We start from the raw sequence: 72,089 nt of genomic DNA on the forward strand, positions 1-72,089 counted from the left end.
AAGACTCTTGAGAGTCCCTTGGACTGCAAGGAGATCCAATCAGTCCATCCTAAAGGAGGTCAGTCCTGTGTGTTCATTGGAAGGACTGATGCTGAAGCTGAAATTCCAATACTTTGGGCACCTGATGCGAAGAGCTGACTCATTAGAAAAGACCCTGATGCTGAGAAAGATTGAGGGCAGGAAGAGAAGGGGATGACAGAGGATGAGATAGTTGGATGGCATCACTGACTCAATGGACATGGGTTTGGGTAGACTCCGGGAGTTGGTGATCAACAGGAAGGCCTGGTGTGCTGTGGTTCATGGGGTCGCAAAGAGTCAGACATGACTGAGCAACTGAACTGAACTGAATGAAAAATTCTCTGAAGGTGTTAGGGAAAGCACACTGATTGAAACTGTCCACCCTGGCCCGACACCATAGTAACCATTTACATGAGCTGTTTTATGACAGGAGGTACTGCTAAAGAACACGGAACTAATGAGCCTCCACCAGCTGAAAGAGTTCGGGAAAGGTCAAAATGAGACATCACATGTCCGACCACTTCCCACTCTGTCATTCATCTTGGCTGAACAAGGCGTGCACCACCAGGAAGGACTCTTGAGTCAGAATGATTGGCTTAAGACAACCCAGAAACTAATCCCATCACCATAAAACCGGACTGCAAGCCATGTGACAGAGCTGTTCTCCTGGGTTCCCTTACCCTGTTGCTCTACGCCCAGGTGTCCTTTCCCAATAAAATCTCTTGCTTTGTCAGCACATGTGTCTCCTCGGACAATTCATTTCCGAGTGTTAGACAAGAGCCCAGTTTCGGGCCCTGGAGGGGTCCTCCTTCCTGCAACAAAAGGGTGTTCAAATTTTAGCCTGTAGCTGAGTCCTGCGGTCATGTAGCTCATATAGCCAGAGGTCTGGAATCTGGTGGTCTTGTAGCCTTGAGAAGGTAGGCGCCAGTAAGAAAAGAGAATGTTATTTGGGCAATTTGGTCAGTCTCAAGGGTACTTGATTTTAATGTTTGTTTGCAAGGTCAACATAATGAGCCATTTTAACAATGAGCCCCCTTGTAGGCTCTAACAGAAGGGACTTTATTTGGGAGCCTGCTGCCCAAGAAGACGGCAGGCTAGGACCTCAAAACAACTATCTTGTCAGGGTCTGGTTGCCAGGTTCTTTTATGCATTAGAGATGGGGTGGGGGGAGGCAAGGAAACAAAGTAAAAACACTATTCAATCCTTGCAAATGTCCCCTAGAATGGGAATCCTCAGGCAGGGGGATGTGTTAGTCTCAGTTCCTTACAGTCCTTCACGGGTGGGCAGCTCAGATTATCTCCCTGAGACAGGCCGTTATGTATGTTAGAACAAAAAACGGTTAACACAGGCAGTCAGGTCATCCCCTAGGACAACTCAGGGAACAGTCACTGGAGAAACTCGAGACTTGAGACTCCCAGAAGGCTGCTCACGGAACATCCTTCCACTCATTATCCACTGAGTCTGATGTGAATTTCCACACCCATCCTGGTGTGGACATTCATCCCCATTGGCACTCCAGGACAGGCTTAGATTCCCAGACTCTCAAAGATGAGTCTCCTTCACTGCACGACCCAGGGTAAGGCCAGCTATTACACATACTTCTGACCTGTGGGCAGTGTGTCTACCTCTGTTCACAGGTGGAACATCCTCTCTGGGTTCCTGGTTCTCCGCCGGAAGCTCACATACAGACTCCAGCTGGGCTGGGGCCCTCAACAGAGACCATGCCCTTGAGGGTACCGGTATATTGTAAGGCTGGGTCCTGGGATGTTTTTCTGTAAGGGGTTAAATGATAAACATTTTAGGCTTTTTGGACCAGGAAACAAAATTAAGGATAGCCTGCTGCTGCTGCTGCTAAGTCACTTCAGTCGTGTTCAACTCTGTGTGACCCCATAGATGGCAGCCCACCAGGCTCCTCTGTCCCTGGGATTCTCCAGACAAGAACACTGAAGTGGGTTGCCATTTCCTTCTCCAATGCATGAAAGTGAAAAGTGAAAGTGAAGTCAGTCTGTCATGTCCAACTCTTCGAGACCTCAAGGACTGCAGCCTACCAGGCTCCTCCGTCCATGGGATTTTCCAGGCAAGAACATTGGAGTGGGGTGTCATCGCCTTCTCCAAAGGATAGCCTGGAGGTACTTATATAGCCATTTAAGTTGTATATTGCTCATTATTAGAGAAATGCAAACTAAACCTACAATGAGATACCTCACACTGGTCAGAATGGCCATTATCAACAAATCTACAAACACTAAGTGCTGAAGAAGGTGTGAGGAATGGAAACCCTCTTGCACAGTTGGTGGGAATGTAAATGGATACAACCACCATGGAGAACAGTACGGAGATTCCTTAAAGAGCTAGGAGTAAAACTACATCACCCAGCAATCCCACTGCTGAGCATATACTCTGAGAAAATCTTAATTGAAAAAGACATATGCACCTCAATGTTCACTGCAGAACTATTTACAATAGGTAGGACATGGAAGCAGCCTAAATGTACATCCACAGATGAATGGATAAAGAAGTTGTTGTTCAAAAAAAAAAATAAATAAAAAATAAAAAATAAAATAAAAAATAAAATAAAAAAAAAAGAAGTTGTTGTTCATATACACAATGGAATATTTGTTGCTGTTGTTCAGTCACTCAGTCATGTCTGACTCTGCAAGCCCATGGACTGCAGCATGCCAGCCTTCCCTGTCCTTCACAATCTCCTGGAGTTTGCTCCAACTCAGGTCCCATTGAGTCTGTGATGCCATGCAAATATCTCATCCTCTGCTGTCCCCTTCTTCTCCTGCCCTCAATCTTTCCCAACATCAGGGCCTCTTCCAATGAGTCATCATAAAAAGAAATGCATTTGACACTGTTCTAATGAGGTGGATGAACCTGGAGTCTGTTATACAGAATGAAGTAAATCAGAAAGAGAAAGACAAGTATCATCTATTAATGCACACATATGGAATCTAGAATGATGGTACTGATGAACCTATTTGCAGGGCAGCAATGGAAATGCAGACATGTGGAGAAAAGAATTGTGCACACAGTGGGGGAAGGAGAGGGTGGGACAAATTGAGAGAGTAGCATGGAAATATATACATTACCATATGTAAAATAGATAGCAAATGGGCACTTCCTGTATGACACAGGGAGCGCAAACCTGTGCTCTGTGACAACCTAGAGGGGTGGGATGGGGTGGAAGATAGGAGGGAGATTCAAGAGGGAGGGGACATATGTATACTTATGGCTGACTTATGTTGATATATTGCAGAATCCAGCACAGTATTGTAAAACAATTATCCTCCAATTAAAAATAAATAAATTTTTAAAATGTAAAATTTCTTACCTCCCAAACTGTACAGGAGCAAGTAGTGGGTTGAATTTGCCCCCCACCCCGGACCATGATTTGCCATCCTATGCTCTAAGGCATATATATTTAACCCAGACTCCTTGGCAGACAATTTGCCTTACTCCAGCACATCATTTCAACTCCCAGGTTCTTTTTCATTTCCGGTTGCTGGTGTTGCTTTTCCTTTTTGATCTTGAACTTGGCTTTATATTTCAAGAAAATTTTATTGTTATATTTTATGCAATATTTGTATGTCTTTGGAGCAAGAGGTGGGTCTTTCCACGTAAGCTTATTTTGCCATTCAGGCAGAAGTCCAGGAACCGTTTCCATAAGGATAGCAAGGTGATGAAAGTTTTTAAAGAATGTGTTTGAACACGTAAGCATGAAATGGAACTAAACAATGTTCGAGCTGCTCTCCCATGGACTAGATACTCCCTTACCCCACTCATCTATCCTGTGGGTAAGTCATTGCTTCTTAGCATCCAGAGTAACTGAACAAAGAGAGAAGAGGTGAAGTTCAGGTCAAACTGGTCTCCAAACAACCTGGCTTACTCTGTGGATTTGCTATGTAGATCAAAGCAGAGAGTAGACAGAAAAGCGCTTTCAAAACAGAAAGTCCTTGATGCAGGGAGGTCATTTCACTATCAAAGGTCAGTTCTGATACTTGAAAGGAGTTTTGGTAAAAATACTCAGTTGAATTTTTTTGCTCTACAAGTTTAAGTAAAGAAAGAATCTGTATCCCAACTAAAATGTGTTTTATTAATTTTCCATGACAGATATTGTCAAATCTGGTTGTATTAGCAGGAAAACTCTGCATTTGTCAAAACTCATAACTTGGGGCTTGCCTGGTGGTTCAGTGGTTAGGAGTCTGCCTTCCAGTGTAGGGGATGTGGGTTAGATTACTGGTTTGGAACTAGATCCCACAGAACAACTAGAGAAGTCTGTGCAGAGCAACAAGAGAAAGCCCACATGCCTCAGAAGACCCACCATGGCCAAGATAAGCAAACAACAAAACTCAAAACTTTACATCACAGAGAGTGAACCTCAATGTATTAAAATCTAGAAAATCATTTTGCACTTTGGGGAATGCTAGGATGGAATGCTGAATGGGACCAAAGAATCTAACTTGGTAACAAATGCATAAAATAATCTCATTGAAAGGAGGTAGGAGAAAAAAGCATTAACCTAAATAACTTTGGAAATGAGTGAGAAGGTAAGACTGAGGGCCCAGGGAAATGAATATAAACACTGTTCTCTACTTGATGAGGTGTTTCCTAGGGGTATGGATTAACGGTTCTGAAACCGCTGCATAGACATGCTGGAATAGAACAACTAAGGCCATGGATGGTGGGTAGTGGGGTACTCAGTTCTCAATGTTGAAATGAGGAGGGTACAGGCAAACAAAGGGAATGCTGGAATGATCTATGGCTAATGGATGAGAGTTGGAAGTACCAGTATGAACTTATGTTTATCTTACTATAGATACAAATGCTTATATAGAGAAATATTTATAGATACATGCATCTATACTCATTAGTATGCATGGAATATTTCTTTGCTCTGTTATCTTCCCCTACCAATATTCTGTGTGTTTGGCTCTTCAGAGCTGAGGACAATTGTGTGAGCAGCCTGCAACTAACCTTCTGCGGGTCAATTGCCTTACAGGGTCAGGGATGAACAGCCTTAGAAAAGGGAACTTGTGGGGACTTCCCTGGTGGTCCAGTGGTTAGAACTCTGCCTTTCAATATGGGGGATGCAGGATCAATCCCTGATCTTGGAACTAAGATCCCGTATGCTGGCAGGGGAGGGGGGTGCCACCAATTTTTTTTTTTTAAAGGAATTTGCTTTTGAGGTTTGGGAATCCCATCACTGAATTGGCAGTCACTGAAGCTCCTCGATTCACTAGGCACTTCTGACATTAAATAATAGATTCATGAGCCCAACAAAATAGTGAAGACAATAATATTAAAACAACACCCTACCTTGTATTGTGTTTTATGGTTTCAATGATATAATTTTCACATTTGACCTTCCTAATCACCCTCTGATGCAGGATGGGTTAGAAGTCACTTTGTTTTAGTAGTTTTCAGGTGTCTTCTGGGAGAGTCGATGGTCGAATTTGGCATGGTACTTGTGTGCGTGCTAAGTCACTCTAGTTGTGTCTAACTCTGTGTGACCCCATGGACCATAGCCCACCAGGCTCCTCCGTCCATGGGATTCTCCAGGCAAGAATACTGGAGTGGGTTGCCATGCCCTCCTCCAGGGGATCTTCCTGATCGAGATAACCCAACCTTTAATAAGTGAGTTTAAGATACTCACAAAGATGAAGATGACATACGTTTTAGTTTTGATTTAGTTGTCATATTTTATGTCATGCTTCCTGTTATTAGAGTTTCTTTCACTGTATGACGTATTTTCTTCTTTGGGGAGAAGCGACACTTGAAAACTCCTAAAACAAGGTGACTCCAAAAGTTGAAAATTAAAGGCTGCACAAACACATGCTGAGAAAATAGACACAAACCAACAAAAAGAGCAAAGGTTGCCATCTTAATTTCGAACAAGGTGGAATATCTCCACACCAAATAACGTGGAAGAGACGCTTATAGAGCAAAAACTATGGAAACTGAACAGGAAAATAGACAAAAACATATTATTACTAAAAAAGCCTTCTTCAGTCAACAACAGAGCAAGGGAGCAAAAAATGAACAATTACAGAAAATCTCAATACACTTCTGAAGGTATAAATCAATATAGGTTGAAGTCTATGTTCAACAAACAGAAAGTCAGAAAATTTGACCATTAATCTGGCCATGAAGAAAATGTCAAATTGCCCCCCAAATTGAAATCATGCAGATAAGTTTTTCTATTCTGTTGGGAGTGTGTATTGCTATAACCTCAATGGAGGGTAAATTTTTAATATCATAAGTTAAATTACATCTACGCTTTGACTTACCAGTTCTACTTTTAAGGATTTATGCCCCAGATGTTTACTCTTAAAGGTGTGAAACGATATGACCGAGCATATTAATTGCATCAATCTTTTAATAATAGAAATATGGAAATTACCTACCTATTCATTCATAGAGGTTCATTAAATAAGTTATGGTGATCTGTGACTGTGTGGATCACAATAAACTGTGGAAAATTCTGAAAGAGATGGGAATACCAGACCACTTGACCTGCCTCTTGAGAAACCTGTACACAGGTCAGGAAGTAACAGAATTGGACATGGAACAACAGACTGGTTCCAAATAGGAAAAGGAGTGTGTCAAGGCTGTATATTGTCACCCTGCTTATTTAACTTATATGCAGAGTACATCAGGAGAAATGCTGGGCTGGATGAAGCACAAGCTGGAATCAAGATTGTCAGGAGAAATATCAATAACCTCAGATATGTAGATGACACCACCCTTATAGCAGAAAATGAAGAACTTAAGAGCCTCTTGGTGAAAGTGAAAGAGGAGAGTGAAAAAGTTGGCTTAAAATTCAACGTTCAGAAAACTAAGATCATGGCATCCAGTCCCATCACTTCGTGGCAAATAGATGCAGAAACAATGGAAACAGTGAGAGACTTTACTTTTTGGAGGGCTCCAAAATCACTGCAGATGGTGATTGCAGCCATGAAATTAAAAGATGCTTACTCCTTGTAAGGAAAGTTATGACCAACCTAGATAGCATATTGAAAAGCAGAGACATTACTTTGCCAACAAACGTCTGTCTAGTCAAGGCTATGGTTTTTCCAATAGCCATGTATGAATGTGAGAACAGGACTATAAAGAAAGCTGAGCACTGAAGAATTGATGCTTTTGAACTGTGATGTTGGAGAAGACTCTTGAGAGTCCCTTGGACTGCACGGAGATCCAACCAGTCCATCCTAAAGGAGATCAGACCTGAGTGTTCTTTGGAAGGATTGATGTTGAAGCTGAAACTCCAATATTTTGGCCACCTGATGCAAAGAGCTGACTCATTTGAAAAGACCTTGATGCTTGGAACGATTGAGAGCAGGAGGAGAAGGGGACAACAGAGGATGAGATGGTTGGATGGCATCACCGACTCAATGGACATGAGTTTGAGCAAGCTCCGGGAGTTGGTAATGGACAGGGAGGCCTGGCATGCTGCAGTTCATGGGATCGCAAAGAGTCAGACATGACTGAGCAACTAAACTGAACTGTACTGAAATCTGCACAATGGAATATTATGCAACCATAAAATAGAATAAGATGACTATATGCAAATCAACATGTATCTCAAAATAAAAAGTTTGCTTTTAAGAAAGAAGGCAGGTTTATAGATGGTGATATAGACTGATCCCCCAAATATCTTTTTGATGATGAAAAAAATTAATGTATAAAGTAACTTGTATAGAATATTCAGTTCAGTTCATTTCAGTTACTTGGTCATGTCCGACTCTTTGCAACCCCACGGGCTGCAGCATGCCAGACTTCCCTGTCCATCACCAACTCCCAGAGCTTGCTCAAATTCATGTCCATCGAGTTGGTGATGCCATCTATGCCTTCATTCTTTCCCAGCATCAGGGTCTTTTCCAATGAGTCAGTTCTTCATATCAGGTGGCCAAAGTATTGGAGTTTCAGCTTCAGCATCAGTCTTTCCAATGAATATTCAGGACTGATTTCCTTTAGGATTGGCTGGTTTGATCTCCTTGCAGTCCAAGTGACTCTCAAGAGTGTTCTCAAACACCACAGTTCAAAAGCATCAATTCTTCGGTGCTCAGCTTTCTTTATAGTCCAACTCTCACATCCATACATGACTACTGGAAAAACCATAGCTTTGATTAGACAGATCTTTGTTGGCAAAGTAATGTCTCTACTTTTTAATATGTTGTCTAGGTTGGTCATAGTTTTTCTTCCAAGGAGCAAGCATCTTTTAATTTCATGGCCTCAGTCACCATCTGTAGTGATTTTGGAGCCCAAGAAAATAGTCTGTCACTGTTTCCATTGTTTCCCATCTATTTGCCATGAAGTCATGGGACTGGTTGCCATGATTTTCGTTTTTTGAATGTTGAGCTTTGAGCCAGCATTTTCCCTCTCCTCTTTCCCTTTCATCAAGAGACTCTTCAGTTCTTCTTCACTTTCTGCTATAAGAGTGGTGCCATCTGCATATCTAAGGTTATTGATATTCCTCCTGACAATCTTGATTCCAGCTTGTGCTTCATCCAGCCTGGCATTTCACGTGATGTCCTCTGCATATAAGTTAAATAAGCAAGGTGACAATATACAGCCTTGACGAACCCTTTTCCTGATTTGGAACCAGTCTGTTGTTCCATGTCTAGTTCTAACTGTTGCTTCTTGACCTGCATACAGATTTCTCTGGAGGTAGGTCAGGTGGTCTGGTATTCCCATCTATTGAAGAATTTTCCAGTTTGTTGTGATCTATACAGTCAAAGGCTTTGGCATAGTCAATAAAGCAGAAGTAGATGTTTTTCTGGAATTCTCTTGCTTTTTTTATGATTCAATGGATGTTGGCAATTTGATTTCTGGTTCCTCTGGCTTTTCTAAAACCAGCTTGAACATCTGGAAGTTCACGGTTCACGTACTATTGAAGCCTGGCTTGGAGAATTCTGAGTATTACTTTGCTAGCATGTGAGATGAGTGCAATTGTGTGGTAGTTTGAACAGTCTTTGGCATTGCCCTTCTTTGGGATTGAAATGAAAACTGACCTTTTCCAGTCCTGTGGCCACTGCTGAGCTTTCCAAATTTGCTGGCATATTGAGTGCAGCACTTTAACAGCGCCATCTTTTAGGATTTGAAATAGCTCAACTGGAATTCCATCACCATAGATACTGATATAGACTGATCCCCCAAATACCTTGTTGATGATGAAAAGAATTAACATATAAACTAACGTGTATAGAATGTTACTATTGTGTAAAAAACAAAAGAGGGCACTACTTTTATTTTTATAGTCTATCTTTGAAGGGACAAGTAAGAAACTAGTGAGACAGCTATCTCCGGACAGGGTAACCAGTTGGTATACTGTATATTTTGAATACTGCATATTTTCCCCCTGTGGTGTGTATTACTTATTTATAACAATAATTAAGCAACTTAGTTACCAATAAACAAAGTACCACACCCATGGCTGCTTGATGGCCTTGCCACCTTGGTGTTCCCATGCCATTCTGCACTCACTGATCACTCTGAGCTATAAGGACTTCTTGGCATCTGCCTCTCCCAGTGGGCAGTGAGACTTCTGAGGGCCAGTGTCACTCGTGTGTGCTTAGTCACTCAGTAGTGTCTGACTCTTTGTGACCGCATGGACTGTAGCCCTCCATATTCCTCTGTCCATGGGATTCTCCAGGCAAGAATACTGGAGTGGGTGGCCGTTTCCTCCTCCAGGAGGTCTTCCTGGCCCAGGGATTGAACCTCATCTCCTTCATCTCTTGCATTGGCAGGCAGATTCTTTACCCGCTGAACCATTAGGGAAGCCCATATACTACTCATCTCAGTATAAATAATCAAAACATAGATTCTAGAGTCAGACTGCCTGGGCTCACATTCCTGGTCCAACTCTGTGACCTTAGGGAAGGAACTGAATCTCAATTTTCCATCTTTAAAATGCAAATAATAGTATTAGCCATCTTATAGGATTCTGGTAAGGATTATGTAAGGTAAGTCTCAGAACTGATCCTTGACATGTAACAAGTTCCAACTGACTGACATGTCTTGGTGACATTTCTGCATTCAGGTGCCACTAACAGAGGGCCTGCACATTGTAGCACTCAGCATTTTCAAGTAATAAATAGATGCATACCCACTCGCCACCCTACCATGACCCAGTGCTAACAAAGCTGTCTTTCTTTTCGCTTAGCTGGTAGATAATTCTGGATGAGTCAAGTCGTCCACCAATCTGACATCCCTGACATGATAAAGGAGATGGTTATTTCAGTAGAACTTGGATGCATGCCCATTTGTGCCAACCCTAAAAATATTTTTGTTTATCTCAGGGATCCAGATAACTCCAGGAAAATAATAGAATCTCAGAATGAGGCTTAGTTACCAGACTTTCAGTTAGAGAGGCCAGGCTTTATCTACTCACAAAATAGCATCTGAAACGCCAGCAACCCAAGTCTAGCATAAATGGATTTTTCTTAAGTACTCTTCTCCATCAAGTTTCCCTTCATTGAACTCCTCTTTGTCAGGAAATATTATTTGGGTTCGCTGAATTGAAATCCAATTTCTTTTTGAAGTTCAGTCTAGTGGAGAAAATGTTAGGTCAGCATTAGAGAATTCCTCCTCTCCAGATGACCTTGGTGAAGTCATTTCATTCATTCATAGTTCTGTGGCTTTGTTCTCCTGTCTGTTAAGTCATGATAAGACGATAAACATATAAATCAAACCCATGTTCCCTGATATCATGAGAATATTGGGAAGTTAACATCAAGCTCGAGCTGGGAGCTGCCTGGATAAAACATGGTGGAAATACAGAGCTGATTCTACAAACAGGCTGAGCACCTACTGTGTGCCTGTCCTTGGGCTTGGATCTGGGGGTTTAAAAATGAAGGAAATTCATGTTAAATAAGTTTTTCAAGAATACCTAAATCATTTGACAAATATTTACTGAGCCCCAAACTATGTTTCAGACTTCTCAAGGGGCTCAGTGGTAAAGAACCCACCTGGCAATGCAGGAGACTCAGGAGACATGGATTTGATCCCTGGTTCAGGAAGATCCCCTGGAAAAGGAAATGGCAACCCATACCAGTATTCTTGTCTTGAGAATCCCAAGGACAGAGGAGCCTGGCAGGCTACAGTCCATGGGGTCCCAAAGAGTCGGATTCAACTGAGTAACTAAGCAACAACAACAACAAAACTATATTTCAGGCACTGTTTTAGTGCCTGGGATACAACCGTGATCAGAATCCACAAAAATGGAAATTAGTCAGTGTTCTCTAGAGAAATAGACCAATAGGATGTGTACAGTATTGGTTGTGGTGTGTGCTCAGTTGTGCCTGACTCTTTGTGACCCCATGGACTGTCACCCACCAGGCTTGGGTGCTGTTGAAATAGAAAAAAGGCCTAGTTCTTTCTCTCTGGGAGGATTCGTGTTTCAATTCTCATCTTCTAACTTAAGCAATAACATCTATGGATTGTCTGAACTTTATTGTGTAACTGCAATCTCAGAAAGGAGTCATGCTTTTCCTGTAACAATGCATGTGGCTATTATGTATCTTGTTCCTGCAAATCAATAGGCAATTAGGAGGCTCTGTGTCCTCTAGACCGCCATGCCCAAAAGTTATTGATTTTCCCACTCACCTTTGTACCAGGGTACCTTGTCTCTCCCCTCTCCCATACCACACATGAACTGGAAAAAAAAAAAAAAAGGGATAAAGCTCGTTTTCCCTTCCCACCACCTTCCTTCCTTGGTCCTGGAAGCCTCACTCATCAGGAGGTTTACGCTACCAGCTAGGATGGGGCTCAGGGACTCCCCTCAGTGCACCCCAGCATCTTTGCAAGCGAATCATGGACCAGCTGAGGAAACCAAGGCCCAGAGACTGCAGGTGCCTTTGTGTTAGAACTATATCATTGGCTCTTTTGTGTATCCAGCTTCATGACTCATCTCATCCGTCTTGGGGCTTGCACATCTATAATCACATGAATCAATTCCTTACAATAAATCTCATTATGGTTCAGTGGTAAATAATCCACCTGCCAATGCAGGAGACTCAGGAGATGCAGGTTCGATCCCTGGGTCAGGAAGATCCCCTGGAGAAGGAAATGGTAACCCACACCAGTATTCTTGCCTGGGAAATTCCATGGATAGAGAAGCCTGGTGGGTGACAGTCCATGGGGTCACAGAGTCAGGCACAACTGAGCGCATACCACAACGAATACTGTATACATTCTATTGGTCTGTTTCTCTAGAGAACACTGACTAATTTCCAACCACGCTTGGAAAATTCCCTGAGGAAATCAGGGGTGGGGTGAAACTGGAGTCAGTCAGGGGCTCTGCTATTCCCAGTACTGGACTCAGGCCATTGCACCCTAGATGTCACAACCACAAGGGGTGGCACAATTTAAAGACTGTCACCAGCTTCTTTTCACCATTGCTGGCTTCAGTTTCACAGCTTCGGGCAAGAGCGTTGGGCAAGAGCGCGTCGGGCTGGCCAAGCTTTGGCCCTATCTGCAGGGGGTCCGTGAGGAGAGAGGGTACTGAAGTTTCACAAAGTACCAATTTCCTCCAAGATAGGAAGAGAATTCAGGATCTGAGCAGACAAGAAAATCAACAAATGTCCTTTGTGCCTGGTGGGCTTCCCTGGTGGCTCAGACAGTGGGTAAGAGCCCCTGGAGGAAGAAATGGTAACCCACTCTAGTATTCTTGCCTGGAGATTCCCATGGACAGAGGAGCGTGGCAGGCTACAGCCCATGGGGTTGCAAAGAATGAGGAATGACTGAAGGAATAATACCCACACTTTGTGCCTGGCAAACATCCCACCGCAACAGCTTCTGCTTGAAAAGGCCAAGTGCAAAGCTGAAGAGTGGAACCCGAGGGTTCATGTCTGATTGGAGTGTGTCCAGCCAAGGGCCCAGCCTTCAGAAGATGACCTTGGTGCTGATAGACTCACCTTGGTCTAAACAGGCCCCTGGTCTGCAGGATATTTGAGTAGCAACCCACTGTGAGGATCCGGGGAGAATTCATAAGACCTCAGCCCCTGTTTCAGATGTGTTTCTTATTCACATCTCCTTCCAGGCCTCATTTCATGACTGCCAAGCTGCTGACCCCAGTCTCTACCCATGTAACTCACAGGAAAGGAATTGGGGTTGGGAGTTGCTCTGTACCCCACTCCCACCTCCAATTTGTGTTATAAACCTATGACTGTACCTGAAACCCCTGCCACTGCTGGAAGTCCCCTGGGAACAGATATTGTCAGAAAGAGAAAAACAAATGTCATATATTAACGTATATATGTGGAATCTAGACAAATGGTACAAATGGACCTGTTTTCAGGGCAGAAATTGAGACACAGTCTATGACCATACCTGAACACTCTCGATCTCATCTGATCTCAAATGTTAAGCAGGGTCGGGCCTAGTTAATACTTGGATGAGAGAAAGAGAGACACAGATGCAGAGAACAAATTTATGGATACTAAGGTGAGGAAGAAGGGAAGTGGGATGTATTACTAGATTGGGATTGACATATATATGCTATTGATTCTGTGTATAATAATGAGAACCTACTATACAGCACAGGGAACTCTACTCAATGCTCTGTGGTGACCTGAATGGGAAGAAAGTCCAGAAAAGAGTGGATATATGTATATATATCGCTGATTCACTTTATTGTACAGCAGAAACTAACACAACATTGTAAAGCAACTATGCAAGTGAAAGTGTTAGGTGCTTAGTCATGTCTGACTCTTTGTGATCCCATGGACTGTAGCCCTCCAGGCTCTTCTGTCCAAGGGATTCTCCAGGTAAGAATACTGGACTGGGTTGCCATTTCCTCCTCCAGGGGATCTTGCCCACCCAGGAACTGAACCTGTGTCTCCTGCATTGGCAGGCTGATTCTAAAGAATTCTAATTCTAAAGACACAGAAGCCCACTCCAGTATTTTTGCCTGGGAAATCCCATGGACAGAGGAGCCTGGCAGGCTGCAGCCCATGGGGTGACAGTAGTCGGATACAACTTAGCAACTAAATCATATATATATACAACAATGTTGTGTTAGTTTCTGCTGTACAACAAGGTGAATCAGCCATATGTATACATTTATCCCCTCTTTTTTGGACTTTCTTCCCATTCAGGTCACCACAGAGAGTTCCCTGCGCTATACAGTAGGTTCTCATTAGTTATTTATGTATATGTATATATTTTTGCTTAAGTCTCAAATAATTATCCTTTGAACTCTAGGGTCACTGAAGATTCTGGGAGGCTCAGGGTCACTTAAGCTATCACTGAACTTCTTAGTCGACACCCTTTACACTAAGGAACAAGTGGAGCTCTGAGAACACCAAGCTGTCAACAGTTACCACCCCGATCAGGCATTAAAGTATCCGTTTATTAGCAGGTTCACTTTTAGAGCGCTGTCACCAATTGCATCCAGGCAGCGCGTGAAGGAAGGCTAAGTCGGCTCCTCGTTGCCCCCGGGGCCGGCGCTCAGACCACAGGTAGCTGACGCCGGTGGTGGTACCCTGGCTGCACTCCGGGAAAAGCCGCCCGCCGACTGCAGCCCTAGGAGGGGGCTGTGTCCCTCCCTACCGAGGCGCGCTCCGCAGCAGTTCTGTTCCGAGACTCGGTAGGGGGCTTGGCTTTCCTTCTACAATGGGATCTGTTGATTCTGAAACTACACTCTCTCTGCGCTTTTCTGGCCGAGCGGACCGAAAGTGTGTTCGTGGGCGCTTCCCCACCGCAGGGCCAGGGTCTGTAGAGATGGTGGCGCCAGAGCCAGCTGCAGCGCTTCAGCCCCACCGCAGCGCGCGGGGAGAACTCGCGACAGGCCTCCAGTTCTGAAGGCTGTATCCAATTTGACTTTTGGAAACCCACCCTGGCTAGTTTCACTGGGCTTGGGTGTGTGTGTGTGTGTGTGTGTGTGTGTGTGTGTGTGTGTGTGTGTGTGTTGGTGTGTGTGTTGGTATGTTGGTGTGTGTGTGTGTGTTTGGGGAAGGGGTGGTCACGTGATCGCCAGTCGCTCCAATCTGGGTACCAATTAAGCCCAGACCAGCCAAGAGGGAAAATCAATGAGCGAAGTGACCACTCTGCCCTGGTCTTGCAAAGGACTGCGGAACCGGAGGCCGGGGAAGGGGGAGCCGAGTGCACCCGGGGAAGAGGCGAGGCGAGGACGCCGTTCGCTGCCCCGGCTCGGCCGCTGGGGGCCGCAGTCACCTTCAGCATATGGGAGCGGGGAGACGCGAATCCCGGCTGTGGCTCTGACCGCCGGGCTCCCTCCAGCGCGCAGCCTCCGCTCGCTCTTCCCCAGCGCCGCAGCCGCGACCCGGGACCGAGCGGACGTCGCCTTCTCCGAGCTCTGCCGGGGCCCCCATCCTGCCCTCCCCGGTCGCAGCTTCCAGCCAGGCAGCCCCTCTGCGCGTCCGCCGCGCCCCTCCCGGACCCGCCCCCTCCGTCCCCCGGGTGCGCGCAGTCGCCGCCAGTGCGCCCTGCCTGCCAGCGCGCCCGGGGCGGGCGACGATGGGGAAGCCGAGCCCAGCTCTTTGCCGCCTAGGGCTTCACGGCCCGCGCAGCTCACCGCCCGCCAGCCCGTGACGCGGCGCCGCCGGCCGAGACACAAAGACCGCGGCTGGGGCCGCCCGGGGGGCGAGGCCGCGTCCCGGAGCCGCAGCCAGCCCGAGCGCCATGAGAGCCGGTGCCGGCCGCTGGCTGCCCGGGAGAAGCCCGAGCGGCCGCCTCCCCCGCGGTGCGCCGGCCCGGGCTGCAGCCCTGTGGGCGCAGCGCAGGTGAGGGCAGAGCCCGACCCGGGGCGCCGAGGCCACGGCCGCCCCAGACCCCGGGGTGCCGCCGCGAGTGCGGACCCCGGGGTGCCCGAGAGGAGGCGGGGACTGGCGGGTTCCGGAGCCTTCCCCAGGCGCAGCGATTGAGATCGGGCGGACCACGGCGGGAAAGAAGTGGGAGCCTGTAGGGCCGCGTGGGCCCGGCGCCGGGGGAGCCTCGGAGGTAACTTCGGAGAGCCGGCGACGGGCGGGGGGCGGGAGCGCACGCGTGCTCGTGTGTGCCGGTGCGAGGTGTGTGCGCCGTGTGCTCGCGGCTCGCCGCACACGCGCGCGGGATGTAAAGTCCCGAGCCGCCGGCTCCCCTCCGCGCCTCCGCTCGGCTGCCTGCGGGGTGCCGCGCTGGGGGCTGTGATGGGAAAGGTGCGTGTGTGTGGTGCTGGGTTTGACCACACCTGGTGGAGAGATCAGGGATTCAGGAAGAGAGTCGACGCGAGAGGACCATGCGGTTTGGGGCAAGTTTTCATGGCTGAAAATTCCCTTGTAGAATCTGGTATCTTGAGGGTTAAATAGGCCAGCACTAATGTACAAAAAGCCCGACACATCAGAGGCGCCAGGTACCCACCCGAGCCGGACCGACCAGTACATTCAATTCTTAAATTGAGATTTCCGGTCACGTTGACGTGGGATGGGATCGTTGGTTTTCCCGAGGAGAGAAGATTGTTCAACTTCACCGGCCAGACGACACAGAAGCCGGGCCTGGCTGGCGGGGAGCGCGCGCTCACACGCGGCCGCCGCCGCCGTCTAACTCGTACGCCTGCAGCATTCCTTGACTGTTGGTCCTCTGAATGCGAGCGTTCCTCCGGGCTGACACATCCAGCCAGAGTGATCGTTAGTCCACTCTCCCGAGGGTGTCGGGAGCTCCCTGTGTTTGAGCAGCTTCACTGTAGCAGTGACCACTCCACCACCGCTGTGCTGGAAGACTGTGGCAATGTTCGACTGTTGTGTGCACGCTAGGGAAGATGGTTGGTTCAGGAGCGCTTTTCAGGGGAAATCAAGGATCCTGTGAGGAAGACCTGAGCTGGGGGATAGAGAGTCTCTGCGATAAACAATAATGATTTATCTCAGAGGCTTCCAACCCATTTCTCTTGAGGAAGGGGTGGTTTCCAGAGAGAGAGCAGAGTCCATGCTTCTGCCCTCATGGCTGTGATGGGGGAGCTTTGCTGCCCGGCTGGCTGAGGTCTTATGCATGGCATCAAGAGTTGCCAGTTGTTTGAGAGCAGCTTATGGAGACAGGTTATGCACTCCTTTCTCCACCAAACAAGCTGTCACTACCACCTCGCCCAGATGGAGATGTTTGGTTAATGACCCTTCTTTCCCAGTCCTGTGACCACCAGCATCCCTGGTCCGGATGCTCTGCAGGTAGAAACTGGCAGGCTGCTGTGACCACAGTATATCTGTAGGAATGCCACCCTCACAGCAGTATTTTGAGGACAGTTGAGATAAGAGAAGGACGTTAAAGAGAGTGGGGTGCCTGATGCTCTGATGCTGTAGGGAGAGTTGGACACCCTCCTTTTAGGGGCGACAGAGGAAGGAGGTGCAGGAGAGAGAAGGAGGGACCTTGGAGAACAAACAAATTGAGAGATTTTCTTACCTGGAAGGAAAACCTTGACTGTCTGGTAAAAAGAGTCTGATTTTTACTGTACTTGTCTGAGAGGCTTGTATAAATCTGAGACTATGTGCAAATAAATTGCCAGGCAAATAATAGCTCAAACAGTGTATTTGCATTTCTGATGAGCTTGGTGAGGAAGTGTTGTATAGCACTTAATACTTGGAAGACAGACAGAGGTTTCTTTGTCAGTGATGTGTTCTTTTTGAATTTTACAAATATAATATTCTACACCACCACCCCCCACCCGCCACTCCAGCCAATGCTAGAGGCGAAATTGATGTGGTTTTCCAGCTTCCAAAAGCCTTTGCAGCTTATTAACTCTCTAATACTCTCTCTGGAACATTCAGTCGCTCCTGTGAGGTTAAGATGTCTGTCCTGTCTCTGTCCACTGCACACAGAACTGGTCTCAGGCCGGCGGTTCTCATTCAGGAGCCCCCAGATAAGTCCTTTCTTGGATCCTGAAAAATGTGAAGCAGAAAGCAGTGTTGCAGCTATGGCTTGGCGCCTGCTGAGCTGGGACTTGATGACCAGGAGAAGAAAGGGGAAGGCCCTGCTGTCTGCTTCTGCCAAGTGGTGATGTGTGTTCTCAAAGTAGCCGGGAAAGATTCCAGGTTCCCCTGTGGCTGTGCCGCTAAAGCCCACTGATTAGCTTTCCCCATTGACATCAGGAACTTAGCTGCAGACTTGGTATAAATTGAAAAATAAGGGGATGGGGGGTGGGTATGGAGTTTAGAGACAGGCAAAGGCAGTTGGCAGGCAGCCTCTGGCATGCATCTAACTCATGATATGACCTCAGTAAGTTACTTAAGTTTTCTGCGTGTTTCTATAAAATGAGAGAGCATCAGACTGGACCATCAGTTTTTCTTCTGGACTGTGCTGGGTCTTCACTGCTGCGCGGGCTTTCTTTAGTTGTGGTGAGCAACGGCTGCTCTTCGGTGCAGTACACAGGCTTCTCATTGCAGTGGCTTCTCTTATTGTGGAGCAAGGGCTCTAGGGCGAGTGGGCTTCAATATTTGCTGCACATGATCTCAGTAGTTGCGGCTCCTGTGCACTAGAGCACAGGCTCAGTAGTTGTGACGCATGGCCTTAGTTGCTCTGCAGCATATGGGATCTTCCCAGACCAGGGATCAAACTCGCTTCTCCTGCATTGGCAGGTGGATTCTTTACCACTGAGCCACCAGGGAAGCCCCAGAATGCAGGTTCTTAACCACTGGACCACCAGTGGTTAATGGTCCCATAGATCATTAGTTTTTTTTCCCCTCTTCTCTCTAAGAATAGAACTCTTTAACTTGAATCTTATATGAAAGTTAAGTACATGAAACAGATTAGAGATGAGGGAGGGACATGGCAGCCTGTTCACTTCCCAGGGTAATTTCCAAAGCACTCTCTTGGAACCAGTTTGAGAACCCCTAGAAGGCTTCTTTCTAGAATGTGCATATCCCCCCTCTGAGTGTCGGAAATGAAATATTGTGGTTCCTTGTTGTTGTTGTTCAGTTGCTCAGTCATGTCCAACTCTTTGTGACCCTATGAACTGCAGCATGCCAGGTTTCCTTGTCCTTCACCATCGGAGTTTGCTCAAGTTCATGTCCACTGAGTCAGTGATGCTATCTAACCATCTCATCCTCTGTTGCCCCCTTCTCCTTTTGACTTCAATCTTTCCCAGCATCAGGGTCTTTTCCAGTGAGTTGGCTCTTCTCATCAGGTGACCAAATATTGGAGCTTCAGCTTTACCATCAGTCCTTTCAATGAATATTCAAGGTTGATTTCCTTTAAGATTGACTGGTTTGATTTCCTTGCTGTCCAAGGGACCCTAAAGAGTCTTCTACAGTGCCCCAGTTTGAAAGCATCAATTCTTTGGTGCTCAGCCTTCTTTATAGTCCAACTCTCACATCTGTACCTGACTACTAGAAAACCATACCTTTGACTGTACAGACCTTTGTCAGTAAGGTGATGTCTTTGCTTTTTAATATGCTGTCTAGGTTTGTCATAGTTTTCCTTTCAAGGAGCAAGCATCTTTTAATTTCACAGCTGCAGTCACTGTCCACAGTGATTTTGAAGACCAAGAAAATAAAATCTGTCACTGTTTCCACTTTTTCCCCATCTATTTGCCATGTAGTGATGGGACTGGATGCCATTTTAGTTTTTTCAATGTTGAATTTTAAGCTAGATTTTTCACTTTTCTCTTTTACCCTCATCTAGGAGAAGGAAATGGCAACCCACTCCAGTGTTCTTGCCTGGAGAATCCCAGGGATGGTGGAGCTTGGTGGGCTGCCATCTATGGGGTCGCATAGAGTCAGACACAACTGAAGCAACTTAGCAGCAGCAGCAGCAGCAGCAGCAGCAGCAGCAGCAGCAGAGGCTCTTGAGTTGCTCTTTGTTTTTTGCCATAAGAGTGGTATCATCTCCATATCTGAGGTTCATATTTCTCCCATCAGTCTTGATTCCAGCTTGTGACTCATCCAGCCTAGTATTTTATATGAGGTAGTTGCATAGAAGTTAAGTAAACAGGGAGACAATATACATCCTTGACATACTCCTTTCCCAATTTGGAGCCAGTCTGTTGTTCCATGACCGGTTCTACCTGTTGCTTCTTGACCTGCATACAGATTTCTCAGAAAACAAGTAAGCTGGTGTGGTATTCCCATCTTTTTGAGAATTTTCCACAGTTTGTTGTGATCCACACAGTCAAAGGCTTTCTTGTTGTCAATGAAACAGAAGTAGATGTTTGTCTGGAATTCCTTTGCTTTCTCCATGATCCAGTGAATATTGGCAATTTGATCTCTGGTTCCTCTGCCTTTTCTAAGCCCAGCTTGTAGCCTTCTAATTCTGTGTCATTGACATGTCACCCACCTTTCCTGATCCTAGTAGCTGATCCTCCTTGATGTCTAGTTAACCCCCTACAACGTGGACTCCTGAAAGACGGTGTCCTCTTCAGCCTGAAAGCTCCTGAAATCTAGTACTGTACCCGGCAGGGAATTAGGTACTCAGTAAATGCTTACTGAATGGATGAGACAACAAAGGAGTAAAGTTATTTTGACTCAGTAGGAACTAATGGATGGAACCACTACAGTATAAGTTGTAGGAGGACAGGGACTTTGGAATATTTGTTGTTGTTGTTTAATCACTAAATCCTTTTCCAACTCTTTTGTGACTCCATGGTTTGTAGCCCACCAGGCTCCTCTGTCCATGGGATTTTCCAGGCAAGAGCACTAGAGTGGGTTGCCAGTTCCTTCTCCAGGGAAATGTTGTTGTATATCAGTGCCTAGAACATGGCCTGGCACAGGCAGATTTTGGCTCATTGCAAGAAAAACCTTTAAATTAGTTAAAGTTGGGAACTGATTGCTCCAAGAGGTCATCAGCACCATGTGTGTGATGGTTATTCTTCTGCTAATAAAGATTCTCACTCTCTGTCCTTCTGGGAACGTGGTGGATTGCAGCTCCCTGAAATTATTATTTTATTTTTTTAATTAATTTTTTATTGGGGTGTAGTTGCTTTACAATGTCATGTTAGTTTCTGCTGTACAGCAAAATGAATCAGCTATACCCACACATATATATAAGGAAGTCCCTTTTGGACTTTTTCCCATTCATGTTCCTTCTATTTGTGTGTGCTCAGTTGTGTCTGACTCTTTGCGACCCCATGGACTGTAGCCTGCCAGGCTCCTCTGTCCATGGAATTCTCCAGGCGAGAATATTGGAGTGGGTTACCATTTCCTCCTCCCCTGTCCCCTGAAATTAGATGTGGTCTTGTGCCTTGTTTGGCTGGGAGCTTTCAGAGTTTTGGCAGGTGCCTCACTTGTTGTTCTTCCTTTTCTTCTGCTCCAGGGACAAAGCTCCATGGGAGTTCCCTGGAAGTCCAGTGGTTAGGACTTGGAGTTCTCACTGCTGTGGCCCTGGATTCTACCCCGGCCAGGAACTAGGATCCTGCAAACGTTGCGGGGCCTGCCTCTCGGCCTGGATTCTAGGCTGAAGGTGGAGAGGAGCAGAACCCCTGGCTGACTCATGCAGGTCACATCCATGGATAAGAGATAAACCACTGGGGTTTCAAGCTCTTGGAATCCAGGGACAGTCTTGCTACAGTATAACCTAGTCTGTTCTGATGGATGCAGCACGTAAAAGAGCTTAAGACAACACTGGTGTGTGATCAGAGCACATTGGGATCGAGTGTTATCCTCAAAGGCCAGAGGTTGCTGAGACAGAGTTTCATGAAGATTTGAACCTTGGTGTGGTTCCTACATTGAGGTGTGTAGCTGTCATTTTTGCTAAAGTGTTCCTTTGCTGATATACCCAGGCCAGTCTTTTACAGAAGGACCCATGGTTAACCAAGGCTTCCCAGGTGGCTCAGTGGTAAAGAACCCACCTGCCAATGCAGGAGACCTGAGTTTGATCCCTGGGTCAGGAAGATCCCCTGCAGGAGGCAATGGAAACCCACTTCAGTATTCTGGCATGCTCAGTCCCTGGGGTCCCAAAGAGCTGGACGCAACTGAGCACACATGCAAAAGCATGATAGCCGGAGGCCTAATGCATAAGACACAAACTGCTGGCTTAATAGATGCGTGCGAATAAAGTGAATCTGATAAATGTGCTCACTGATCAGGGAGAAATGCCCATTAGAAGCCAGATAATAAGCTCTTTTGTGAGCTTGGAGTGAAATGTAGGGGAGTCAGTGGAATGGCTGGTGTCCTATGGCTGGGACAGGCAGGGGTCCTCCCAGATGAGGGATTGAAACCGTGTCTCCTGCATTGGCAGGTGGATTCCTCACCACTGAGCCACCAGGGAAGCCCTGATGTTTCCTTCTTTATCCAAGTTCGAAAACCACTTGCTGAATGCACTCCATACGCAAAGACGCACAGACACCCCCACCCCCCTGCCATTTAGTACCATCCTTAGCACGTGACTTGTCCAGCACGAATACCGTGTGACTTTTCTGGGGCTCTGTTGCCCGTGTTCTCAGCAGTGGGAACTTTCCTGGCAGCCTCTTTGACTGGCTTGGCCTGTGAGAACAGAGCACTACGGAAGCTCCCAGCCTGCAGCCCTCCACCTCCCCTCTGCCATGCGTGTCTTCCTTGGGGTTCCTCTGTCTGCTGTGATCTTTCTTCCTGCCTCTCCCCTCGGGTCCTGGAGGGCACTTCTGACTCCCAGAGGCTGATGTGCTGTGATGACCGCGCTGGGGCCTCTGCAGTATCACTGGGATTTTGAGAAAGAAAAATTTTAAGCAGGATGCTAAGCATGCCTGTTTTATGGTTACTTAAGGAGACTTCAAGCAAACAGCTGAGAAAACAAACCAAAAGTCAGTAGGGATTCATGGGAATGTGAAGGGCTTTGGACCCTCCTGGAAGCCTGGAGGGTTGACAGCAGCCGTGAGAGGCCAGCTGAGACTCAGCAATGCGGCCTGTTTCTGGAGCTGGGGTTGAAGGGAATGCAGAGTCGTTTTTCATTGTGGGTGCAGAATGGAGAGCAGGTATTGAGTGGGTGGGAGTGAATGGGGAGGGTAGTGAGGGGGTGGGGGTGGGGGTGTGGGTGGGGGTGTGGGTGGGTAGTGAGTGGGGATGGACAGTGAGTGCCCTGGGTGGTGGGCTCTCTCCTGCTCTGTCTGACAGCCGTGGGCACACTCCCTGCGCTGTGCTGTGATAGACCAGTGCTAGTCTGTGCTTCCCTCTGATCCCTGAGCCCAGAAGGGGCGGGACAGTATCTTGTTCCCATCTTGGCCATGGCCGGCAAGGAGCTGGCACAGAGCTGGGCAGTGCAGTAGCACTGTTGTGTGAAGCAGGGACTGGCTGTCACTTCAGATGATTCAGAAGGCTCTCTGTGGGGCCGGGAAAGCCTGGCTCCAGAGCTGCTGCGTGATGGAAAAGTGGAATGATTCAGTGTCCCATCACCTCCGTGTGAGTCAACATTACGGTGTGGCCACCGGAAAGAGGCTCAGCTTAAGGACAGCATAGGGAAGGAGGAGGGGACTTCTGCTGTTTTCTGTACTTCAGTGTAAGGAGGCTTAGCTGGAGGAGCTCATGAGCAGATTGAAGATGATTAAAAGTATCAGGGTCATCACTGCTAGGATACATCTAGTCCAGCATTCCCAAGCCACTGTCACGGTGTCGAGGGTACCAGAGCCTCTTGGGGATCTTTATACAAGCAGATATCAGGTTTTGCCCCACTCTGCCCGGTCAGAATGTCTGGGCTTGAGGCCTGGGCTCCAGTTTATTCTCCGCTTTTACAAGTGCTGTTTGGAGTTGCTAGAGGAAGGGGAAGATCCGAGTCAGAGACCACATCCCCATCCACAGGAAGAATTCCGGGAGTCACAGCCAGGTCCCGGATGGCTGAAGGACCTGGGCTGGACCAGTTCTTTGTCTCAGGTGCCCAGGCAGGCATGGGTCAGGGTTGCTGTGAGCTTGAAAAATGTGGGGGAGGGATGTGACAATGTGGCCTTCCATGTGTCCAGGATTTTAGGATAAATTCCAGGATTATAGTACAAGGGAGTCCTTATCAACATCACCAGTTATCTTTATCTTCAGCTGCCAGTCAACACAGGGTTCTAGCTGATAGGCTGGGCAAACCAGATCTTGTTTTATCAACTAGAGCAAAGCATTTGTCTTCCGAGAAGGACTGCAAACCTTCCAGCTGTGTCTACTCTAAATATGAGAAAGTGAAGAGGACAGACCATCCTTCTTTCTGCATGTGCACTGGTTGTTAGGGGTTCAGGCCCTCCAGTAAAGAGGTTAGCCCTCACCACACCCCCTGGATGGCCATGTCCTAATACCCAGGAACCTGTGAATATGTGACCTGTCCTTTGCAGATGTGATTAAGTTCAGATCTTGAGACGGGGAGATTATGCTGGATGATCGAGGGGTTCAGAGCAAACACAAGAGCCTACAGATGGGAAAGAGGATTCAGAAGAGCTAGTGAAGGAGGTGTGGCCACTGGAGTAGAGCTCAAAATGATGTAATTTCTGGCTTTGAAGATGGACACAGGGGCCATGAGTCAGGGACTGTGGGCAGCTTCCCGGAGCTGAAAAATGCAAGGAAACAGATTGTCCCCTAGAGGAGCCTCTGGAAGGAATTCAGCCCTTGCTAATACCTGGATTAAAAAGTCCATCTGGACTTTGAGACTATAAGTTTGTATGGTTTTAAGCCACTATATTTATGGTATTTGTTATAGCAGCAATAAGAAGATCCCATATACGGGACTTCCCAGGTGATGCTAGTGGTAAAGAACCCACCTGCCATTGCAGGAGACATAGAAGACATGGGTTTGATCCCTGGGTTGGGAAGATCCACTGGAGAAGACAATGGCCCCCCACTCTAGTCTTCTTGCCTGGAGAATCCCATGGACAGAGGAGCCTGATGGGCTACAGTCTATAGGGTCGCAAAGAGTCAGATATGACTGAAGCGATTTAGCACATAGGACAGCAATAAGCAACTATTAATAATACAGCACAACCTCTGAGATGATGAGTATTTGCCACCTAAGTGTCAAGAGCCAACAGAATTTTGCAGACCCAGAGGCATAACTTTGACTTCTTCTGGTGGCAGTGGACTTTCTGGGCAATCTGATCAGCTCTACACCTTGGTCAGTGTTTCTTGAATCCTAAAACTCTTCCCTCTCGGGATTTCCCTGGTGGTCCAGTGGCTAAGACTCTGTGCTCCCAAAGCAAGAGGCCTGGGTTCAATCCTTGGTCAGGGACCTAGATCCCATGTGTTCCAACTAAGACCTGGTACAGCCAAATAAACAAATAAATATTAAAAAAAAAAAAAAACCTCTATCCTCTCTAAAACAAATCCATGAAGCCCAAAGTTTCCTCTTAGACTGCAGTTTTGGAAACACAGCAATAAAATTTCAACATTGTCCCCACAGTGCGTATAGTCCCTGAGACCACATAGCCATACCCAGTTATGCGGTGACCACATGCAGCATCTAGATATGCATTTACATTTATCACTGAAATAAAAACAAACAGTTAAATTAAAACAAAGCAGAAAAATGACATACCATTTCCCCCCCTCAAATGTCATATATAGGAAAATACATGCAAAGAGGTTAGGAGAAACTTTCCTAAATGAGAAATGAACCAGAGAGTTGTTTGTTTTCAATTTTTGGCTACACTGGATCTTCATTGCTGTGCTCTGGCTTTCTCTAATTGCCCCGAGTAGGTGTTACTCTCTAGTTGTGGTGTTCGGGCTTCTCACTGTGGTGGCTCATGGGCTTTAGAGCATGAGGGCTTTAGTAGCTGCGCATGCCTCTAGTCACCCTGAGCCGTGTGGAATCTTCCCAAACCAGGGATTGAACCCATGTCCCCTGCATTGGCAGGCAGGTTCTTCACCAGTGGACCACAGGGAAGCCCAAACCAGAGGGTTCTTATCCTGTTTTCTGTTATGAAACATTCTGACTTCCCCTCAGGGGTACTTGTCTGTCCTTCTCCATCCCAACAGTCATCATCTGGTCCAGGGCCTCATCTCTTCCTAGGAAGTTAAAGGTTAGGAGGGAGGCTACCCTTAGAAGGATGGTTTTAGGTGGAGAGAGGAGAAGTTGAGGGAACTCCCAGGTCTCATTATTGTTTCACTCTAAAATGGAATGTGAGAGGTGTCTGTGCTATTTTGGGGGGACATTTTGATAAAGACCATAGTCACCTTAGAGATAAATATTGTATCATTGACAGTAAAGTAGTAAATAGTGTTTATTTGCACATCATGATGTATAAAATGCCTTCCTGGCCAACCAAACACACCAGTCATGCTTCAACCTCAGGACCTTTGCACTCGCTATTTGCTCTGCCGGAACGCTTGACTTCCTCTTCATGAAAGGCAGCTAGGCATGTGGTTGGCTCTGTTGCCTATTTGGGGGCTCCACTTAGATGTAATCTTTACCCAGAGGACTTCTCTGAACATCTTTTTAACAATTGCAGTCTCTACCCCTGGTCCCCTACTTTCTAAATCCTCCTCTATTTTCCTCCATAGTATTTTCCACCATCTAATATACTATTCTCTTTATTTATCTCTTTTGCTTATTGTATGTCTCCCCACTAGCATATAAGTTCATGAGGGTAGTTGTTGTTTTTTAATCTGCTTGAATAGCCTGTTATATTTCCAGTAGTTATAGAAATTATGCCTGACACATGCCATTTACAAGATTTTTGAATGAAATCATGAATGTCTCCTTTGACCATGTTAGAAATCCCAGGAAGAGGAATTGCTATCTTCCTTTTCTAGGTGAGAACACCAAAGATCGGAGGTAATAATTTACTTCCCCGGGTTCCCCTTACTGGGATTTCCTGAAAATCCTTGTTTCATTATTTTTTTATTAGAAAATCACACATTCCAAGCATTTAAGTAATACAGACCTAAAACAAAGGGAAGAAAAAAGCACCAAGGGATAATTTTTAATAACATTTTGGTCTATAAAGTGTGCATATAGACAATTTTATATCATATTACAGTATGCCATTTACTGGCACACTTTTTAGCTTAAGAATACATCATTAAAAATTAAACATATCAATACGTTTATTTCTTCAGCATGGCTTATAGTGGCTGCGTGATATTTCATCACGTTGAAGCACTACAGTTTTATATAACCAATCGTTAGCTACAAAGGTTATTGCTGATATTTCTCTTATTATAAGCAATATTAAAGAGAATGTATTTGTAGCACTTTCTTTTTTACACGTATTTGACTGTTGCCTTGAGATAAGTACTTAGAAGTGTGGATTTGTTTTATTTAAAGGATATGCGTGCTTTAGGTTTTATGCAGATTACTTCCTGTAATGATCACACAAATTTCCTATCTCTCTTTCTCTCTCATAATGCCTAAGAGTGCTCACTTTTCCACATTCTCCCCTACAGTGGTATGAGTCTTCTTAACCCATACCAGTTCAGCAAGCAAAATAAAACAAAAAAATCCATAGTGTTTTGGTGCTTCTCCACCTTAGAAAGAAAATATCATTTTCATTTTCTTTACATGTATACATCCTAAGGCAGTCAAACCCACTGTGGTTTTAGTTTGCTTTCTTTGATTAGCATGAAAGTGAAAGTCGCTCAGTGTCCACCTCTTTGTGACCCCGTAGACTGGAATTCTCTAGGCCAGAATACTGGAGTGGGTAGCCTTTCCTTTCTCCAGGGGATCTTTCCAACCCAGGGATTGAACCCAGGTCTCCCACATTGCAGGAGGATTCTTTACCAGCTGAGCCACAAAGAATTTATTATAAGTCTTTATATATTTATATAAATTATATATTATAATTTATATTTACATAAATTATATATATTACATAATAAATTATATAACTGTTTCTTATACTGTTGCCCATTTTTTCCTTTGCCTTTCTCTCTTTGAATATTGTCTCTGGGACTGTTCATTCTTTCTTACTGATATTTAGAGTTTTCTATGATATGCAAAAAATTACTGCACTCTATTTTTTTTTCAATTTCTGTGATGTTTATTGACATGGTAAGTCATTTTCATCTATCCACATTGATCAATCTTTTTCATCATGGTTTCAACTTTTAGAATGTTGTGTGGAAATATCTTTTCACAACCTCACCTAAGTCCTGACTCAGATTTTATTCTTTTCATTTAATCTGTTATTTATTTTTGTATATGGCAAGGAATAAGTGCTAACTTAATTTTTTACAGTTGGTTAACCAATGTTTCAGAGAAGGCAATGGCAGCCCACTCCAGTACTCTTGCCTGGAAAATCCCATGGATAGAGGAGCCTAGTAGGCTGCAGTCCATGGGGTCACTAAAGAGTCAGACACAACTGAGTGACTTCACTTTCACTTTTCACTTTCATGCATTGGAGAAGGAAATGGCAACCCACTCAAGTGTTCTTGCCTGGAGAATCCCAGGGGTGGGGGAGCTTGGTGGGCCGCCGTCTATGGGGTCGCACAGAGTCGGACACGACTGAAGCGACTTAGCAGTAGCAATGGACGTATTTTACTGAATAAACCATTATTTTCTCATTGACTTGAAATGCCACCTTCATCATGGAATGACTCCTTAGCTACATTTGTGTATGCCTCTTGTCGGGAAGATCCCCTGGAGAAGGAAATGGCAACCCACTCCAGTACCCTTGCCTGGAGAATCCCATGGACTGAGGAGCCTAGTGGGCTACAGTCCATGGGGTTGCAGAGAGTTGGACATGACTGAGCAACTTCCCTTTGTTTCTTTCTTGTCTTTTTATCTTGCTCCATTGATTTATCTGTCAAATTATGGTTACAGGAGCTTTATAGGAAACTTCAGAATTTGTCTATCCAAATAGATCCAGAATTCCTAATTAATTAAAATAAAGCAAGTAACTATTCAATGTTCCTTCTAAGACACAGACTTCTCACTGTAAAAATGCAAGAACAGCAAAACATAGTAACAAAAACTGGTTAATTAGTAGTTACCTTTTACAGCCTTATTTATGAAATTTTCTGCTCCATTTTGACAGGAGGTCCAAGTGGGAACTTATTTTTTTAGTTTTTAAAATTGACTTTCTTTTTAAATTAGTACCTATTTTTAAAAATGCAGAAATGTACAGACAATAACCCAAAAGACATCCACGTACCATTGAGATTAAATAGGCATTAACATTTTGTCACGTTTGCTTGTGTGCTAGTTTTTTTAAAGAACAAGTGGTAGTTCAAGATCTACCTGTTCATCCTTTTGCTTGATCGCCAGCTGTTCACCCCACTGGAGAGGGCGGATTCCCTCCCTAGGGTTATGGATACGGTCACCTGACATCTGACTCTGGACAGAGAAGACTGACAGCAGCTTATTTTTTTATTTTTTGTATTTATTAATTTTGGCCGCACTTCACACATGTGGGCTCTTAGTTCCCCTAGGAGGGATTGAATCCATGCCTTCTGCATTAGAAGCACAGTCTTAATCCTGTGCTTCCATGATCCCATGAAAGTCCTGACAGCAGCTTAATTTTTTCTTTAAATTTATTTATATTTAATTGAAGGATAATTGCTTTACAATATTGTTTTGGTTTCTGCCATACAATATTGTGTTGGTTTCTGAATCAGCCATAGGTATACATATGTCCCCTCCCTCTTGAACCTCCCTACCACCTCCCACCCCTTCCCACCCCTCTGTGCTTAGTTACTCAGTTGTGTCCAACTCTTTGAGACCCTGTGGACTGTAGCCCACCAGGCTCCTCTGTCCTTGGGATTCTCTAGGCAAGAATACTGGAGTGGGTAGCCATTCCCTTCTCCAGGGGATCTTCCTGATCCAGGGATCAAACCCGGGTCTCCTGCATTGTAGGCGGATTCTTTACCATCTGAGCCACCAGGGAAGCCCTTTACATATGGTAGTATATATATTTCCATGCTACTCTCTCCACTCAGCCCACCTTCTCCTTCCTTACCCAACCCATGTCCATAAGTCTGTTCTCTACCAACAGCAGCTCATTAACCACATAATTCATAGTCTAGGGGGAGGACACAGCACATCATTCAGGACCACACAGGGATTGACTCAGGAGCTGAGTGAACACGCATGGTCTGTTGAGGGCAGGCTTCATAGTAACAAAGGGGTGAGGGGACCCCTGGTTTCCATGGGAGGCTGTGATTGTCTTATTTGAATATCCCTGGGCTTGCAGGGTACCAACACTTGCTGCTTGGGGATAAGTAGAGACTGCCAGATTCCCTTGACGAGGAGAGTTGTCTTGCTCCAGGATCCTATCTGGGAGCAGAGTGGGGAGAGGAACTTGTGACTAGATCCTTACAGGACAGCTCTTAACGTTGAGATTTAATTTTAGACCTTAAACTGCATTTTTCCTTCCCCTTCTTTCTCTCCAAAGGAAACCCTCTGCTAAACATGGTATGAATCATTTCCATATACGTTTGTGTACCTTCCTTTTTATATAAAATGTTAGTTGCTCTGTCATGTCCTTCTTGTTAGGGACCCCACTGACTGTAGCCCACCAGGCTTCTCTGTCCACGGGTTTCTCCAGGCAAGAATACTGGAGTGGGTTGCCATGCCCTCCTCCAGGGGATCTTCCTGGACCAGGAATTGAACCCAGGTTTCCTGCATTGCTACAGATTCTTTACCATCTGAGCCACTAGGGAATCCCTTGTTTAACTTGAGCCTTACCACTATTGCCAAATTACTTAATGTTCACCAGACACTAATACATGTAAAAAGAGGTAGATACTATTATCATTCCCATTTTACAGCCAAGGAAACTGAGGCAAAGAGAATTTGTTCAAGTCACACAGCTTGTAAGTGGAAGAGCTTTAATTTGAACTTAAGCAATTGAGCTCCAGAGTCTATGACCTTTAACTATTATACCAATCTGCCTGTAAAAGCTACCAACTATATTCTGATTTGGTTTTGACTCATATTTTCTTATCCCATTGGCATGCTTGCATCCTTCCTGTGACAGCATTTAGGTATACCTATTATAGGTAGCATTTGACTGCAGTTGTTTTTTTTTTTTTTTTTTAATCCACTTTGAGAGTCACAGTCTTTTAACCAGTAAATTTTCATACTGTTCATACTGTTCACAGGGTTCTCAAGGCAAGAATACTGAAGTGATTTGCCATCCCCTTATCCAGTAGACCACTTTTTTATCAGGAAAAGGACTACGTTTTGCTGGGAAAGATTGAGGGCAGGAGGAGAAGGGGACAACAGAGGATGAGATGGTTACGTGGCATTACTGACTTAATGAAAATGAGTTTGAGCAAATTCTGGGAGATGGTGAAGGACAGGAAAAGATTGGCATTTTGCAGTCCGTAGGGTCACAAAGCAACCTAGTGATTTAGCAACTGAACAACAACAACAAAACCAGTAAATTTAGCGTGTTTACATTTATTCTGTATGATGTATTTGGAAACATTTCTGTCATCTTATTTGTAATTTTTACTTGCCCTCTTTAGCAGTTTTGTGGAGGAAAACTGCCGTGAAGGGAGAAAGGGGCGTCCTTTCAGTTAGAAATTTATTGCAGGTGACACAAGGGAGGTAGAAATTCCCATCCATAAATTTTAGATTCCTAGATGAATGCCTTCTTTTAATAGTTTCATTGAATCCAGAGTTTCACTGAATCACAGTAGCATCCATCATCCTGGGGAAAAAACACCAAAATCCAAAACAACAAGCCAGGCCAATACCCAGATGCTGCAGAGACATTCTCTTTGTTGTGCTTTTCATGAGTGTAAAGTGAGGACACTGTGCCCACACTGCATCTTGGCACATTGTTTCAGGGTTGGAAAGATCAATATGTCATTGCATCTGGGAAAACATTAATAAGAACACCTTATAACCAAGTTTCACTCCTCCAGCTCAAGGTTTGTATCATTTGTCCTCATCAGATTTTTGGATTGGTTGGCAAAGGAAAGAGGAAAGCTTTAAGGGAGTTGGTGGAGATGAAATTCAGAGAGCTTGTCTTCTGTCTGAAGATTCATGTGGCAGTTCTGCAAGTTATAGTCCTAAATCATGTCCTTTTCTTCTTCTCCGTTTTGATCATCTGATGTCAACACTTTGAGCAGTTACAAATGCATAAGGTTATGAAAAGGTGGACATTCATTTGAGCCTCGTAGACTGGACAGCTGCATTAGTCAAGCTGGAGCACAACGTGAGAGTCACACATGGCATCACGAGGGAGTGGGGAAAAGTCCAGAATCTGGTTCCAGCCCTTCCCGAAGCTGTAGATGTGTGGTGGAAATAGCCATGTGTCCGGAGGTGGAAAAGCCTGGAGTTCTCCTGGCTGTGTGTATGCAGGAGGAGTTGCAGACTAGAGAATGTGGGCCCCAGTCTGTGCGTCCTGTGGGCAGACGCTCATCTGCGCTGCAGGGCCAGCCCTTCTGGCACCTGCTCTGTCGCTGCTCCCAGCTTCCGCTGCCTGCAGAATCGAGTCCAGACACCTGGCCCAGATTGAGCACCCTGCCTTCTCTGGATGCCCCCTTGCTTATCCTGACCATACAGACAGACTCTACCACGTCACCCCTTCATGCCTCTGCCCTCTGCTTTGGAGTCTTCCGTCTCCTTCCTCCAGACCATCATACACCCTCCCTCTCCAGTCTTCGAGGCCGTTGCCGATGGTGCGTCCTTGGCAAAACTGGCCTTTCCCAGTGGCTGGGACTCATCTCACTCTCCCGAGGTCCCCAGCCTCTGGTTTCTGCTTCTCTGAGGCCTGACAGTTTCTACACAGACACTTGTGAAAATGGCAAGGTGTCAGGAGCCCTGCAACCTGGAGCTGATTATACCACTAGCTCTCCATGTAGTTTTGGAAAACGATGGTGCTCTGCCCTATTTTCCAGTCTGTAAGGGGGAGGGGCTTGGCCTGGGGGCTCACAGTGGTCCCTTGCTCAGTGTACATACTATTGCTCAGATGACTTGTATGTATGAATGTGTGTGAATGTTTGAGTGTGTCTGGGTGTGTGTCTCTGGGTGTGAACATGTGTGAGTATGTGAGTGTGTCTGTGAGTTATGTCTCTATGTGAATGTGAGTGTATAAGTGTGTCTGTGTGTCTCTGTGAACATGTATGATTGTATGAGTGTATCTGTATGAATGTGTGTTGAGTGTCTTGAGTGTGTGTCTCTGAATGTGTGTGAGTGTATGGGTGTGTCTGTGAATGTGTGTCTATGTGTATATGTCTCTGTGTGAACATGTATGAGAGTGTCTGTATGAATGTGTGTGAGTGTATGAACATGTCTGTGTATCTGTGTGTGAACATGTATGAGTGTGTGTGTGAGAGTATGAGTGTGTCTGTGTGTGTCTCTATGTGTGACTGCGTGTATGTCTCCGTGTGCACACACCTGTGCACCTTCCACGGCAGATTCGCTTAGCCCCTAGAGATCTCGGGCTGATATTTCCTCTTTGCTCTGCCATCACTCAGAGCAGCGTCCAAGATCCAGCATTCAGCAAGTTTGGCTTCAGACCCAGCATTCCCTTCTCCCTCTGGCCCCATTTCCCTCGTCCTTCTGCGCAGGTGTCCGAGTGGTGATGCTGCACCCTCCAGGCTGCTGTGGATGTTCTGTGTGAAGCCCCGGCACATAGTAGGTGCTCTGGCTGCAGTACCCATCCCGCTCAGCATCCCCCCCACACCAGCTCACTTCTGTCCCTTGGCAGTGATGCTTTCCCTCCTCCTGGCACAAGACAGAGCCTGCTACTCTGCCCATAGCATCCTCAACCCAGGCTGTGGTCCATCTGGGCCCCAGGCAGCTCACATTCCCTCCCCTTTCTTCAGTTTCCTCATCTGCTAAATGGGAGCACTCTTCCCACACTGCAGAGCTGTTTTGTGACCTGAGGAGGTAGCTGCCAGGGACTGTGTGCTGCAGGCCGGATCCTATTGCACTGTCACTGAGCCCAGAAATTGTTTTTCCATTGGCCTCTCTTTTGCTCCTTATTCCTCTCTGGCATTCATTGGCACATTGTAGAAAATCTACATGGGTTTCTCTGCAGTGATTAATCATCTTAAACACACAGCAGGCATGTGTCCATTGGCACAGGGTCACCTGCCTACCCTGCCAGCCGTTCATAATCCCCTAAATTTCAGTCTTAATAGAAAACAACTCTGGTTTAGACAGATCCCACTTGTGTTGCCTTTATTCACTTCAGGAGATGCTGGGGCTTGATTTTCCAAGTTCTTATTTGACCTGGGATTAGTAGAATTTTCACCACATAAAGTAGAATAGAAAGTTGAGACAATCTCGCAGGAAAGTGGGATCTTGGGTTTGGGCGAGGTCCATGGGGTTGGACTGCAAGTCCAGCTCTGAGGATCCTTGTTACTCCCGCTTGCTACTTGCAGGGCTCCGAACTTGTTTGCTGGTCTGTTAGAAACTTATAGTGAAAGAAGCCTCCTAAGATTGTTACAAAAATTCTAGAAATCTCTGAAATAATTCTAGAATTTCTGAAAGTGCTTTGTGTCCCCTGTATATAAAATCTGATGTGCCTGAGTTGTAATTGCTCTTCCCTCAGTATTTATATTCATTTGTCCCCTGCTCAGGTTTCTGTGCCTGTTTCCTTGAAGATTGAGCTTGGCAGGTTGTCCTCACCTGGAACAAACCAGAACATCCTGACACGCAGCACTCCCATCAGACGAAGTGGGCAGATGGGGCAGGGAAGGAGAGCTGTGTGGGGAAATGGGGGTTTCCCTGTGACTTGCTCTGGGCAGGAGCAGAGCCTCTCAGGGCTCAACTGCCTTTTCCATACAAGAAAATCCAGGCCGCTCATCTCTGCATGTCCCTGCAGACGTTCATGGAGAGAGGGTATAGATTCTCATTGGGAGCACTGCCTTCAGGATGGAGAGAGAACCCGTGGTCCAGAGCAGCTGAAAGTTAACCCCTAAAAAAGACACTGTTCTCCTAGAAAACAGGCTCTGTGTGTGTGTGCTCTCAGTTGTGTCCCATTCTTTGTGACCCCATGGACTGTAACCCATCAGGCTCCTCTGTCCATGGGATTTCCCAGGCAAGAATACTGGAGTGGGTTGCCGTTTCCTTCTCCAGGGAATCTTCCTGACCCAGGGACTGAATCCACGTCTCTTGCCCCTCCTGCACTGGCAGGCGGGTTCTTTATCACTAGCACCACTTGGGAAGCTCCATGGCTGTGTATGGGCCAGGTCAACTTGACAATCTATAAGTCAATCATCAAAATGCCTTTGCTAAGTAGTGACTGGCAAGGTTCTCATGTGTAATTTGATATTTCCTTATAAATCTCAGAAATTGGGTCCATATTTATCCATGAGAAGTTTACTTTCTCTTGTAATGCTTTGTTAAGCTTTTGGCTTGATGTTTTTCATTTTTCCATCCAAGTTTCATTAATGTAGATTTTTCTTTCCACTTCAAAATAAGATTAATTATTGTTTGTATGTGTGTCCTAAATCGCTTCAGCCATGTCCGACTCTTTGCGACCCTATGGACTGTAGCTCTCCAGGCTCCTCTGTCCATGGGATTTTCCAGGCAAGAATACTGGGGTGGGTTGCCGTGCCCTCCTACAGGGAACCTTCCCAACCCAGGGATCAAACCCGCATCTCTTAACATCTCCTGTGTTGATTTGGTGATGGCAAAAGATAATGTGTGGTCATGGTAGGAATTTTGGAAAAGAAGGAAAATTATGAAGAAAATATTAACATTACCTATAAAAAATAAGAACTGTCATTGAGTGGGAAGGGATATGAGGGACTTTGGGGGCAATGGGAACATTCTAGATCTTATAGGGGTTTTGCTTTTAACACAGGCACACACATTTGTTACAACTTCAGCAAATACAAATTTTGTACACTTCATTGTATGTAAATCTTATTAATAAAAGAGAAACTGTAAACAATTATTGGACTTAGGTTAATTATAGGCACAGTGAAATCTTTAGGAGGAGGTGCACAGATGTTTGCAATTTGTTTTGAAGTGCATTTAAAAAAATAAGATGGCTTCATGAAGGGTAGATGGATAGATACGTGATAAAGCAAATATAGTAAAATGTTAATGGTGGAATCCAGATGGTGGTTATATGAGTGTTCACTGTAAAATTCTTTCAACTTCGCTGTATGTTTGAAAATTTGCATAATAAAATATTGAGAAACAAAGATGACTAATTCAGAATGAAAATCTATATTTTCAATCCAAAGGTAACAGCCATTAACATTTTAGTGTATATTATTTTCTTTCAGTTTCATTTCCAAAAAGATATAATTTTATATAATTAAGATCTTACTACAGATACAGATTCATTTTTACATTTTCACTCAGAATGTCATTCCTCAGTTTTCCTTTGTCATCAAAAGTCTCCAATGTGTAATTTTATAATTAAGATATAATTTACATAAGTAAAATTCACACGTTTTAGCCCACAGTTCTATGAGTTTTGACAAATGCAGAGAGACAGGTAACCACCACTCCAATCATCCAGTTTTGCCTGGAGTTTTGCCTACACCTTGCTTCACATCCAGTGTCTGGCAACCACGGATCTGTTTTTCAGAATATAATAAAAATGGAACCGTATAATAAGAGGGGCTTCCCTGGTGACTCAATTGATAAAGAATCTGCCTGTAGTGAAGGAGATTCGATCTCCTTCAGGGTTCGATCCCTGAGTCAGGAAGATCCCCTGGAGAAGGAAATGGCAACCCACTCCAGTATCGTTGCCTGGGAAATCCCATGGACAGAGGAGCCTGGCAGGCTACAGTCCATGGATTCACAAGAGTGGACATGACTTAGCGACAAAATCACCACATGATAGGTAGCCTTTTGAGTCTGGCTTCTTTCATTCAAGCACCATACATTTCAGATTCATTCATGTCATTTACTACATGTACTGGTAATTTGTACCTTTTTATTAATGAGTAGTATTCCATCGTAAGGATATACATTAATGTAATTTATTTATTTTGTGGTTGCCCTGGGTCGTTGTTGCTGTGCACAGGCTTTCTCTAGTTGCAATGAGCAGAGTCTATTCTGCATTGTGGTGCACCGGCTTCTCATGGCAGTAACTTCTCTTGTTGCAGAGCACAGTCTCTAGGGCATGGGGGCTCACTAGTTGTGGTGTGGGGGCTTAGTTGCTCCACAGCATGTGAAATCTTTCCAGACCAGGGATCTAACCCATATCCTCTGCATTGATAGGAGGATTCTTATCCACTATACCACCAGGGAAGTCCTACATTAATGTAGTTTTAATGCTTGTAAGAAATCACTGTATATCATAGCGTGCTTTAAGATGCTTACTCCTTGGAAGAAAAGCAGAGACGTTACTTTGCCAACAAAGGTCCATCTAGTCAAGGCTATGGTTTTTCCAGTGGTCACATATGTATGTGAGAGTTGGACTGCAAAGAAAGCTGAGTGCCGAAGAATTGATGCTTTTGAACTGTGGTGTTGGAGAAGACTCCTGAGAGTCCCTTGGACTGCAAGGAGATCCAACCAGTCCATTCTGAAGGAGATCAGCCCTGGGATTTCTTTGGAAGGAATGATGCTAAAGCTGAAACTCCAGTACTTTGGCCACCTCATGCGAAGAGTTGACTCATTGGAAAAGACTCTGATGCTGGGAGGGATTGGGAGCAGGAGGAGAAGGGGACGACAGAGGATGAAATGGCTGGATAGCATCACCAACTCGATGGATGTGAGTTTGAGTGAACTCTGGGAGTTGGTGATGGACAAGGAGGCCTGGTGTGCTGTGATTCATGGGGTCGCGAAGAGTTGGACACGACTGAGCAACTGAACTGAATTGAACTGAATATTCAGATATTTAAGATGTTTTATTTTTCATTATTATAATTACCATTGTAATGAGCATCTTTTTTATGATTGTAACTATTTAAAAGAATATTTTATTACAGCATAGCTGATTTGCATTGTTGTGTTTCAGGTGTACAGCAAAGTGAGTCAGTTGCACATGTACACAGTGAACATTTTTATGCAAAATCAAAGTCATCCTTAATTTCTTTAGGTAGATTTCCTTTAGTCATTCATAATGTATTTAGGTAGTTCCCCAGAAAGTTGAAAGCCCTTGCCCAGCATCTAAGTGCTAATCAATAGGTTAAGACGAAAATCTAGATTTCCCAGTTTCCAGGACCAGTGTTCCTTGGAAGGGAATTACAATGTGGTATTTTATAAATATTTTTAAAGCATTTACAACATTTCTAAGCATTAAAAAGTCTTTCCTTGCATTTCTTTACGTGGTTCAGGACCAGCTTGACTTAAAACTCCACTGATGTTTCTAATCCTCTTTTCCCCTCCGTACTATTTTTCCATATTATCAGTCCCGCAGAACTGACTCGAAGTTTCCAGTGTCGCCAGCTAGCCTGTGAAATTCTAAGCCATGGAGACCAACCAGGAAACGTCCCTCTTCTTGGTGAAGATCTTGGAGGAATTAGACAGCAAGCAAAATACCGTCTCCTACCAGGACCTCTGCAAATCCCTATGCGCCCGCTTCGATCTGTCCCAGCTCGCGAAACTGAGAAGCGTGCTCTTCTATACGGCCTGTCTTGACCCCAACTTCCCAGCCACGTTATTCAAAGACAAGATGAAATGTGCTGTAAACAACCAGCAGTCCAAGAAAATCATGGTGGCTGCAGACATCGTGACCATATTCAACCTGATCCAGATGAATGGGGGTGCCGCCAAGGAGAAGCTGCCTGGAGGCCGGCAGAAGATGCACAAGAAAGATGCCTCTTTTGACTCGTGCCGCTCGGACACGGAGATCTGCAGCACGGCAGAGTGCGAGCCCCTCAACTGTGAGCTGAGTGACCAGCCTTTCAGCCGGGGCTACCCCACCCGCCAGTCATCCAAGTGCAGAAAGGTGGACTGCAAGGACTGTCCACAGTTCATTCCTGCCTCTGAACCTGACTTCCTCCTGGGGGTCAGCAAAGACGTGAAAAACCGGGCAGCTTCCCTGGACAGGCTGCAGGCTCTGGCCCCATACTCGGTGGCCAGCCCTCAGCCCTGCGAGATGCAGAGAACCTACTTCCCCATGAACCTCGAGAGTGAGTCCATGTCTGATCAGGACTCCCTGCCTCTCCCCCAGGGCATCAAGCAGACCTTCATCTCCAACGACGAGCCCTTCGTGGTCCAGTCCTGTGTCCAGAAAAGGAACATCTTCAAAGAGGACTTTCACAACCTGATGGCTGTGTCCCCTGGGTTGGCCAGCCCGGCCAACAAGGCCGAGAGCGAGCACAGGAAATCCCAGGGCCGCAAGGAGTCCCACAAGACGCCCTTCCCCCATCACAGCTTTGAGATGCCCTACAGCAGCCAGTACCTGAACCCCGAGTACTCCCCGGTTCCTGACAAGAGGCGGGCAAAGCACGAGAGCTTAGATGACCTTCAAGCCTCCACGTATTTTGGACCCACTCCAGTGATGGGGACCCAGGAGGCCCGGCGCTGTCCTGGCAAATCAGGCAAGCAGACCCCCTGGCCAGCTAAAAGCTGGAGCCTCAACACTGAAGAAGTTCCTGACTTTGAACGGTCCTTTTTCAACAGAAACCCCTCTGAGGAGAAGCTCCGTTATCCAAATTCCAGCAGTCAGACACCCAACTTCCCAACCCCGGACAGATGCCCCGCTTACCTGACACCACAGGATCAACAGCCCATCCTCCCAGTCGGCTACTCAGCAAAGCCCAATGGGCTCAAATCTAAAGAGATCGCATCTCCTGTAGACCTGGAGAAGCATGAACCAGTCAAAAAGTTTAAAGACAAGAGCATCAGCTGCACCAGTGGGCAGCTGAGCTCAGACACCAGCAGCGTGGGCACCCAGACTGACCTGCATGTGCTGGAGCCCAAAAAAGGCAAGGACCTGTGCACTCCCGGGCAGGGCAAGTACAGTGACCGGCATGCCGTGAAGCATTCCGACGATGACTCGGAGGTGGTCAGTGATGACATCAGTGACATCTTCCGGTTTCTTGATGACATGAGCATCAGCGGCTCGACGGGGGTCATGCAGTCATCCTGCTACAACAGCACGGGGTCCCTATCTCAGCTTCACAAGTCGGACTGTGACAGTTCGCCAGAGCACCACCTCACCAGAATCGCCAATGGGCTCCCCAGCGGCCAAGGGGAGAAGGGCAGCCGGCCAGAAAACAGCCACCACTCAGAAGAGGAGCTGAAGACCAGCGTGTGCAAGCTGGTGCTCAGGATCGGGGAGATTGAACGGAAGCTCGAGTCACTGTCAGGTGTGCGTGAGGAGATCTCCCAGGTCCTGGGCAAGCTCAATAAACTGGACCAGAAGATACAACAGCCCGAGAAGGTGAGTGTGCAGATTGACCTCAACTCTCTGACCAGTGAGGCTCCATCTGATGAGAGCGCCTCGCCCCGGATGTTCCGTGCCCACAAGGGTGCCCACGGGCCCAAGCTGGAGAACACGGCTGACTGGTGCTGCTCAGATGCCAGTGGGAGCAACAGTGAAAGCCTTCGTGTCCAGGCCTTAAAAAAAAGCCTCTTCACCAGGCCGTCTTCCCGGTCCCTGACCGAGGAGAACAGTGCCACAGAATCCAAGATTGCCAGCATCTCCAATTCACCCAGGGACTGGCGCACCATCACTTACTCCAACCGCATGGGCATCAGCGAGGAGGAGATCAAAGAGCGAGGTCCTGGAGACAGTAAAGACTGGCATCGGAAGTCTAAAGAGGTAGTGCCCACTTAAGGTCATGTAATTGGGTGACAGCTTTGTTGTTTTTGTCATTGTTTAGTTGCTCAGTCGTGTCTGATTCTGTTTGGCTCCATGGACTGTAGCCTGCCAGGCTCTTCTGTCCATAGGATTCTCCAGACAAGAATACTGGAGTGGGTTGCCATCCCTTTCTCCAGGGAATCTTCCCAGCTCAGGGACTGAACCTGGGTCTCCGGCATTGCAGGTAGATTCTTTACCTCTGTGCCACCAGGGAAGCCCCAACACTGGAAAAGATTGAAGACAAAAAGAGAATGGGGTGGCAGAGGATGAGATGGCTGGCTAGCCCCCAGAATTAAGGCCTCTTAATTCAAAAGCCTCTGAAAGCTTCCCAGGGGCTTCTTGCTGGTCTCTGATTTCCCTCCTTTAGTCATCTTTGTGCAGAGTAGATACCAGCTTTTATTTTTAAACTCTCTTAGGTATACGTATGAACTGTTGGATTAGAACACAAGCAGCTCCTTGGTAGAAGCAGTGGGGGCAAGTGTGGGCAGTGGGTAACTTTCTAGGTCAGAAAAGCTTGCTTGTGTGATGTGCTCAGTTGTGTCCAACTCTTTGCAACCTTCTGGACTGTAGCCCACCAGGCTTCTCTGTCAAGGGATTCTCCAGGCAAGAATATTGGACTGGGTACCTATTCCCTTCTCCAGGGAATCTTCCCAACCCAGGGATTGAACCCATATCTCTTACATCTCCTGCATTGGCAGGCAGGTTCTTTGCCACTGGCACCACCTGGAAAACCCCATAGTGTTTGTATCCATCCCTTTTATAAAGCTTGGAGTGCCTTCTCCTTAGTGGTGTGACTTTGCCAAATGTGGCTTTGAAAAGTGATCAGGATAGTCCTCTGCCCTTGAGGAACTCACAGTCCAGTGGAGGAGACAGACAGACAGATGGACAGGCCATCATAGTTCAGTGGGACAGTGCTGGCTATGAGCTCCATACACAGTCTGAAGGGGTCTCATAGGTGGGCACTGACCTGGTCTTGGTGGGTCAGGGAGTGCTTCCTGGAGGAAGTGACATGTGTGCAGAGATCTGAGGGCCTGAAGTTAGAAGGTATCAGAAGACCTGTGTTATAACAGGGTTCATGGAGAGCAGAGCCCCAGGTTCATAACTAGGGACTGAGAGCATCAGTGATGCCAGCAGTGTCAGGCAGGTTCCTGCCTCCACAGTGTGATCCAGACTGTTCCCTGTCTTGAAGGCTGAGCAGATGTTCCTGAAAACCAGTGGAGGCTCTCACCATGTCCTTTCTGACTTGGCTTCTTCCATCCAAAGAAGCAGGGTGTCATCCGTGGTTTCGGCCAGTTCCTTGGAGAAAATACCCATATCTCTTACTCCTCAGGACCAGGTGGAAATTGGTAATAGAAAGAGGGGGCAGGGACTTCCCTGGTGATCCACTGGTTAAGACTGTGCTTCCAATGCAAGTGGCATGGGTTTGATCCCTGGTTGGGGAGCTAAGATTTTGTCATACCACATAGTGTGGCAGAAATAAGAAAGAAGGAAGGAGAGAGAGAGGGGGCGGTACTATGCAGTGTTAGCCAAGGCTTTTCTGAAGCCAGATGCTGAATTTAAATTCCAGCTCCCTGCCATTAGCAGCTGTGCTCCCTGGAGTAAATTACTGTGGCTTTCTGGTCTCCTTTTCCTTACCAGAATAATGTGTGTTAATAGTAGTAGCCATGGCATGAAGATTAGATAAAATTGTCTCTTTCTGGCACAGAAATGTTGGGTCATATGAGTAGTATTAATGTCGTAAGCTTTTCCTAGTAAATATCCCCCAATACAGGCAATCCTTCTATTTGCTCATGAATAACTGCATGTTGCTACCTGGGGTGCACCTAGTGATGAAAAGCTGGGGTCTGCCCAGTGTGACATCTGACCACATCTGTGTGGCCTCCTGGACTTCTCTGTGCCCCTCTGCAGGCAGACAGGCAGTACGACATCCCCCCGCAGCACCGCCTGCCCAAGCAGCCCAAGGACGGCTTCCTGGTGGAGCAGGTGTTCAGCCCTCACCCCTACCCCGCCTCTCTCAAGGCCCACATGAAGAGCAACCCTCTGTACACGGACATGCGGCTCACGGAGCTGGCAGAGGTGAAGCGGGGCCAGCCTTCCTGGACCATCGAGGAGTATGCACGCAATTCGGGTGACAAGGGCAAGCTGACAGCCCTGGACCTGCAGGTGAGCCTCTCTGCCCTGGGTGGGGTGAGGTAGGGGAAGCCTGGCCACACCCCAGTGGATGCAGAAATGGATGAAGGATGCCCTAGCCACTCACTCCCTCCCCTTCAGCTCCCTTGGTCCCCACCATGGGACACTGAACCTGAATACATTATAAGGCAGAGATGTGTAACCAGGGGATTGCTATGTTGCTTATTGGCTTGTAAACATTTAGCAACAGGAATGCTTCATTCGTGGATTGACCTTGGCCATCAATTTGCTAATGTTGCATTTAAGACTCCGTACCAAGAGCAGATTCTCATGCTTGCTCCTAAGACTTGAGCCCAACTGGTTAATGGAACACAAGCCTGATTTCTCCTTCCACATGTAGCCCGTGGGATAAGCATGTTGGTGGGAGCCAAGCTATGGATTATGTTTCCGTACGGAGCAGCCCCAGGTAAGCACCATCCCTGGAAACTCTGTGAATGCAGTTGTGGCTAGAGAGTGTGTTTGCTGTTCAACCACAGGCAGGCCTGGGTTTTGGCCACACTTGCATCTTGGTGGTTCCATCCACGCTGCGTCTATCTGTGTGTCTGCATCATCTTGGGAGCAGGGAAGCACCTTGCCTTCACCTGCCAGTTAGATCTGTGGGCGGCGAGGTCATTGTCTTATCGCTGCCAGTCACGTACTTCCAGGTCCCTGAATGCCCCCACCACTTAAAGGGCAGCTGGGGAGATGCTGGTGGAGGCTGGTATGGCAAGGTATCCCTTGACATTGCCTCGCTGTGAAGCCAAGAGTCTGCAGGAAGGGCAGGAAGGTGGTGAGAAAAGGAATGTGTTTTCCCACAGTGCAGGTTCTCATCCAGGGTTCCTTTGCTGTGCAGCCTGGAACATTCACCTGTTTGAGCTGTGGGCCCCTCACCTGTTAACTGTCCATGATAATCTGTAACTTGTGGTGTTGTTGTGAGACATGAGAAAAATGTATTTAAAGTACCTGGCATTAATCAGGGACTGAAAATGTATTTAGGCTGATGAAAGGATGCTGAAATCAATCAACTCTGTATGGTGTTTTTTAAAACAGTTTATTTATTTATTTTGGGCTGTGCTGGGTCCTTGTTGCTGCACAAGCTTTTCTTCAGTTGTGATGAGCGGGGGCTACTCTCTAGCTGCTGTGTGCAGGCTTCTCATTGTGGTGGCTTTTCTTGTGGAGCCTGAAGTCTAGGGTATGCGGGCTTCAGTAGTTGAGATGCGTGGGCTTTAGAGCACAGGCTCAGTAGTTGGGGCACACGGGCTCAGTTGCTCTGCACATATGGGATCTTCCCAAACCAGGGATTGAACCCACATCTCTTGCATTATCAGGTGGATTCTTTGCCACTGAGACACCAGGGAAGCCCCTGTGTGGTGCTTTTTTACCACAGTCTCTCATGCAACGTGCAGTGGCTTGCAGGCAGGAGTGATGACATTCATCTCAAGCAGGTAAATGAGGAAATTGAGGCCCAAGAAACTCAAGAATTTGCTGCAGGTCCAACAAGTCTGAATTCCTGTCAGACTCTCTAGTAATAAGACTTCTGTTCTTTCAGCATATGTTGCCTCATCACCATTTCATTTTTCTGGTGGTGAGAGTATAGAGGGGCTTCGTGTCGCTAAAGTGACCACAATGACATTTGTTTATGTTGGTTCCTAACTGACAGCAGTTATGGGGAGGAGCATCTCTGGCCAAATCCTAAGAGTCAGGTGGGTGGTGCTATCAGGATGACCCTGGAGATATCGTGGCCCCTGTCCCCTCCTGCACCTTGTGTCCAGATGCCTGCTGCTTATCACTTGACCCTTCAGGCCACATCCTCTCCTGTCACCACCCTGCTGGCAAGCAGGCTGTATAGGATTCTTTTCTCCTGGAGGTGGTCCTAACACTTTGCCTTGGGTACCACATTGTGCTCTTTGAGTATCAGGATGCCACGCATCAGGGAAGACCTGGAGGTATGAATGACTCACCTGGAGGAATAATCAGTGTCTCACCAGTATCATGGGGTGACCTTGATATGGTCAGTTAACTGAATGAATCATAGATTGAGAAACATCTTTTTAACGTCTGGAAGGCTGAGTCTGAGAGAAGTGCTCTTATAGATATATGTGATTTTGAAGTGCCAGTATTTATAAGCACTAACGGTGAAATTATAAAAAGTTGAAGATCTTTAGAGAGCTTCAGGTGACATCACTTTCAAAAGTAGAGGATAATATATCTAGTCTCACAAAATGTAAGACAGCAAGGAGTTTCATAGCCTTTTGAGGGTGTTTGCAGCAAAGTAGAATAGGTATCGGGAACTTGGTAAAGGCAGAAAGGCACCACCCTCCTTGTTTCCATCACTTTGCAGAGACCCAGGTACTGTCTTAGGGCAGCCTCAGCATCTGGACCATCTTCTTTCTGTCTCTTGGTTTCAAGATATAAATTCACCAGCAATGGCACCTTGAGGATACAGCAAAGATACTGTTTCCATTTCCAGTGTTCAGCAGGTGTAATTGTCAATCAAAGATGCTCCCTGGGTCCTGTGAAACCTTGGCATCACCTCTCTGCTACTGGGTGTCGTGAGAGCTTGCAGTTATTGAAAAAAACTAATTACAAATAGTTAATTTCACTGACTGAATCGCAGTACATAAAGCAAATCTACCCAGGAAAGGGCTTCCCGGTTGGTTCAATGATAAAGAATCTGCCTGTCAATGCAGAAGACATGGGTTCGATCCCTGGGTTGGGAAGATCCTGTGAAAGAGGAAATGGCAACCCACTCCAGTATTCTTGCCTGGGAAATCCCATGGGTAGGGGAGCCTGGCGGGCTACAGTCTGTGGGGTCACAAAAGAATGGGACATGAGTTAGTGACTAAACAACAGCTGAATAGACTAGAACAAAGGTTGGCAAACTCTCCTCTAAAGGGCCAGAGAGAAACTACCTTAAGACCCAGCAGTCCTTACAATCTCCGTCATCACAACTGCTCAGTTCAGTTCAGTCTCTCAGTCATGTCCAACTCTTTGCGACCCCATGGACTACAGCACCCTAGGCTTCAACTGGTCAGCTCTGCCCATAATAGTCTTGAGCAGCCATGGACAATTTGTGTTAAATAAATGACTGGACATGGTTGTGTTTTGATAAAACATTCTTTTTTGATGCTGAGATTTGAATTTCCTATGATTTTCACATATCCCTGACTTTCATTTTTCTTTTCTTTTTTTTTTTCAGTGATTAAAAAAATGTGAGGACCATTCTTAATTTGTACGCTGTACAGAGGCAGGTGTTGGGCTGAATTTAGCTCCTGGGCTGGCGTCTGCTGGCCCCAGGACTAGAAGGCCATTAGTAGCAGGAGAGCAATAGAGATGCCAGAGGGGTTCACGGTGTGTGGACTGTCAGCATCCCATCAGGAAGCAGCTGGCGGACTCATGGAAGGATGGGAATGGGAGGAGGGGACTGTTGGCATCAGTGTAGGTGGGGTTTAAAGCCCAGCAAGCACCCAGGGACCAGCATGAGTGAGAGGCTGATGCTGCCCTTGGATCTGAAGGCCCAAAGATGGGAGCTATTTCTGAAACCCACCAGGACCCACAGCTGTGAAAGCAGGTGCCAGATAGAAATGTAGTCCATCAGAGAGGGATCCTGAGGACTGGTGGTCCACCAACTGAACTCACCAGCGTGTGTGTTATTCACTCAGTCGTGTCCGACTCTTTGTGGCCCCATGGACTGTAGCCCGCCAGGCTCCTCTGTCCATGGGATACTCCAGGCAAGAATACTGGAGTGGGTAGCCATTCCCTTCTCTGGGGATCTTCCCGTCCTAGGGATTGAACCCATGTCTCCTGCATTGCAGGCAGATTCTTTACCATCTGAGCCACCAGGGAACCCACCAGGGATGCATCCATATGGACCAAGATCTGGGCGGGGTGGGGGGGGGGGTGCAGAGCAAGGTGGAGAAGAACAGAGAACTGCTCTGGAAGGACAGGTGGAGAATGACTAACGTGGGTGAGAAAATCATCAATATTCCAGTAACCTGGAACCACTGAGTTTTTGGTTTTTTTTTTAAGTTTTGGAAGCATTTGTTTTGTAATTCTCTCTCTCTCTGTGTACATAATTTGTAATACACCCCTCTTTATCAGCATTGACCAATCTGAGAACATCTTCAAAATGGATATTTTACTTGTGTTTCAGAGATTTAGGAGACCTCAACTTGGAATCGCAATGTGTTGCCGCTTTTATGTGCCACTCACATTATTAAATGCTTGCTGTAAAATGAGAACACTGCTTTTCTTTATGAAAATAGATTATAGCCATCCACGGAGAACAGGATTCATGGGCAACACAGGTTAAATACAATATTTCTCTCGCAGACAATCGTTAATCTCAGGGAGACCAGGAGACAGAATGTCAGGGAGGGGCCTCCCACTGGGGATGCCACACCTGGCCTGGGGGTGGTCTGCCGCCAGTCTGTAGACCTGGCCTTTGAGCAGTGGCCTGACCTGCTTAGACAGATGTTTGAGATGGAAGTATTTTATGTTTTGTTTGAGCTGCTTCTGTGGGAGGTGCCTTTGATTTTTCAGTAGAGGCTTTTTCTGAAGAACTGGAAAGTGAATCAGAGTAATAGAACAGCCTTTCTTCAAACAGCTCTGTTCTTAAGGACTGTAAGTGGAGAATATCTGTCAGTGACCCTCCCTGCTTCCCCGACAGTGAGGCCAGCCTGTTCTTGGCTGTGCACCCTTGAAGTGTAGACTCTCACTTGTCTCGGCCCTGTTTTGCTTGTCCCCAGAAAACCTCTGGGTTTTCCTGTGTCGAGACCATCATGACCTTTGTAGTAAGAGGGGGCAGGTGCAATCTGGGGTGTGCAGGACCCCGAGTCCTTGGTGGTCCATCTCAGGAGGGGCTGGTGGGCAGCTTGGACACCGCTGCCAATTGCAGACACCTTCAAGGTGCTTCAAGCACCAGTTGAGATGCTTCAAGGATGATGAACCTGTTTACAAATATTCACCATCTTTCTAACATCTTCTCTTCACTTTTAGACTCAAGAATCTTTAAATCCAAACAACTTAGAGTATTGGATGGAAGACATTTATACCCCGGGCTACGACTCATTGCTAAAACGGAAAGAAGCCGAATTCAGACGAGCCAAGGTCTGCAAGATAGCGGCTCTGATTGCTGCGGCTGCGTGCACAGTCATTCTGGTGATCGTGGTGCCCATCTGCACGATGAAATCATGAGCTGCTGGAGGCGATGTTGCCAATGGCTCGTGACCTCTGACATCTTTCTCTGTAGTCTAAAATCACGTGGCAGGTCAGGCACCACTTGTTGAAAAACAGAAATCATGGAGGCTTTTCTGCAAATGGTGATGATGGTCTTCAGAAAATATTCATTCTAGAAAGATGTCTACCTACCTACTAGCTTTGACTTAATGACGCAGATGAATTTTAAGAAGTGCAATATCTTTTCCTACCGAAAGAATGTAATGAATGACCAGTAGATACAAACTGAATTCCAGGCCAAAAAAAAAAAAAGAGGAAGATTAATTGGTTGGATTCTTTCCATTCATGGTGGAGAATATGCTATAGAGGAGATGGTTAATACATACTTCTTCAAAGGAAAGCTAAGAGAGAGCAAGGTGAGAAAGAAAAGCCTGGGTTCTCTCTTCCTTCATGTTCCTAGACCATTGCAGGTGAAGTAACAGGGTATGTTTCCATAGGGGGTTACTGTTTACTTCTCTGCTGACTGTAATCAAGGGCTACTGACTTTTCATACTTGCCCTTCAGTCATCATGATGCTCTTTGTTGCAGATCTTCATGGAAACATTCCGGACCTTCTTCCTGGTGCCCAGGGTAGGAAGGTACTGGACTGCCAAGTCAGCCATGGCATGAAGCGACCTCTTTGCTTAATAGGCCAAGGTCTTCAGGCTAGGAGACCTTTCAGTGGCCACCCCAAGCCATGGGAGGGCTGCTCGCTAGTGATGTATGCTCAACATCTGAAAGTCAAGGTATCCCAAAGGACCTCCCATTCTTGCCTTGGTGTGTGGGTCATCTCTTCCATCTCCTATCTCCTGGTAGTACGGATCCTCCACCTTTTACCATGAGTTGATTTTGGAACTTGTCCTTGTGCCTTGAGTAGAGACAATGGCAGGACTTTGACCTTCTAACTATAAACCGTGGTTGCTGTGCACCAATAATACCAGCCATTTCCAATGGCTTTAAAAAGATTTTGAAAGCTTGTTGATAATATGATAAAGGCTCTGAGGTGTTCTCAACTACTCCAGCACCTACTCCATAGTTTCAAATATTTGTCAGCAGTGCAAAAAAATGATGATCTATTTAACCATTTATCTATCTATCTATCTATCTATATGTCTATCTAAATACCTGATTTTGGTTTATTGTCTTCTCTGTTAATTAACTTGAGAGCAAGATTTCTCCCGTGTAAGGAAGCCGTTGTCATTCATGAGAATTTGATCTCAGTTTCCACCTGTTGAATGGTGCTTTGACATAAGTGGACAGAAAGAATCCTTTTCAGCATCAGATCCTAATGTCTTGTTATAGGTTAAAGAAAAACAATGGACAAAAACTAGCTACCTTAATTCTTCCAAGAACAAAGTGGAATATAAATAAATGTTGGTAGTAAGAATCCTGTCACTCCAGTGAAAGAAAGGTGAAATTGTTAGTCACTCAGCTACATCCAACTCTGGGATCCAATGGACTCTAGCCTGCCAGGCTCCTCTGTCCATGGAATTCTCCAGGCAAGAATACTGGAGTGGGTGGCCATTCCTTCTCCAGGGGATCTTCCTGACCCAGGGATTGAACCCAGGTCTCCCGCGTGGCAGGCAGATTCTTTACTGTCTGAGCCTCCAGGGAAGCCCAATGATAGAATAAATTCCTAAAAGAGAATTTGGGAAGCATCTCAGATTTTAAAGCAATAGGAATTCAGCATCCATCCTAAAATCTTCCAAATACTGCTTAGCTTGCTGTGTCCAATTCTCTTGTTCCCCCAAAGGGGAGTCAGAACATTTTGTGTTGTTAATAAATATAGGATGGATGCTCTCATCTATAGTAAACCTTCGTTTTTAGAGGTCTTCATGTTCTCTATTTATAGTCTCATGTTTATGTATAGATTTTCAGCTAGGTGACTGAAATTTAAGCCTTAGTATGGAAACCTGAGGATTTATAATTGAAAATGAAAAATATATTAATATATATTACTGTCTATTGTCAGAATTTAGTCTTTTGGTGCTCTGTTTTGGGTTGGGCACATTAAATAAGGTTGTTTCTTTCAGCCCCAAGGGGATTCTAGATTAATACCCTCTGGAGTTGTGGGTTCCCAAGTCTCCTCCCAACCTATACCACTCTAGAAATCACCCAACCCTGACGCTCTCCCCTTTATCACAGGTTAAGCCACGAGAGCAGCAGAGGTAGGTAGGTTGCCAACCTCTTGCCTTGTGATTTGCAGAGAAGTCGAGATGCAGTCACCCAGGCTAAGAAAAATTTGTCAAATCCCATTCGGACTCCTTCATTTGCCAGGTAGGATAATGCCGGATCTACCAAACCACTATGGCCGTTGCCCTTGGGTGAGTTTCTTCTTAAAGGGCCCTCTTTGGGCCACGTGCCTAGCTCCCTGGGGAGGGTGTGAGTATAAGCACCCTCCCAACGCATAAAAGTGAAGAATTTTCTCCTACACTTTTCATATCTGGGGAGGTAGTCAAAGAAATGGAGTCTTGCTCTAAGTCCAGCATAGCTTTAAAATTCGGCTGCACTCATTGCTGCATCATGGAAACATCCAGACCTGGTCACCCCCCTGGGAGACCACACAGCAGTGACCCCCAGGCAAGGGGGTTTCCTCTGGAAAGCGATTGTCCTTAGCTTGGTAGCCCTGAGTCTGGTGTCAAGTTATGCACTTTTGCCATGGCGTGAAGCCTGATGGATGCTTGGAGTCTTGGGGTCTAGAGAATGTGAAGTTCATAGTTGGCTTCTTTCTCTCCATTGATCCCAAGCTTGTTACACTTTCTTTCCCTGGACCTCTAGACTCACTCCAGCTCCTCCATCCTTCTGTTTGCAGAAAGGGTCAAGACCAGAGTCTGGATGGGAATGAAGCATCTACCCATTCCTCTAAAATTTGCCTCTCATCTCCTGCTGCTATGAGCTCCCTGTGGGCGACCTAGAGTCAGGCCTGACTTCTGTAGTAGGCAACAGCCTCTACCACCGTATCTGGCATATTTTGATGAAGTACCATTTCTTGTGCCTAAACTGAAGATCATTATATTATAAAAATTCACTTCGGTTCTCTTGCATTTAAAAAAAATGAACCATGGGACATTATCAAGGAATTATTTTAAAATTAGATCTCTTTATCCAAATAAAGTCATAATCATCACATCCTCTTTTTCAGTCTGCGTTTGCTCTGAACACAGCCTTGCAGAGAAGCAAAGTGTATTTCCCAGCTCACAATTTTCATATATTTTATGCCAATACCTTCTTTAAATGGAAAATACAGTAAAGCAAATCATACTTGTATCACCCATTACTAGCTGATCATAAATTGTTAGTATTTTAGGGCATGCAGCTATGTGGTTTGTATCTGCAAGGCTGGCTTAATAGATGTGCTGAAAGTCACTGTTTGGAACCTACATAAGCTCTGATACCCTTATTGGATTCATGGCAGTGCTGTCTTTGTTTATAGTATATCAGTTTAAGAGCACGGCACCTCCTTTTTCTTAACAAAAAAAGCTCTGCCGAGAATACACAATTCTGTTAAGTGGCATAAAAATGTGTGAACGTTGAAATCCAACCTGTTTCATATTATAACCAGCCTGCAAGAAGATTGTGCTCAATTGTGTGAATACCAAATCAGAGTATACTGTATGTTGTACCTTGGAAATTTGTATTTAAAGGCAACAATGTTAATAATAGTTGGTATAACAGGGGAAAAGGGTATTCGATATTTATTAACAAGGAGAAATGCAACAAACTTCCTTATTTATGCCTTATGAATAAAGGGGTGTGAAATATTAGGTGAAGTTTTATGTGCATGACTCTGAACTTTAGAGTCTAAAGGAGTGGGGATCCTCGAAGGCAGGGACTGTCTTTTCTATGTTTGTTCTGTAAAGCTCTCAGCGCACTCTTGGTGCTTGATCAATGTTATATAATACCAATAACTAAGCACATTTTTAGATCTTTTTTCAAATGGCTTGTGTAAAATTTGGTTAACGTATAATGGTTGGTTTGAAGCTATCATGTAAAATCTGCCTCTCCAAATATAATCGAGAATAAACTGGAAATGATGAAGTAGCATGCTGTGAGGTTTTGTTATATGCATGAATTATAAGCAGTTAGTTTCATGCACAAATCATACGTGACTGGCTGAATGCTTTTTCACAAATGGAACACATGCATGTAATTAGCATCCTGATTGAAAAAAAAACAAAACAGGACATACAAGCACCCCAGAAACCTCCCTCAAGCCCCCTTCCAGTAAAAATCTCACAAAGAAGAATGACTATCCTGACTTTTCAAAATTAATTTTTATTGGCAATATAGTTGCTTTACAATGTTGTGTTAGTTTCTGCTGTACAGCGAAGTGACTCAGCTATCCATATGTGTGCATGCATGCTAAGTTGATTCAGTCGTGTCAGACTCCTTGTGACACGAAGAATACTGGAGTGGGTTGCATGCCCTCCTCCCAGGGCATCTTCCCAACCCAGGGGTTGAACCCATGTCTCTTATATATCCTGCATTGGCAGGTGGTTCTTTACCACTACTGCCACCTGGGAAGCCCATATGTATGCATATATCCCCTCTTATTTGCATTTCTTTTCCATTTAGGTCATCACAGAGCATTGAGAAGAGTTCCCTGTGCTATACATTAGATTCTCATTGGTTATCTATTTTATACATAACATCAGTAGTATATGTATGTCAATCCCAGTCTCCTAATTCCTCCCACTACCCCTGTTCCCCTTAATACTCATATATTTGTCCTCTATGTCTGTGTCTCTATTTCTGCTTTGCAAATAAGATCATCTATACTATTTACTCGATGGACGTGAGTCTGAGTGAACTCCAGGAGTTGGTGATGGACAGGGAGGCCTGGCGTGCTGCAATTCATGGGGTCGCAAAGAGTCGGACACGACTGCGCGACTGAACTGAACTGAACTGATACTATTTACCAGGTATCTCAGTGGTAAAGAGTATGCCTGCCAGTGCAAGAGATATGGGTTCAATCCCTGAGTGGGGAGATCCTTGGAGGTGGAAATGGCCATCCACTCCAGTATTCTTGCCTGGGAAATCCAGTGGACAGAGAAAGCAGGCAGGCTACAGTCCATGGGGTTGAAAAGAGTTGGATATGACTGAGCACTCATGTGTGCACGCGTGCGCACGCACACAGAGACACACACCCTTTTTCCCGGGCATATATTAGTTTGTCCTGTTTTCAAGCTTTGTGTGAATGCATTCATGCAGTATGTAGTCTTGTGTCACTCAGCATAATATTGTAAAAAACATCCACGCTGTGGGGTGTGTTTGTAGTTTTCTCCTGCTCATTGCACTAACTGATTGCAAACATAGCACAACTTTTTTATTCATTCTGGACTTCCCAGGTGGTGCTAATAATAACACATCTGTCATTGCAGAGCACATAAGAGATGCAGGTTCAGTCCCTGGGGTCGAGAAGACCCACTAGAGGTGGGCATGGCAACCCACTGAAGTATTCTTGTCTAGAGAATCCCATAGATGGAGAAGCTTTGCAGGCTGTAGTCCGTTGAGTCACAAAGAGTTGGACACAACTGAAGCGACTTAGTTCTCATTATGTTCATTTATTCATTCTACTGTTGATGGACATTTGGGTAGCTTCCAGTTTGCGGCTGTGAATATGCTTGTATGTGTCTTTTGGTGAGTGCTCTTGTTCAGTTGCCAAGTCATGTCCAACTCTTCAAGACCCCATGAACCGCAGCACGCCAGGCTTCCCTGTCCATCACCAACTCCCGGAGTTTACTCAAACACATGTTCATTGAGTCGGTGATGCCATCCAACCAACTCATCCTCTGTCACCCGCTTCTCCTCCTGCCCCCAATCCCTCCCAGCATCAGGGTCTTTTCAAATGAGTCAGTTCTTCACATCAGGTGGCCAAAATATTGGAGTTTCAGCTTCAGCATCAGTCCTTCCAATGAACATTCAGGACTGATTTCCTTTAGGATGAACTGGTTGGATCTCCTTGTAGTCCAAAGGACTCTCAAGAATCTTCTCCAACACCACAGTTCAAAAGCATGAATTCTTCATCGCTCAGTTTTCTTTGTAGTCCAACTTGCACATCCATACATGACTACTGGAAAAACCGTAGCCTTGACTAGATGGACCTTTGTTGACAAAGTAATGTCTCTGCTTTTTAATATGCTATCTAGGTTGGTCATAACTTTCCTTCCAAGGAGTAAGCATCTTTTAATTTCATGCCTGCAATCACCATCTGCAGTGATTTTGGAGCCCACAAAAATAAAGTCAGCCACTGTTTCCACTGTTTGCCCATCTATTTGCCATGAAGTGATGGAACCAGATGCCATGATCTTTATTTTCTGAATGTTGAGCTTTAAGCCAACTTCCTCGCTCTCCTCTTTCACTTTCGTCAAGAGGCTCTTTAGTTCTTCTTCACTTTCTGCCATAAGTGTGGTATCATCTGCATATCTAAGGTTATTGATATTTCTCCCAGCAATCTTGATTCCAGCTTGTGCTTCATCCAGCCCAGCATTTCTCATGATGTACTCTGCATATAAGTTAAATAAGCAAGAGTGACAATATACAGCCTTGATGTACTCCTTTCCCGATTTGGAACCAGTCTGTTGTTCCATGTCCATTTCTAGCTGTTGCTTCCTGATCTGCATACAGATGTCTCAAGAAGCAGGTCAGGTGGTCTGGTATACCAAGGAGTAAAATTGCTGAATCATGAGATGTTCTTATGCTCTGCCAAACACTGCCAGACACTGCCAAAAAGTTTTCCAACACAGTTCTACTAACCTACAACCCCATCACCAGTATATGTATGGGAGTTCCAGTTGCTCTACATCCTACTAAAAATGGATATTTTCCATCTCTCATTTGAGCCGTTCTGTTCAGTGTGTAGTGGTATCACATTGTGTATTTAGTTTGTGTTTTTATGGTCACTAATAAGACTTGCTATCTTTTTGTGTGTTTATTGACCATTTGGATTTCATGTTTTGGAGTGCCTGTCCATATTTTTTCCAGTTTTTGCTCTACTTTTGTCTCTTTTCTTACTAATTTGTAGACCTTCTCTGCAAATTCTGGAAATGAGTCATTTGTCATATATACATCACAAGTATGATTTTCCATTCTGTGAGCTGCATTTTCTACTGTCTTAATGGTGTCTTTTTGATCAATAGAAGTTCTATATTTTAATATAGAAATGAATCATTTTCTTCTGTTATGACTGGCAATTTGAGTCCTATTTGAGAAATCTTTACAGACTCCAGTGTCATGAACATGATGTATGCTTTCTTTAAGAAACTTTATTGTTTTATATTTCATGATCATATCTGTACTCCTTTTTAAAAATTTTTTATTTTATATTGGAGTATAATTGTTTAACAATAATTTGATAGTTTCAGGTATAGAGCAAAGTGATTCAGTTATACATATACGTGTATCTATTGTGTTTCAAATTCTTTTCCCATTTAGGTTGTTACAGAATATTGAGCAGAATTCCCTGTGCTATGCAATAGGTGTTTGTTGGTTATTTATTTTAAATATAGCAGTGTGTACATGTTCATCCCAAACTCCCTAACTATCCCTTCCTTGTGATAACCATGAGTTTGTTCTCTAAGCCTATGAGTCTGTTTCTGTTTTGTAAAATAAGTTCATTGCAATATCACACAATATTTCTCTTTCTCTGTCTCACTTAATTCACTCAGTATGACAATCTCTAGGTCCATCCATGGTGCTGCAAATGGTATTATTAATAATGTATTCCTTCTGGAATTGATATTCATACCTGATATGAGGTTGAGAGTTAAGTTTTTTCCTCCCCGTTTTTATATCCATTGATTGATGCCACATATTAGAAAGATCGTCTTTCCCCTTTGACATTAGTCCATTGAAAGCATATATGGTTTTCTGGACCTTCTATTCTGCTTCATTCATCTAGTCATCTGTTCTTGTGTAACAACATCAACATCATTTTTTTCATCCTGGAGACATTAGGCATTCCTGGCCATGAAGTAAATGAATAATAGCTTACTTGGGCAGAAGTCTGAGCTTGCAAAATCGTATAATATCATTGAGAATGGTGAAGAGATAATTCACCTAGCTTCTTTCACCTCCTTCTGCCACTCACAGAGTCACTGAGTTCCCTGCTTGAGTCATTAAAGAAAACTGATTAAACATGGGTCACAGCACATTGGAAAAAGCAATTAATGTCTTGACACCTAAACACCAAAAGAAGTCTCTGATGACATCTTGGAGAATATTAGAGTAATTATACCATACTGGGTATAAGAATGCTGTTTCTAGTTTTACAATAAAATATGAATTCAGATCCACAAATCCAAAGTTTGCATATAGACAGACTGGACCTGGATTGAATTTTGCTAAGTGTTCTAAAAAAGTGAATTAAGAAAATAATAGAGGTAATCTTGTAGGGGGAAATGTTTACCCTCCCTAAGAGGACAAATCAATTGTAATATGCTGTTGTAAGTCTTTTTAATCTGACATTCATTTAGAGTCCTCCCTGGAAAGTACTAGCAAAAGTCAATACTTAGTTAACTTACTTTTACACTATCAAATGTATCTTTTTAAAAAGCAGGCACTGCTCTTTTTTTTTTGTCTTTTTAAAATCTTTTAAATCAATTTATTTTAATCAGAGGCTAATTAAAATATTGTGGTGGCTTTTGCCATACATCAACATGAATCAGCCACGGGTGCACACGTGTGCCCCCATCCTGAACCCCCCCTCATACCTCCCTCTCTGCTCCATCCCTTTGGGTTGTCCCAGAGCACCGGCTTTGAGAGCCCTGTAAAAAGCAGACACTACTTTTGGTGACTGCTGTTGTTCAGTCGCCAAGTCACCAGTATCTGAAAGCCTTAGAACTCAGGTTTTGCAACAGAGTCCCACTGGCTTTCTCCATCCTGAGCCTGAATTACTGAGATCTTGCTCTACCTGGAATTAGTTTTATGTCTTCACTAGTTTTTGTAATGAAAAGAAGGGAGAGAATGTATATATAACTTCACATAGAAGTGATAATAAAGGGAGCCTTCCCTGGTGGTCCAGTGGTTAAGGATCTACATTCCAGTGCAGGGGGACATGGGTTGAATCCCTGGTCTGGGAACAAAGATACCACATGCCACAGGGCAACTAATCCTGCCTGCCTCAACTACTGAGCCTGCACAGCCCCACAAAGATCCAGTGCAGCCAAAATAAAATTAAGAAAAGAAGTGATAGTATGTTATGTGAAAAATTACCAGTATCTGAAAGCAGAAAAACATTGGAGTTTCTGGCTGGAACCAACTACTGTGTTTCAACCCATGCAAACACAGTTGCTTTGCTGTCTCAAAATTGACTTCAGCTTGTCAGAGTCTTTGAAATTCCTGAAAGATTCATTAAATCCTGGACACAAAATTATTGTTAGAAATCAGCAGTGCAAGTGTGGTTAATTACAATACAGTTTCCTTTCACTTGTCAAGGAAAGCACTTAATAAATTATTCCTAATAAGTTACTGAGTGGTTATCCTGCTAATAGAAGAACTGTGGATGATATTTTCATGCTGGTTACTCACAGTTGTGTTCTACATTTTAATGATTTTTGTATAATTTCAGAAGTCCCAAAGAGGGAGCCTTTCCCAGTTCACTTTCTCTGGGACCAATGCTGTTTGATCTGGGATGTCTCAGCCAGTCTAAATTAGCATTTTGTTGCTTTATTATTAAAGTTCAGTTTTCTCATTAGCAATGTATATGTGACCTATATACCTCTTTCTTAGTCAATCTTTTTTCTACCCTTCGGTTTATTCATTTATTTCTTTAGTCAACTGATATGTATTAAGAAACTTGCATGTGCAAGATAGTGGCTTTCCTGGTGGCTCAGCAGTAGAGAATCTGCCTGCAATTCAGGAGATGTAGGAGACACAGGTTTGATCCTTGGGTTGGGAAGATCCCCTGGAGGAGGGCATGGCAAACTACTCTAGTATTCTTGCCTGGGAAATCCCATGGACAGAGAAACCTGGCAGGCTACCGTCTGTGGGGTCAAAAAGAGTTGGACAGAACTGAAGCAGCTTAGCACACATAGCACAGCACATGGTTCCAAGAAGCAACAGTATTTTGTACGTATTATTTTCATGCTTAATAAGTAATTGTTGAGTCAATGAGTGAACACATGAGTGCATGAAAGTTTTAGATCTGATGTCTTGGAACTTCCATTCTAATGAATATGTAGATAGCAATCAAGTGAGCAAATACAATAATTTCCAACAGCTATAGGCGTAATGAAGAAGGCTTTTTCAACTCAGAGAGGAACAGAGGTGCTGCTTGAGTTAGAGTAGCCAGGGAAGGGTTCCTGAGGATGTGGTGAGTGGAGAACTGAGGATGAACATTTATGATAGAGGGAACATGCAGTGCAGAGGAAAGCCAGGGTGGCTTGAACTTGGTGAAATAGGCTAGGGAATTCTGTCCAAGTGGAGATCAGTGAAATAGGCAGAGGCTAGATTGTGGAGGGATTATTGGCCACAGTAAGGACTTTTGGTTTTATTGTCGGTATAATGGGGAGCGTGGAAAGGTTGCAAGCAGAGAGATGACCTAATCCATAATCTGACTGATATAATTTTATTTTGTTTAATTAGAGGATAATTAGTTTACAATATTGTGATGGTTTCTGCCATATATCAGCGTGAATCAGCCACTGGTATACATAGGTCCCCCCCTTCTTGGACCTCCCTCCCTCCTCCCACCCCATCCCACCCCTCTAGGTTGTCACAGAGCACTGGCTTCGGGTTCCCTGCATCATACATCAAATTCCCATTGGCTATCTACTTCACAAATAGCAATGTGTATTCTAAAGGAAGCCAACCCCAAATATTCACTGGAAGGACTGATGCTGAAGCTCCGATACTTCGGCCACCTGATGCAAACAGCTGACACATTGGGAAAGACCCTGAAGATGGGAAAGGTTGAAGGCAGAAAGAGAAGAAGGCAATAGAAGAAGAGACGGTTGGATGGCATCAATGATTCAATGGACATGAGTTTGAACAAACTCCAGGAGACAGTGAAGGACAGGGAGGCCTGGCGTGCTGCTGTTCATAGGGTCTCAAAGAGTCAGACACGGTTTAGCGACTGAACAACAACAGCAATGTATATTCTGATTGATACTTTTTAAGAGCTCACTTTGGCTGCAAGGTGAAGACTGGACCACAGAGAAGCAAGGCTGGAAACAAGGAGACTGGTCAGGAGATGCTGTTACTCTAGGGTGAGGAAGTGGAGGTGGAAAGGACTGAGCTTGTGTCTGTAGATGCAGCTGACCAGACTTGCTGATAAGGGGGTGAGAGAATGACATGAGTGGGTCCTGGACGACAGCTGAATTTTCAGCTCCTGGAGCAGGGTAAGTGATAGTGCTGTTGAACTGATTGGAGAAGACTTTAGGAAGAACAGTTTGGGGGTAGGGAATGGTACCTAAGGCTCTGTGTGGAGCATATTCCATTTGAGATTTTTCTCCATCTGGTTCCTACAGGGTGAAATTTGACACTTGAGATTCAATGGCTTGATACCTGCTTACCTCTTCCTCCATTTTCTTTGTTTTTTTTTTTTTTTAAGATTTTTTGATGTGGACCATTGTTAACGTCTTTATTGAATTTGTTACAATAGTGCTTCTGTTTTTTTCTTTCTTTATGTTTTGGTTTTTGTGCCACGAGTTATGTGGGATCTTAGCTCCTCAACCAGGGATCAAGTTGACAGTCCCTGCATTGGGTGGCAAAGTCTTAACCACTGGTCCACTAGGGAATTTCCGTGAGAACTGCGTTTTATATAAGATCAAGTGCTTCAAGATCTAAACTCTTGGAAGTCACTGTCTACACCCATCACTTATCTCAGTCCATTAGTAGAACTTGTCATTGTTGTTGTTTAGTCACTAAGTCGCGTCTGACTCTGTGGACCCCATGGATTGTAGCCCACCAGGCTCCTCTATCCATGGGATTTCCGAGGCAAGAATACTGGAGTGGGTTGCCATTTCCTCCTCCAGGGATCTTTCAGACCCAGGGATCGAATTTGTCTCCCGTCTCTGCATTAATCGGCAGGTGGATTCACTAAATGACCTGGAAAGCTAGAGCTTGCCATTATGCAGACATAATTATTTAATACTAGAATGAAATCTCCAAAACACTGTAGTTTCAGCACCCATAACAGTCAGTGCTAAGCCCAGAGGACTTCAGTGAATATTTCTGGAAAGAATGAATGGATGATTTCTTCACATTTGCATTAAAAATGAAAAATCATACAAATTGCCTTTTTTTAAAAAAAGAAAGGAACCTACTATGAAAAGGATGTTAATAATGTGGGGTTGGAATGCTCAGTGAACTTACAAAATCCTGAGGCTAGACTTCCGTAAATTAGCTGGAACATCCTCTATTTGTAAAAGAAATGAGCATAAGATTTTAAAAAATGATACATGTAATTATAATGGTCCTTTCCATAAACACAGCATGACGAAATCTACAGTTTCACTCTGTTGTTAACATAGTTTTCTCTGTATTCCAAGGCTGAGATTTTAGTTTCAAGAAAGTGTCTTGTGTTAGGCTCTCAGGAAACAGACGAGGGGACAGAGATTTGTTTGCAGGGTTGACTGGGAAGTGCCTGTAGGGTCAGCAGCCTGGAGGAAGGGGAACTGATCAGGAGGAGGTGGTGGGCCATGGATCAGCTGCAGCAGAGGCCAGTCAAGGGGGACTCTGAAGGTGGTGTCCTACCTTGACACAAGGGGCTGGTCTTCAGCAATGGGCTACCTCTGCTGGAATGGAGTTCAGAGACATTGCCTTTGGGAGGCTTCCTGGGTGACTCAGTGGTAAAGAATACTCCTGCCAGTGCAGGAGATTCAGGAGGCATGGGTTCGATCCCTGGGTCAGGAAGATCCCCTGGAGGAGGGTGTGGCTACCCACTCCAGTATTCTTGCCTGGAGAATCCCATGGACAGAGTAGCCTGGTGGGCTGCAGTCCACAGGGTCTCACTGAGCATGCATGCACGCCTCTGGGGAAATAGTTTGTCTTTGGAAGAGAAGCCTTTCATCACTTGAAAGTGACTCCCAGAGAGCAGCTCACCTGGGAGCCTCAGTCACTGATGCTCTAGCACCCAGAGGGGGGGCTGCGATTTCCCTGCTGGAGCCAGGATCTAGGGCACCCGTCGCTGACTGTGTCAGCCTCACCTGCAAATCTGAGATACACACAACCTGAGATGCCACCTCAGGCCGACTCTGGATTATGACAAGCCTGTTCAAATGATGCTGGTACACGTGTCATCTGGAAAACCACTCAGCTGGAGAGGCAGCCAAGGGCTTTGGTCCCTTTAGAGGACACGAAGTTCCACCCGCTTCTCATTCTGTATGATGCCACTTGAAAGCTGATGACTTTCCTTTCAGGGGACCTGAATGTGACACTAGCTTGGCTCTCAAGGGCCTAAACCACTTGGGGTCAGTTTGTAATGGAAATTAAAACAGAAAAAAGGAATTGATTTTCCTGGTGTTGCACAGTTTTCAAAGACAGAAAGAAAGCAAGAAAATCAAAGGAGGAGATATGAATGTGTGTATGTGTAGGAAATGGATTTCCTGAGGTGTAGATGAGCAAAGAATAAATCATTGGGGAAGAAATAAGAAGCAGAGACATCACTTTGCTGACAAAGTTCTGTATAATCAAAGCTATGGTTTTTCCAGTAGTCATGTACGGATGTGAGAGTTAGACCATAAAGAAGACTGAGCCCCAGAGAATTGATGCTTTTGAACTGTGGTGCTGGAGAAGACTCATGAGAGTCCCTTGGATAGCAAGGAGATAGAACCAGTCAATCCTAAAGGAAATCAAGCCTGAATATTCACTGGAAGGACTGATGCTGCAGTGGAAGCTCCAAAACTTTGGACACCTGATGGCAAAGAGCTGAGTTTTTGGCAAAGACCCTGATGCTGGGAAAGATTGAAGGCAGGAGGAGAAAAGGACAACAAAGGATGAGATGGTTGGATGGCATCACCGACTTGGTGGACATGAGTTTGAGCAAACTCTGGGAGTTGGTGATGGACAGGGAAGCCTGGCATGCTGCCGTCCATAGGGTTGCAAAGAGTTGGACATGAATTAGCAACTGAACAATAATAGATAGAATGCTGTCTTGATTTTTGGTGCAATGCACCTTCTCTTTCAGTTCAGTTCAGTTGCTCAGTCATGTCCAACTCTTTGCGACCCCATGGACTGCAGCACGCCAGGCCTCCCTGTCCATCACCAACTACCAGAGCTTACTCAAACTCATGTCCCTCAAGTTGGTGATGCCAGCTAACCATCTCATCGCAACTCCTTGCTTTCATGCACCACTTGTAAGTTTTAACACTCATATTAAGTGAAGAAAGCTGAGAGCAAAAATAGTGTCTAGCATGCTACTTTTTATATAAAACCAAAGGTGCAAAAATGAATATGTCAGCGTATTGTTATATGTATACATAACACATCTTTAGGAGGGTAACTAATCACAGTGATTACCCTTTGTAGAGGGATGGGATTTGGAGATGGGAAATAGAGTGGAAGGAAGAGTTTTCATTACATATCCTTTGTACTTTTTGAAGTTCTAACCATGTGAATATATTGTTCTTGTTCAGTCAATAAGTCATGTCTGAGTCTTTGCAACCCCATGGACTGCAGCATGCCAGGCTTCCCTGTCCTTCACCATCCCTGGAATTTGTTCAGATTTATGTCCTTTGAGTCAGTGATGTTATCTAACCATCTCATTCTTGACCATCCCCTTCTTTTGCCTTCATTCAAAAAAAATTTTTTTTTAATTTTGAGTGTTTTCCTGTAGCCTCAGGAACCATGAGAAATAGATATTACAGTTTCTCATTTTACAAAGAGTTGCATACCTAGGAGAGATGGAACTTTAACTGTGGGTTTCTCATTTCTGTAATGGTGTTCTTTCTACAAACTATTTTGTCCCCAATTTCACCTAAATCTGAAATTGCTGGGTGCACTGTCATGTCTTGGCAGCCACTTGTACTGGGTTTCCTCAGATGTAAACCCAGGCTCACTGAATCAGCAGATGCATTTTTACACTATTTTTATGGAACTGGAAGTCTATTTCTTCAAAGAAAGTCCAAGAAAATATCTGTTTCATGAGCAAAGGAAATTTTCCTTGAAATGATCTCATGCTATCTGTGGAAGATTGCAGTAAAGCATGGAATTCACTAGGTTATGAAATATAATTCTGCTTTCTTGGTTTGAAGCATTCTTGTAATTGACCTAAAAGAAATACAGTCTAGGAGTCTAGGTTTCTCCTTAAGGATGGGTTTATTCCCAAATAAGGAATACTGGAGGAGGGAATAGCAACCCACTCCAGTATTCTTGCCTGGAGAATCCCATGGACAGAGGAGTCTGGTGGGCTATAGTCCATGGGGTTGCAGAGTCAGACATGACTGAAGTGACATAGTGCTAGCACATTCCCAAAATAAAAGTTGAAAGGATTAAAAAAAAAAAAAAAGACATGATGGGATGGAATAGGAGAGGCTGGGATTCAAGGTTTTGGAGTGAAGATTTGAAGGATCAGAATAAGAACGACTGAGAGAAGGGAGGCTCAAGAGTAAGGGGAGATATATGTGTATTGCTCAGTCATTAAGCCATGTATGACTCTTTGCGACCCCATGGACTATAGCCTGCCAGCTTCCTCTGTCCATGGGATTTCCCAGGCAAGAATACTGGAGTGGGTTGCCATTTCCTTCTCCAGGGGATCTTCCCAACCTAGGGATCAAACTGCACAAATAAATAAAAAGAGATAATGATTGAGAACTTGTTACCTAGAAACACCTAGCACACATCACCTTGTATAGCTCTCACAGCCACTGTCCAGTACAGCAGGTGTTCCTTGAGGCCCTATTTCACAGATAGTGAAACTGAGGCTTGGAGAGTGAGTGTGCTTGACCCAAGGCAGAATGGCTGGAGAGGGGCTGAGCCGGGCTTGGAAGTCAGGCCTCTGCTCTGGCCACCCCCAGCTCCACCCCACCCTCAACTGAGGGGAGCATGCTGGAACCAGAACCAGGAGGCTGGAAGGGGGTGCAAGTGACTTGGGTATGAAAGACCCCACAGGAGCCATGAGCAAGTGTCATTTAAAGAGGCTGGAGGATTTTCCTGGTGGTCCATTGGCTAAGACTGTGCTCCCAATGCAGGGGGCCCAGGTTCCATCCCTGGTGGGGGAACTAAATCCCACATACAGTAACTAAGACTGGTGTGACTAAATAAATATTAAAAAACAGAGACTGGGGAAGGAGTAGGTGCAAGTTCACTGTGATGTATGGGAGAGGAGGAAGCAGATGAAGGGCAGTATTGTAAGTATCGTATTAATAATGTAAACGAAGAGAAGGGATGGGCGATGGAGGGGCGTGGTCAAGAGGGATTTCTTTAGAAAATAGGAGATTCTTGCGTGGTTACAGATCCAGGGAGCAGAATCCCAAGGAGAGAGAAGTGTTCATGGTTTTTTCCTTTCCTGCTTTTTTCTTTTTTTTTTAATTTTTATTTTTACTTTATTTTACTTTACAATACTGTATTGGTTTTGCCATATATTGACATGAATCCACCACGGGTGTACATGCGATCCCAAACATGAACCCCCCTCCCACCTCCCTCCCCACATCTTCCCTCTGGGTCACCCCCGTGCACCAGCCCCAAGCATACTGTATCCTGCATCGGACATAAACTGGCGATTCGATTCTTACATGATAGTATACATGTTTCAATGCCATTCTCCCAAATCATCCCACCCTTTCCCTCTCCCTCTCCCTCTGAGTCCAAAAGTCTGCTATACACATCTGTGTCTTTTTTGCTGTCTTGCATACAGGGTCATCATTGCCATCTTTCTAAATTCCATATCTCAGAAGTTTATTTTTTCCAAATTTTAAAATTCCTGCCCATATCCACATATACTTTATATATAGTCTTAGCCAGAGTTCATAAAATTTCAATTTTTCAAAGTTATTTACTGATAGTATTCCAAAATCTTTTTAATTATCATAGTTATTGGTGGCACCTGTGTGTGTGCTACTTTACTCAGTCATGTCCGACTCTTTGCGACCCTATGGACGGTAGCCCGCCAGGCTCCTCTGTCCAAGGAATTCTCCAGGCAAGAATACTGAGGTGGGTTGCCATGCCCTTCTCCAGAGGCTCTTCCCAACCCAAGTATTGAACCTGGTCTCCTGCATTGCAGGCAGATCCTTTACTGCTGAGCCATTAGGGAAGCCCATCGGTGGCATGCTGCTGCTGCTAAGTCACTTCAGTCGTGTCCAACTCTATGTGACCCCATAGATGGCAGCCCACTAGGCTCCCCCGTCCCTGGGATTCTCCAGGCAAAAACACTGGAGTGGGTTGCCATTTCCTTCTCCAATGCATGAGAGTGAAAAGTGAAAAGTGAAAGTGAAAGTGAAGTCATGTCCGACTTTTAGTGATCCCATGGACTGCAGCCCACCAGGCTCCTCCGTTCATGGGATTTTCCAGGCAAGAGTACGGGAGTGGGGTGCCATTGTCTTCTCCGATTGGTGGCATGACATGTCTTCAAATTTGTATATGTAGTGTACCTTGCAGGAGAGAAACCCGGGCCAGGTGGAGGCTTACCTGGGGAAGAGAGAGCAGAGTGTGGACAGGTCTGGAGTACCATCCCCTGCCCTCCGGCTCTCCTGCTCCTGAACTCAGTCACTTACTGATTCCAGATCCCAGGGATCTTGCGCTGCATTCAGCATCAGGACAGGCTGAGGGACCCACCCCAATCTGTACAGACAGGAAGTGAGCAGGCGGGAGCCAGACTTGTGGCCGTGGACGACTCTGAAGCCTGTGTGTGCGCCTCCTTCCTTTGGGTACTGCTCTGCTTATCCACATTCTGCCAAGGCCAGGGAGGTGGAAGAGCCGGGGTCGGGTGGTACTGGAAGTCTCTCATCTGCTGGGAAGAGGGAAGGGGTGAGGAGGAAGGTCGGAAGGGGTGCCATGGGGACTTCTGCTGGCAGGGACTGGGAAGGCCTGGCCATGATGCTCAAGGCCGGACTGACCTGGTCAACACTGGAGACGGCCTAATCGGAAAGGCCCAGAGACCAGGCAGGACCTGAGGGCCACACGCACAAGGGTGGGGTGAAAATTAGGACACCGCTGTGTGTTTTCTCTTCTCTCTCTTTGGTCAGGACAATCACATGCAACTGTGAGTATATGTGTGGTTGTGTAAAGTGTACACAAGGTGTGGGTAGGTTTCCGAGTGTGGTTATATGTGTGTCTGGGTGGGTGTAAGCGCATGTGCGTGGAGGTGTGCATGTATGTGCAGGCCAGTGGAGAGGAGCCATCTTCCTGGTTGTGCGGCTGGAATGCAAACACAGCCTCTGAAATTAATCACTGTCTGCAGCCCCGGCTGTGTGACTCGGGCTGGCTGCATGCTACGTGCCAGGCTTCCCGAGCTCGGGCTCTGGCTGCTCACAGCTGACTCTCCATCTTCCCCCAGGATGACCTCTGGGCACCAGGACGTTCTGTGCAGGTCTGGGGGGCACCTTCAGATGGGCCCCAACTGCGGGTAGAGTCTCTAGATGCCTCTGTTCCCAGCTGGGCTCTTCAGTGGGCATCCTGGCCTAAGTGCACCCACCTCCTGCGGATCTGGGTCTACATGGGAAACCCCAGGGGCGTGGGTTACACCTTCAGCTTTTATTGCTAAGATGCAAGTGGCAAGGACTGAATTAGAGTCAGAGGCTGAGAAAGACAAAGAAGCACATTTGTGGCACAGCCATGTTGTGTGTTCAACCAAACATATTTCGTGTTCATAGATTTTCCTTGTTTGCCTGTGAAACTGATGCACTTCATTCCTTCTTTCTTTCCTCCCTCTCCTTTTTCCTTTCTCTCTTCCCTCCTCCCTCCCTTCCTTCTACAGATTGTTTCTTGAAGCTATTTGATGCACCTAGGATGATGCCAATGGCTGGGCCTAGAGCAGGGAAGAGTCAGAGTTCAGCCTGAGCCTCTTGACCTGTCAGGAGACACACATGGAGCAAGTCACCACCCCCATGACATAAGCATGTGGGGGAGCATGTCCTAGAATCTGGTAATAAAAGGCTCTGACTTAGCCCTGGGGATGGGGTGGTGATCTAAGTGACAAAAGCTTTTAAAGAAGCACTCCCTGGGAGTCAGAGTCCCTTTGGTGCCCACCGTGGTGCTCACTTTGGCCTGATACCTTGTGCCTTCAAAGGGGCTTTGTCCACAGGGAAGTTTTCTCCCCCAGGCCCACCATGGCAGTGACATGCAGGCCTGACACCCCCCAGGCCAGGTCTCAGATCTCGTCACTCTGGTTGGCAGTGACGTTTAGACCTCTAGCTGGCAAGACCCCTGGGACCTGATGATTCCAGTTGTGTATTAGCCCTTCCTTGTGCCAGCTGACTCCATCCCTGGGCAGCTAAGAACAGTGGACTCCTACACTGAGCCAAGCATCACACCCAGGTTTACCACCACTCTTTGAAGGGGGTACTATTGTAATTGCCAGACCAATTTATACTTGAGACAGAGGCACAGAGCGGTCAAGTAACTTGCCCAAGGTTGGATGAGGGACATGGAATTTCAACTTAGGTGTTCCGGAATCAGGGTTCACTTTCTTATTGACTCTGCTATGCTGCCTTTCAAAGTCAAATCTAAATTGGCCTCTCAGATCTCAAGACAGATTCCTTCATCCATTCACCGAATTTTTGAAGGCCACTGTACCTTGAGATCTCACTATATAATGACACTGTGCTAAATGCTTTGTTCATCCAATCAGTTTTAATAAAGTGTGATCTCTCTGCTGGACAGAGTCCTTGGTACTGAGAATACAGGGGTGAACAAAACATACCATATCCCTACGTAATTATAATTGACCGGGAATACACAAAAGAGGCCAAAGAGTATATAATATTGGATGGCAATTGATGACATTTGTCTCACTTAATATTTACCTCATCTTTAGAAGCAGGTATTGGGACTTCCCTGGTGGTCCAGTGGCTAAGACTCTATGCTCCCAATGCAGGGGGCCTGGGGTTCCATCCCTGGTTGGGGAACTAGATCCCATATGCCACAACTAATATCCAGCACAGCCAAATAGATAAATACATATTTTTTTCTAAAAGAAGCAGATACTATTGTGCCCATTTTATTGATGTAGAAATAAATCTAAGGCTCAGAGCTATTCGTCAGTAGATCTAAAGTCACACAGTTATCAATTTTGAACTTGAAATTGATTTTGGATTCAAACCTAGATTTGAATTCTTCAACTTTGCAGATAAAGATTTCTTCAACTTTGCAGATAAAGTTCTCAGCCATCACACACTCAAAGCATTGTCAAAGGATAAAACATAATACTACTTTTGCTTATCTTTGCCTCTCTCTTTCCATCATCTCTGCTGAAATAAAGGAAGAGGGGACAGAATCTGAGGGCTGGAGCGACAAACTCAGAAGTCACCTCCAGAGGTCACCTGGCTATTGTGTCCTAGGGAAGGGGTCTCCTCAGAGTCTATCTTGTCTTGTTCTAAACGAGAAAGTCATGCAGAACCGAATCCATAAGAGATCTCTTTGACATTAGAAGTTCTTGTTTATTTTTCTCTCCTCCTCTTGTGCTGACAAATGTGTTCATGAAAGACAGGGGGAAAAAGCCAAGCCATTTGTCACAGTGATATCTTCCCTCCTGGCTTTAATAATGAATTGTAGCGGTTCTAGTTAATCAGTCATTCCCATAACTGCGCCTATGGATGCTTCTCTTTTAAAGGGCCCCCAGACTGCATGCTTGAATGGACTGTTCCCAAAGACTTTAGATGCACACATGTAAACCCAAGTGTTCCTTGAGGGAACTAGGCATTCATGTCAGGCACCAAGCTGACTGCTGTCGACACATTGCCCCATCTTCTCCCAGCAAAACTCCCACATCCTGGGAGGCTGGATTTTACTCCTTTTTACAGGTGGTCTTATAGGGAAGCAATCAGGTGTGTTCTGTAGGTTCAGGGTCACAGACTGTGGGAAGCAGAGCTGCAGTATGAACCTAAGTTTATGTCTAATTAACAGGTTAATCTTGCCTACTACAGATGCATTCCATGTCCTTACCAGATGTTCACAAGTTCATTCTCAAAGGTATAAGCATGTTTTGCTGTTCTCTGAATCCCCCCAATCCTAATTTCTCATCTAGCTTTGCCCGTATGCATGGGAATCCAACAACTCATCTTATCATGAAGGCATTAGAATCATAGGTTCCACAGGCTCAGAGCCTGCCCCAAGCTCCCCTGTGTCCTCATACTGCAAAGCTTCACGTGTTCCCCCAAGTAGGAGATAGTGAGAAAATGTAAAGACTTGAAAAAATTCTGCCGTGTGACAGACATTCATTGATTGTGATGCTGCTGCTGTGGGGGAAGATATTGAGAAGGTGCACTATGAAACCAGCCAGTGTTTGAAAGAATTGATGGAAGTATTTGTGTTGAGCCTGTTCATTACTTGTTCTCAATCACAGTTGCCAGAGTGGTTTGAAGAGGACTTGGCCATTGTTCTCGCGTATTTATTCATGTTCAGCAAGGTTAAATATTGCCGTCATGTCCACTCCTGATTTGTACAGGAAGCCAGAACAAAGGAACCCAAATGAATTGTCACACCTCACTTAATGTGGTTTTAATTCCGAGACAAATAGGATCACAGTGAACTTCAATGAACTATCCAAATTCTTTTATGTGAGTTCGCACTGATGATGAGTGTGTAAAATTAGAGGGCTGTGGGCCGACGTTCAGCAATTGTTTCATTAGGCGAAAATTCTGGTTGTCATAGTGCTTATAGCAGAGTCTGAATTGCATGTCACATACTCTACCCTAACGAAGAACAGAGCAGCACCCATCAATGTCAGCTAGAGACGGGTTGCAGGTTTCCTTGGAGCCTGTGGTTTTTAAATCTCCATCTCTATACCACATCTAACATTTAGCGGAAGTAACATCATCTTATTTTCTCATGATACCCCCATGCCTAGGGACTCTTACTTGACTTCATGAAATCAGTTGTAAGAATATCATAGATTATAGCTAAGGGACTGGACGCCTTAATCTTTGAGGTTCTTTAGGTTCCAAAAAATCTAGGTTCATTTAAGATCTCAGTGATTCAGTTAGATAGGAAGACATGGCCCAATTATCGGCATAAGTCCAGAACTACCTAAACTTATTATTCAACCATTAGATACTATTTTCTCACCCTGGGTTAGAGACTGAAGATACGGAGAAGAAACTTAGGTGGTGCCTGCCCTCCATCCCTCTGTCTAGTCAAAGAGATGATCATGGTGACTCCAGTAGGCTAGCTTATCATCACCTTGACTTTTCTGTATTGTCTGCTAGAATATAAACCTCCTTAAAGGCAAGATTACCTCCTGTTAACAGATCTGCCCTCCAAACCCAGAATAGGGCTCACCACTTAGAAGACATTCAAACAAAAACAATCAGATAAATAAATGGATGAATAGCATTAAGGAAATATGATTAAAGTACATTAGAGAAAGTAGATTTTCTTTTTTATTGGACTATAGTGGCTTTACAATGTTGCATTGGTTTATGTTGTACAGCTAAGTGAATCAGCCTTATGTATACATATATCCTCTCCCTCTTGAGCCTCGTCCCCAACCCCCCCATCCCACTCCTCTAGCTCATCACGGAGCACCAGGCTGAGCTCCCTGTGCTATGCAGCAGCTTCCCACCAGCTAGCTGTTTTACACATGGTAGTGTATGGTAGTGTATACAGTCCACATGGTAGTGTATATGCAATCCCAATCTCCCAATTCTTCCCAACCTCCCTTTCCCCTGCTGTGTTCACATGCCCACTCTCTAAGTTTGCATTTCTATTCCCACCCTGCAAACAGGTTCATCTGTACCATTTTTTCTAAATTCTGCATATATGCATTAATACCTGATGATTGTTTTTCTCTTTCTGACTTCACTTAGTATGACACTCTCTAGGTTCATCCATGTAGCTACAAATGGCCCAATTTCATTCCCTTTTCATAGCCAAGTAATATTTCATTGTAGATACATACCATAACTTGTTTGGTTAGGACTTGGGTTGGAGATGACTTCCTTTCTTCTTTTGAACTGTGTCTCTTTTAAACACAGCTGCAATGGGACCTCATACAGTCATGTAAAATTGGTCTTTAATCCTCATTTTCCCATGAAGAAACTCATAAAGGGGCAGGAATTTGCTGAAGGTCACACAACTAAGTAAATGACCCAGATGAAAAGCTAAATATTTAATACTTAAATGGAACTTGATTTCAAGCTTATTTGCTTCTACAGGACCCTTCACCATAACTTGCTTTTACCACTCAATGAAAATCTGAAACACTAGGTCCTTTAAATAAGTCACCATACTTGATTCCTAAAGGAACCTGCATGGTGGCTTTTGATCCTCTTCTTGTCCTCATTGCTTTTCTTCAACTTACCAAGGATTGACAGTGACCTTGTAATTACTGACATTCTATAGATGAGAAAACCAAAGGTGATCAATGAGTAAATGTCAGATTATGTCAGTAAATGTCAGAACATTGGTCTTTCTCTTTTCGCACACACTCCACTGCACTTCCGCACCATGAGGGTGCCTTCAGAATCCAGTCACTTGTTTACCTGTTAAATGTCCCAATAGCACCTACCTCAGTTGTGTTGCCCCACTCCTGTACCTGAACAGCTCCCCTTTTGGTTTTTGTTTTTTTTTTAACTTCTGTCAAACTGCTTTATTTATTTTTTAACTTTTTATTTTATATTAGAATATAGTTATTTAACAATGTTGTGTTATTTTCAACTGTACAAAAAAGTGATATATATATATATATTCTTTTTTCAAATTCTTTTTCCAGTTAGGTTCTTATAAAATACTGAGCAGAGTTCCCTGTAGTACACAATAGGATCTTGTGTGTTATCCACTTTAAATACAGTAGTGTGTACATGTAAATCCCAAACTCCCTAATTATCCTTTCCCCTGGATCACCATAAATTCTTTCTCTAAATCTGTGAGTCTGTTTCTGTTTTATAAATAAGCTCATTTGTATTTTTTTTTCAGATTCCACATATAAGCCATATCATAAGGTATTTCTTTCTCTATCTGACTTACTTCACTCAGTAGGACAGTCTAGGTCCATCTGCGGTGCTACGAATGGCATTATTTCATTCTTAATGGCTGAGGAACATTCCATTGTCTGTATGTATCACATCTTCTTTATCCATTCTTCTATCGATGGACACTTAGGTTGCTTCCATAT

General features: G+C 45.1%; 1 protein-coding gene across 2 annotated transcripts; it reads left to right on the top strand.

The window, feature by feature from the left end:
• The first annotated feature begins 15,187 nt into the window (after positions 1 to 15,187).
• Positions 15,188 to 51,919, top strand: MINAR1 (membrane integral NOTCH2 associated receptor 1). Of its 2 annotated transcripts, none has more exons than XM_069558976.1 (7): positions 15,188 to 15,981; positions 38,094 to 40,453; positions 42,401 to 42,655; positions 47,660 to 48,255; positions 48,428 to 48,624; positions 50,024 to 50,155; positions 50,691 to 51,919. In XM_069558976.1, the coding sequence occupies exons 2-4, from the start codon at positions 38,153 to 38,155 to the stop codon at positions 47,855 to 47,857; spliced, it is 2,754 nt and encodes a 917-aa protein (XP_069415077.1). In that variant the 5' UTR covers positions 15,188 to 15,981; positions 38,094 to 38,152; the 3' UTR covers positions 47,858 to 48,255; positions 48,428 to 48,624; positions 50,024 to 50,155; positions 50,691 to 51,919. The 2 variants fall into 2 exon arrangements, with proteins under 2 accessions (XP_069415077.1, XP_069415078.1); XM_069558977.1 differs by having other exon boundaries at positions 50,085 to 50,155.
• Positions 51,920 to 72,089: the final 20,170 nt, after the last annotated feature.

This window comes from Ovis canadensis, chromosome 18 (assembly GCF_042477335.2).
Source record: "Ovis canadensis isolate MfBH-ARS-UI-01 breed Bighorn chromosome 18, ARS-UI_OviCan_v2, whole genome shotgun sequence".
Classification (NCBI taxonomy): Eukaryota; Metazoa; Chordata; class Mammalia; order Artiodactyla; family Bovidae; genus Ovis; species Ovis canadensis.

Coding starts and splice junctions, on each gene's coding strand:
- MINAR1 (XM_069558976.1), top strand. CDS start 38,153: ATGGAGACCAACCAGGAAACGTCCCTCTTCTTGGTGAAGATCTTGGAG. Junction 40,454..42,400: donor GGCATCGGAAGTCTAAAGAG/GTAGTGCCCACT, acceptor GCCCCTCTGCAG/GCAGACAGGCAGTACGACAT. Junction 42,656..47,659: donor TGACAGCCCTGGACCTGCAG/GTGAGCCTCTCT, acceptor CTTCACTTTTAG/ACTCAAGAATCTTTAAATCC.